Here is a 72,089-nt window from a genome sequence, read left to right on the forward strand (position 1 = left end):
ACTGCTTCTTTAGCCGGACCCTCGGTGTGTTGCAGAAGCACGGCTAACCTTTGCTGATAGCTGTAGTTTTTACCGTCTACGTTTTCAGTAAAGAACCTCACAAAGGCACAATATGATTCTGGGTCCCCGTGAAAGGTGGGACATTCCAGTTTGGGCATTACCATTAGTTCAGCAAATGTTGAGAGTAGATCGACGCTGTTCTGAGGGCGCAAATTTTGAGTTTGTGTCAACTGACCTGGCAAATTGTCTCCATTCCCATAGCTTGAATTGTCCACGTATGGTCGACGTCCCTCCGAGTACTCTTGCCGGTAATAGTTGTCGTGATCATCAACATTGACGGGGGGGGGGAGAATCTTTGTCCTTGGTTTGAAGAAGTCACAAATGTCTGAGCAACTTGAAAGGGTTCACCAGACATATGAAATGTATTAGACCTATTAGTGTAGTTTATAGACGGTGGATCCGTCTTTGAAAGCGACACTTTCGGCAAAGTTTCCCTTCGCGGGGCTTCGACAATGGCGCTTTGTTTCACATAACTTGACCCTTTCCTTGCAAGTTTACCTGAACTACCCGAGGGGTATGTCGGCGGAGCCAAAAACGTGTCGGAAACGCTAAGATCGCTGCCAGCTGAGGGCGCAGTGTTCATAGGGCTACTGAAAGGAACAGGCTCACCAGGCGACCGTGAAGACAAAGAAACAGGTGCAATGATTATAGGTGGGGATAGAAATTCTCCTCCCGATTTAATTTCAGGCTCGTGTTCATTTAACGAATCAGGCTGGAAAATGTCAGGACCGTTAATTACTCTGTCTGCTGCTTCTGCCTTGCGAAGAGCAGATAAAGCTTCCAACCTCTTCTGTTAACTATCTAAAAGCTGCATCTGGAAATGCTGCTTTTCTTCCAATGCGGCTTTCTCTTGTCGCAATTGGGCTTTCTTTTGGGACACTTCGAGTCAAATTTATTTTGACTATCTATCGACAATAGATTAGCCAGCGCAAGCTCTCTATCTAATTTAGCTTGATGACGTACCCTTTCGGAAGCTGTCGTTGACGCAACCGATCGAACAGAAGGAGTGTAGCTTTTCTGTTCTGAATACTCGTAATGAAAGTTCTTCAAAAAGTCATAGTCCTGCTCTGTGGACACTGGGACACTGACTTCGGGGTCTGTAGAGTTACTATTTCTTCGAGATGCATTCTCAGTCATGATGAAAAGAGCAACCTACGTTATTCGATCGAAATCACCAAAAATTTCGAAAGACTTTCTTCTATGTTGTGTTGAAAATGAATTCTTAGTTCCGCCCGTGAACTCACACCCATAGATGAGAAGTATAAAATAAATGATAACTTTAATGTACAAACGATACCACCCAGTATATCGTGGACGCGTGAAAATAGCAAGACAGTCCGACCCTCGTGTCGTTATCTTCTATCGTTGATCACGGTCTTTCTGTAACGAAAAGACCTTGGCTACTAACATGAAATAATTGCGCTTAAAATTACGTTATAAACACGTTCAAATCAAAGAATCTATAAAACGACAAACAAGTCTACAAATCGATGTTACTTCAGAGAACCGCATTATTAAACATTTCATCGAAATGTGCTCTGTTGATCAATAATTACTGTATAAAACAATAATGAAATAGCAAAACACACTCACCGAAATTTTGTCGGGCGATCCTTATAACTACTAACTTAAATCAATTCTCAACAGAACTGGTACGCTCATGTACTGTAGTTAACTAATGTAACATTAAAATTATAAATTTCGCTAAGAACAGACTTCATATATAGTACGAAAAGAGAAGAGAAATGATTCCAATGATAGCGTCATACTCAAAAAGGTACAAGCTGCCTTTGCCGGCGCAAACTTCTAACTACGTTGGTTCAAAGCTAAAACCTCAATTGCTAAGGTAACAGGGATCAGTTGTCAGTAGATGTTACAGAAAATATATTTCGCACTTATTCAGTGCATCGTCAGTTCTGATCTTCTTCTTCGTCGTATGAGCTGTTCTTCTGGACTATATGTTTGGGCATGATGTCATCAGCCACTCGACAGTCTCGTCATCCAGGGCCTTCAGTCCAAGCGCTCCGTGTGGTGGTTGATGGATTGGGCAGTCATGGACGACATGATCTACTGTCTGGTCTGTGGCGCCACACTCGCATCCCGGTGAGGGAGCCAGGCCCCATTTGCACATGTCTGAACGAAAGCGACCGACGCCGGTTCGTAGGCGGTTAAGCCGGACCCACGCAAGTCTTGCGAGGGACATTCCCGGAGGGTGGGGATCGACGTCGGGTAGGAAATCACGGAGTCGGGAGGTGTTGTTTTGCCACTCCATGTTCCATGTGTAGTTCGTCCAGTGTGCCGCACTTATTCCAAGATCTTCAACGTTGTTCAGAAGCTGTCGTGCGGCGGGCACAAATGGGCGTCTTGATTTCAGTCGCTGCTGTCCTCCAGGTAGGCGCTGGAATGTACTGTGGAGGAGGTGGTCGGGGTCCAGTGCGCGACGAGCAAGGGAAATCATGGCTCCTTTACGGCGAAGCTCAGCAGGTTGGATGCCTGCAAGGATGGGAAGGCAGTCCGTTGGAGTGGGACGCAGGCATCCAGTCACAGTGCGTAGTGCGTCACTGATGGCGGTGTCAATGTGGCGGGTGTGAGAGCTGCGGTAATGTTGTTTAAAACATTACTTGTAGGTTTTAACTGCCCTTTATCAGAACTGACGATGCACTGAATAAGTGCGAAATATATTTTCTGTAACATCTACTGACAACTGATCCCTGTTACCTTAGCAATTGAGGTTTTAGCTTTCTAGATATGGAACAGGGATCGTTTCAGAATAAGACTAGGTCAGAAAGCGAGGCAGACTCCGACGAAGCTCAGCATCAGCCAAGAGCAGTTAGCTACGTTGGTTCAACGTCAAGATACACAGAGTAGACAAAATGTAAGATTTTGCTGACGCTCAGATAAACCGCTAAACGAAGCAGCATTCACAATAACAACACATTGGGCATTACGTAGCGGGTTTAGCATCAAAACAAACCAGTCAGTTGAGGTCAGTCGCCTAAAAACTCTGTTTATGGCACAAATTATCAGCAGGGGTTATATCAATCAGTGGGGATATTCTCTTTAAATGCTTGAAACAAAGGAAATAATTTGTTTTTTTTCTTGTTATGACCCGAAGTGACTTAGACATCGACTTCCGATTTTGAAACTAAAAAACAATGATGTAATAAGGGTGCGAACAGTGAACGTAACAGCTCTTGATTTCTCGCATGACTATTATTAATAGCAAGCTGCTCTAGGCGTCTAGGGAGAAATGATTTGTTTGTGGTGAACGTGATATGTATTGTTGTCACAATCAATAAGGCCTATGCGTAGCTCTGGCGGTAGACTATATTTTTGTTTTAGAATGAGTGAACTATTTTATTGCGTGATTCTGTTGTGATGTTTCAACGATTACTGCCCAATAGTAGGCCTAACCTTTAGTTATGCAATCTGTTATTGCGAAATCTGCTTCTAGAAAGTTTCTGGAATCTGTTTCTAGAAAGCACAATTAACGTTCTGGAAAATTCTTTGACTTGTTGACCAGAAGAATGAATTCTTGTGATGAAATATTACCTTAGTCTCTGGAAGCTTCTGGTCTAAGCACACCTGTTATAAAAAGCCGCGTAATTTGATTTTTATTAGTAGGCTAGAATTGTGCTATGAGGATTAGAACTTGTAATGAATAGTAGCCTACTGTTAACGATTGTAGAGTTCCAGCCGATATTGAATAGATTGTAAAATTAGAATTTACTGCCAATTGTAAAGTAGCTGTTGCAACTTGCAAGTAATAGTAGGCTATATATTTATTTTGAAATCGACGAAGACTTTTGCTGTTCAGAATTTGATTTCTTTATGTGCTGGAGTGGTGAACCATTTGTCAATTTAAGAATTTTCATTTATCATCTCACAAATAGAAATATTCGACCATTTATTTGATTGTTTAAAGTTTGATATCACAATAAACTACGTCATCAACCTTTTCAAAGTCGCTTTACGGCTACGCGTAAGAACTAGAAAGAACTGTTACAGTTGTGGAGTTAGTTGTCTGCTTACTTGGTAGGGACTTTAACATAACAAATTTTGTAAGAGCCAGTGAAGCTTCAAAGCAATCAACCAACCAGACGACGTAGCCTAGCCTACAGGTGGAATAGCTTTTCAACCAATTGGAAGTTAGAGATGAAACAGAGAAAACTCGCAAAACTGTTCTGATAGAAAGTAAAGTAAGTTAACGCTCCACCGAAGCCAGCTTAGCTTAGAGCAGTGGTTCTTAACCAGGGTTCGATCGAACCCCTGGAGTTCGACAAAGCTGTTTCAGGGGTTCGGCGCGAACGTCGTCTGAAACATTAACACACGGTAGCCTATATCAGAAAATACTTTTGGAAAATATACTACAACAAAGATATAAACAGTCCATATTTGGATGACGTTATTGAGCTTCAAGAAAGCGAGGTAGTGAGGTAGATAACCCTGAAAATACTTCATTTGGTGACACAAGCATGAAAATTGGCACACATGTACTTTGGACCATGTAGATTTCAAAAGTTTAATTAACCAAACGAAAATTCAAAATGGTGGCCCGTGACGTCAAAATTCAACATGGCCGCGATGCAGGTCCTGGACTGACGTAGGAAAGTTGCTTTATGAAAGCAATGTAGATGTGTCTCATTTCTTACTACCTTTGAAATGTTACTTTTAAGACAGTATGAATGATTTAAGATGGTATTCAACAAAAACAAGTGTGTAACGTACTATGGACAGAGAAAGGGTTTCACAAATTTGACAGTCAGGTATGCAGACTAGTCTAAACTTTGATACTTCCACCCAAACAGACTTAAAATACTTTCTTAAAAAGACAATTCATGTACAGTTAACATTTCTGTTATCAGTTATTACTACTGAGTATGTAAATCATGTTCATGACAATGATTCACATGTAAATAATATCTATTCATGGTCACAAGCACAGGAACATAGTGAAGTGCATGGTAAATCTGCATTTTTACATTTACAGTTTTTGCATTCTTTTTTTATAATTGCATCGTCTTAGTTCTTTACATGCTTCGGCTACGGGGTCTTTTCTTGTCCACATAATGTCTCATGTTCCGCCATCTCCAGATTTCCACTCCCAGTTACTTGGAGATGGCAATTCTGGACTCCTTTCAAGAGCTCGTCCCCAAATGTGTCCGGCCTGATATGCTACCCGAAGTGCATGCAATTTCAGCGCATCTTCTGTTGGTGGAATATTATTATATTGTTTATTTTTAAGTGTGAACAAAGTCATTCTTGCAGTGTCTACCTTATCATCAGTGCTACTTTTACCATAAAGATATACCGTGAATTTTTGAAGGATCGCAAAATCTTCTGCATTTATTTCCTCCGGACACTGACTGAGCTTCTGAAATGTTGGCGTCACATCTGGATACACTGACCACGTTGCAAAGAACGACTTCTTCCCCTTTCCTTTCATGCCTAAACAAGAGTCACAGCCACTAAAGGCATGAAAGAACAACAGCCCTTTGCATTTCTGTGGACCCAGGACAGAAAATATCTGATGAATAGGAATCCATCTTCTTTTGTTTCCTCTCCCGAAAGATATCCAGAGTTTGTGAAGTCCATCCTTGCTCTTCTTTTGTTTCCTCTCCCGAAAGATATCCAGAGTTTGTGAAGTCCATCCTTGCTCAATTTTTCAAACAAGCCAATTCCAATAACGACCAGATCAATGTCATTAGCTAGGATGGCTGCTTTTTGTATAGTTTCATACTTGAGACCATGATGAAGATGAACAAACATTTTGGTATCGGCTTCTTCTTGGTTTGAGCTCAAATTGACTAAAGCGGGATTGTCTTTATTAGTAACAGCTTTTTCATTCTTGGAAGCGTAAACGATATCATCCGGTGGCATGAATTCTTGGATGGAATCAGCTAAGAATGGGTAAAGTTCTTTTTTATTGTCTGTATTTTGCAAAAAGTTTGGCCAGTTCTTTGGGACTCTCCCATCTCGAGTAACCAGCCGTGACCGAGTGGTTAGCGCGTTGGGCTCGCAGTCGAGAGCCTGCATGTTCGACTCCAGCCACCCGCACTTGCTGTTGTTTCTCTGGGCAAGAAACTTTACGATAATTGCCTCTACCCAGTGACCGATTTCGAGTAATGGGTAGTACCAAATTTAAGTCATAAGTAGAGTAGACAACCGGAAACAGACATTGCCGTCGGCTGCAGCGTGGGTCAGGTGTATGTCGGAAGGCGTACACCGATGCATAGCGTTCAAGTCCGCTTTCCCACAATGCAGGATAAAGATAAACAAACAAACAAACAAACTCTCCGCCTGCTACCATTACCCCTCTTTATACGAGCTGTAAGTGTCCAACACAACATCCGTTCGTTTGTGCTTTCCGGCATATGGCTTAATTTTCTCCACGAAGTCCTTCTGGGCATACTCACCAAACGTATGATGTTTTGGTGTAGTAGAGTGTACTAAACATGCTCCATCTATCACCATCATGTCTACATCGTCCAGTAAAGCAGGTTGTGCAGGTACTACATTCTCTAGGCAACCCATTAAATCTGCTTTCTGTGTTTGGTAAAGATCACCTTCTGAACTTAAAGCTGCTGGGAATCGTTGGTTTTCATGGCTAAAAAATTCAGGCAGATCAACTTGTCGGATCTGGCATGAAATAAAGAGCTTTGAAAAAAGGCTGCAGTCACCCTTCAATGTGCCCTGATTCCCTTTTCGTGTTGTCATTTTTGAGTTAAACAGTGTGAATTTGTTCCGAGCAATTGGTGAGTAGAATTTGTCTAATTCTGATGTGAAGTTTTCCAACTGATTTTTTCCTTTTGTATCATTGTTTTTTAGCATAACTTATCTGTTACCTTTTGCTCCATGACATTTTTCGTATTAAGAGTAAGCAAATCTAAAGTGGACTCTTCAAGGTAGGGATTGCCCATCTCTTCGATGGTTCGGGTGAGAGAAATGACGTCTTTGAGAAATGCTTTCTGTGCTGATGGTGTTGCTTCATGATGATTTAGGGGCCTACTTTCTCTCGACTTTTAGAAACACACTCATATTCCTGTATAATTCTACAGACTTCAGGGCCTGCTACCGTCCATCGTAGCAAAGCTGATTCGTGTTCTGTGATTCCAATTATCTCTTCATCTCCTTTTATAATAGCATTATTCTGTTCATGGGCTTGGTCAATAGCAATCGCAGAATATTCTCTGTTGGTCTTCTGAATCACAAACTTCCCTTTCATGAACTGCTCATAAACATCAGGAAATTTATCTTTCAATGACAACATGTCAAGTAGGTGTATGGTCAGCCACCTTGAGTAGTGAGTTCTGTCACCACTAAAGAATTTTGAAAGGAGTATTGCCAGAGCCTCCTTGTATCCTGGAAAATTTCTTTCCCGGAGAGTGCCCACAAAACCCAGCAATGAGAGTTCCAGATTGAATGCAGTGTACCAGTAGTTGAACATTGGAAAATCATCCGCTTTCCTGGCGCACTATTCTTTGAATTCTGGCTTGATTCGTGAAGCTCTTGTTCACGTTTCTCCATGTCTATTTTTTAGTTCAGCTGTGTTGTGAGGGTTGTAAAGAATTTAAGTGCTTAACTTATGTTTATGTTTAGCTATGTTTTATAAAGCCTTTGTTATGATAATCTTATTAAGTAAATAAAATATGTCAATATATATATACGTGATTGTGCGTTGCTATTGGTCAAGGTTAACATTGTCGTTTCGGCAGTGTCAAAAAGGAAATTTTGTGCGTTACTCTTGGCAGCTAACCAATAGTTACGCACAAAACTTCATTTCTGACGCCCGCGAAACATAATTATTTGTAATAATTGACAAACCAACAATCAGATTTTACTACAAATACCACCTTTGTCTGCTCGAAAAATTTACTCTGGTGACTTTCGAGTTGGACCCCTACTTCTGTCTCTTTTCATATACACTGAATTTGAGGGTGAACAGTAACGAGGGATTTTGCTGAGGCTATCATTTTTTAAGTAACATATGACCACCCTTTTTTCGCTAAAAGCACTAAAAAACGTTTTTTCCCCGTTTTTGTGAAGATTTTTAATGAGAGGTACAATCTGAAATCATAAATACTGGCTAAAAATGTCACAAAAAACATTTTCAAGAAAGTAAGAGATGAAAAACACCTAAATTGCTTTCATAAAACAACTTTCCTACGTCAGTCCAGGACCGGAATGGCGGACATTTTGAATTTTGACGTCACGGGCCGCCGCTTTGAATTTTCGTTTGGTTAATTAAACTTTTGAAATCTACATGTTCTAAGGTACATATGTGCCAATTTTCATGCTTGTGTCACCAAATGAAGTATTTTACGAGAAATCTAAAGTTATCTGCTTAACTAAGGTGCAAGATGGAAACTTCAACACAACAAATCTTCAAACGTTTTGGTGCAAACAAATGGAAAGTTATTCTCTTATTACAAAAGTTGCCTTTGAAGTTCTCATGTCATTTGTAACCACTTATTTATGCGAGCATGCGCTTTCTACAGTATTCTAGTCGATGTTAAAGCACAAAAACGAAACCGGCTTGCATGCGAAAATGACATGAGAATTGCTGTTTCCGAGACAAAGCCTCGAATCTTACTATTGGTCTCAGAAAAACAACAAAAGTCTCATTGATACAGTAAGGTATCCTGTTAGCCAACTATTAAATATGGAAAATTTTTGTGACTCAGCGAAAATTTGGGGTTCAACGAAAGCTTGCAGATTAACGTAAGGGTTCGGCAGGTTAGTAAAGGTTAAGAACCACTGGCTTAGAGGGTTAGGGAATACATTTTAATGACGTGGGTTCGATTCCCAACTCCTTTTTCTTCTGTAATTACAAAACAAAGTTCAAAGCAGGGATCCACTGTCTGCTAGAAGATCAACTCTCAAGCAATTGGACGGTAGCCACTTAAATATGTCCGATTGGTTAACGGTGTCATTGGGTCTTACTGAAAATTGGCGTGTTAAAGTGGCTAGGCATACCAGCCTATGGCCTTGAGTGAGACTAATATGTTCTGTTGAAGGTTTCAATGTTTTTTCGTTGATTTAAATTCGGGGCTTGGATTTAATTTATTTTTCAAATGTATAGCTTTCTTGTAAATATCATCATCATCATCAACAGTATCATAGCCGATGCGGCCTTTGATGAACTAGATGCTCAGTTCGTAAATTTTTCCAATGTTCCCTTTGTCGTGCAGTGTCCCAAAGTGTTCTTGGTTGGCTGATTGATGTATTTTGTTGAAAATTAGATACAAATGTTATTCGTTGCCTGCCACGAGCACGTCTCCCGAGAAAGCGACCGCTTAGACAAAGATTTTCGAATTTTTCTTTTCTGATGATGTGACCGAGAAATTTGAGTTGCCTTTGAGTTATGTTGTTCAATAGTTCCTTATTTTGATGTAGGCTACCTGGTTTAAAACTTTTGCATTTGTGATGTGATCAGTATATGAAATCCGGAGCATTCTTCTGTAAAACCACATTTCAGCTGCTTCGATGTTACGCCTAGTTTCTGTGTTGAAGGTCCATGTTTCACAACCATACTGGAGAACAGACCACACTAACTCTTTGAGAAGTCGCACCTTCAGAGAAATAGAGAGCTTGCGATCCAATAGAATAGGTCGTAGTCTATTAAAAGCCTCTTTAGCTAGGCCTATTCTTCTTCGTATCTCTTTCTTACATCGTGCATCCGCTGTCAAGAGAGAACCAAGATAGTTAAAAGAAGACACTTGTTCAATTGTGCTGCCTCCCTGGTGAAGTGCAAAGTGAGGTTCAGAACTTTGTTTGGAGATAGTCATGCATTTTGTTTTTTTGTCATTAATTTGAATTCTATATTTTGCGCTGATGTCTGAAGTTTTGTTAATTAGTGTTTGTAGACCGTCCGGGGATGTCGCTATGAGCCAGCATAGCGAATATTGTTTAATAAGATGCTGTTCACTAAAACTCCCTCATCAATGCTTTCTATTTCTCTGAAAATCATTTCACTATACAAGTTAAACAGATCTGGTGACATTACACAGCCTTGTCTAACCCCACGTTGAACTTCAAAATATCTAGACAGACCTTCCGGTAGGCGAACTAGTCCAGTCGTTGAAGGGTTTTACCTTGACTTAATTGGTGTAAAGCTGAAATTTAACACATTGGTTCTGTTCATTGTGTACAATGACCAAAAAAAAATCCCCGTGAAAAATTTTTGGTGAAAAAAAGTTATCCGCTATTTTCGAAATTCCGCCATTTTTTTCAAAATGGCGGATGTACAAATACGGAAATATTCAATTTTTATGAAATTATTGTTAGTGTTGTTGCTCATTTAAAAGTAAATTTCATACTGCAATTATTTCACATTGACAAAGTTTTGGTCCACCGTGATTGCCGGAGGAAGTTTACGGATACACGGAAAAGGGTTCAGGGAAAATGCCTGCAAAGAAATTATGATCTGTGACAAGGAAATTCAAGCTTCTGAAGCCTCCAGTATACTGCGTCAAAAGGGTGCTGATGGGATTAATGCTGCCAGTACTAATAGAGGAGACAACACTATTGCGACAGCTGGTCGATAAGTAGGCCTACACATATACTGTCGTAGGCCTAAACGTTACACCAACCCAATCGATATACAGCTTAAGAAGAACAGAGAGGAAACTGGATACTGCGTCACGAGGAAACGAAGTGTTCGAATTCTTGATGGCAATTTCGGCAGTAAGACTCATTGTTTGTTTTGTGGGACTCGAGTTCTCACGGACAGACCTGGCTTTAGTTTTGTTAAAACAGATGTTTTTGCAAGAACTATATTAGAGTGTTGTGAGAGACGTTCTGACGATTGGTCATTCGCCACGAAAGGTCGTATTGAATATTACGGTGGCGATTTGCATGCTGCACTGTTTACACCATCATTCTTGTAGTGTTAATTTTATATATGGATTTAACGTAACCTTGTAATGCGGCAGAGTATTGAGGCAAAACGTCGAAAATCTGGGCGACCGAAGGATGAGGAACAGGACCAGGCATCTCTAAAGATGTATTCACATCTTGAACAGAATGATGAAGAACAGTTAACGATATCAGACCTCAGATCTAAAATGAAGGAGTTTTTAGCAAATGATGATTGCCTTCCTTATGAATCAAAATATCTGAAGACCCAATCGATGAATCTATTTATATAACTGAAGGTCAGGGCCTTCATGACATTGTCACTATGAGAGAGAAGACATCCGAATTTCTCCGATCTCATTACCTAAAAACAAGGCATGAGGATCTTCTTCTTCTTGCTTATGAGGCAGCAATTCAGGCAACATATTCCAATTGTTGTAACCAGAGTAATGTCGTCATATCAGGGTCTATGAGATCCACATGTTCTGCAGATCGAAACACTGGACAGTGATTAATGATGTGCTGTGCTGTTTGACAGTCACCACAAACACAGGCTGGTGAGTCACACTATCCCCAGGTAAACATATTGTGCTTGAAGCGACCAACACCAGTACGGAGGCGATTCAGAGTCACCCATTCTTTTCTTGGCAGGTCTGAGCCAGGTGGTACCGTAGTGTCTGGTGTGACTTGGAACTGGTTTTGCCGTGAGATGGTTTCCTAGCGGTCTCTCCATGACTTCATCAGGTCAAAGTAACCTTCATGAAGCGCCACAATGTGCATGAGGATGATGAAGAGTCACAAAAGAGAGAAATAGTTATAACTGCGGCAAGGCTCATCAAAAATGATGTTTCATCTGTTAATGATCACTGTCCAAGCACAGACGCACTCAATAATAATAGTAGGCCTAATCGTGTTTTATGTGCGCCCATTGCGATACATAACATACAGTAACACTACGATCGCAGATGCGATACAACAGACGACAGGAAGCAGCGAAGCGTCGGAATCCATTGTTCTAGAGTCGGAATCATTGTTTAGCGTCGGAATCCATTGTTCCAGAGAACATAGACCTACTCGAAAGTACAATGTTATTTGCAGCTGACAATGTTGATCATAATATTATCACCCTGGATGGGAAGGGGACTTTTCACGAGATGGGAATGATTGCTGCCTTGACACCGGCTCAGAAAGCGAACCGTATGATTCTAAGGCACAACATATCACAACTCAACATCACAGAGAAGACTAGGATTGAAATCATGCAACTCCGCTTTGCCAATGAAGCGCAGAAGACATCACTGGCTGGTTATGTACCTTTTTCTCAAGATCAAACCCTGAAGAATATTGTGAATGGTGTTGTGGCCGAGGATAACGTTAATGTACATGAACATGAACAAAAAAAGTGATCGACCTATTCGATCAGTAAAACACTTCGGGGTAGCCTAAAGGCTGCGAAGTGATCAATGCCCGCAGGAAATGCTGATGTTCCGATTGTGAAGGCTACTGTTCTTAGTGCAGTGTCACACTCGACAACGTTGATTGGAGAAGACACAGATCTGTTGGTCCTGCTTCTTCATTATGCGCAACAAGTGAACAGAGATCTATATTTCCGTTCCGACAAGGAAAATGCTGACAAAGTGTATCATATAAACGAACTGAAAATGGTGATGGGTGAAGAATTATGTTCCCAGTTACTTTTTCTACATGCGTACTCCTACACTGGATGTGACACAACATCAAGAATTTTTGGTGTGGGTAAGAAAATCTGTCTTTCACAAGCTGGTAAAGGTGATGCTATTATGAAAGACTGTGCCAATTATCTCCTTCTTCCAAAGCAGACAGCAGCATCCATTGTGAACAAAGATTGTCAAGCGATGGCTGTGATTTTTGGGGGCACGCGGACGGATTCCCTCTCGTCATTGCACTACAGAGTAGGCCACTAAGAAAAAAAGTAGTCTCCTCCCAATCATTTGTGACACCAGAACGCCTACCACCTACTGAGTCATCAACAAAATTTCACTGTCTAAGGGTTTACTACCAAATAATGGTCTGGCTAGGACAGGAGAGTGACATGGAAACTTACGGGTGGGGTTGGAAACTGGAAGGCAGTCAGTTTGTGACAACAGAGTCGGACATGAATGCGGACCCAGATTCCCTCTTATAGATTATCCACTGCAACTGCACAACTGCCTATAGCACTGCCAGGTGTAGGCAGAACAACATACCCTGTACTTCAGCATGTGGACAGTGCAACTTGATGCCTGTGACAATACGTACAATCAGTCATTACTGGATGAAGATGATGACCAGGACTTATTAAACAACTGAATGTAAATAACTTAGTAAGCGGTCTGCGATTCTTGTACTGTCAGTCTTTCACTATTGGTTTTGTTTCATATAAGTCTTTCCATTAAACTAATCAGTTAATTTCATTTTGAATTGTTTTAATGAATTCCTTACCACCTTAAACCTAGGGATAGACGCCAGAATTAGAGCTCTAGCATGAATATTAAGTGAATTATTGTCATTATACTGTTTTGGCGGCCATATTGAAAATGACAACTTTCCGGTGCCCTGATTCTCCTAGATTTTTAATATATTATTCTTGATGATAAATACTAGAAAAAACCGTTGGAAAACCCTTTGTAGGAATTTTTTGGGGTCAAACCATATATTGACCTGATTATAAGTGAACAAATTTATCGTTTTTGAAACTTATACATTAGCGTAGGCTATTATATAATATTTTGTTACTATCACTTCGTTTAAAGTCAAATATAGTTGTTATTGCGTACCTACTTGCTAATTAATTGTGACAATGATAATATCATATTTTAAAGAAGCCGTAGTATGACGATACTTCGAAAAAATATTCAAATTTTGTTTATCCGCCAATTAAAAAAAAAAAAATGGCGGATTTTCAAAAAAGGCGGATAACTTTTTTTCACCAAAAGATTTTCACGGGGATTTTTTTTTGGTCAATGTGCATAATCAACAGAAACAATGTGCAAAGTTTCAGCTTTACACCAATTAAGTCAAGGTTAGGCCCTTTTTTTCGCTTCAACGACTGGACTAAACTGCAGCTTGTTGTTGGTAATATACATTTGCTTGTAAATATATGCTGCCTGCTTGTAAATATAAAACACAAAAAAAAGTCGTTCACTCAGTCCAATTTTACTTGTCAATTAAGTCATTTTTTAGTCAATTTTTCTAGATTTTTAGGTCAAAAAAACTTTCCCTACTCATTAGGCCTACCCTGCTCTTCAAGACAATGATGTTTGATTTTGCAATTATGACACAATAATGATTCTAACTTATCTCGCAAACCTTTTTAAGCTCTATATTTTAATAAATTGATTTTTCAGATTTGGTGTGATATTGTTTACTTTATTTCAAAGGTTTTGTCACACCGCGCATCCTATTGGATCATCAGCTGAATTATAAGAAAGTTTGATGAAAAGTTTAGGAACGAATTTTTGTTTTGAAACTATTTTTGTTTGCAAAAAAATGCTGTCTTAATTAAGTTTTGGAAAATGCAAGTTGAATTTTCCAAAACTTAAAAATGAGTATGATTCTCGTGCCTGCATGCCAAAAAACACTTCTTGCAACCAGGGCCGTTGAGATGATATTTTGGGCCCGGTACCAATGAGATCCTTGCCCCTAAATTTATACATTTGTACAGTGGCGAGGGAACTATTTTTCTTTAGGGGGGGCTGAAGCTGCCATTAGTGTTGTGAGCTTCTGGGGGGCGAAGCCCTCCAGACCCCCCTTATGTAGGAGAACGTTTAAAACTGGTAGCAACTTTTATAGGTTCCTCCTGTGTGTAAAACGACGCCAACACACACACACACATTGTAAGTTGTAAGAAACGAAGAACGGCAACAACAAAGCAGCTGTTCAGGAAATTAAAAAGAAAACGAACAAATTAGAAAGTGATGTGAAAACGACAGTTTGTGGAAATGAGTTCTCACACTTTTCCGAAGATTGCTTTCCGCTCAGGTTTTTCTCTATATGAACTGTGTCATGAGCTTTTTGACATCGACAGTGTTCAAAATGTTTTGGTGGACATACATCAACGCAAGATGAGTAAGTCTGTATTGTGTCATTGATCTTCTCAACCACGTTTTCAGGCGTCTTAGAGCAGAAAAAGAACTTTCTGATGATGCAGCTGAAACCGGGAGGCAAAAGCAGAGCTCCACGAATTTTCACGTTTCTTTGAAAAGATCTAGGGTTGAAGGGTTTAGTTGCGATAGTATCTCAGTGTCACAATCAAGGTGCAAATGCCTCGCGATGGCTTGCTTTGTATCTTCAACGAATGTGCTATTTTCATTATGGAATTCTGGTGCGTTGTGTTATTATCGGTTATGACCTGAAGTAACCTCTGATTGAGAAATTTGTATTATGTAACGTATTTCTAGAATCATCTGTAAGCATGCAAATCTAGAAGGTTCTGTTGTTTTTCATGATTTCTGAGCGTCGTTTGTCATGACGTCATAAGGTTGTTTATCAGTAAATGTCCGATTGCGAAATCGTTATTAGGTAAGAATCTTCTTGCGAACGTGACCTTCTAGAGACTTCTGTTGTTTACCTTTTAAATGCTACGTGACCGAACGATGGTTCTTTATGATGTAACCTTCTCGAAGTTACTGGACTGAACAGCCAACTATAAATAGTGGTGTAGTTTGTATTCTGATTATTCTGATGATGATTCTGAGATTATTATGATGTTTATTATAAGTTGATTATGAGAGTTGTGCTATGAGTTGTGGATGGGTAGTTGATGCAGAAATTAGAGTTATTTGAGAAGCCGTTCGTTAAAGTTCGTCAAGAAGTCAGATTATCATTTCACTAGTAGAATTATTCGACATTTAATTGACTTCTTTTCGGTTGACCCATTAAACTACGTCATTGAACCTTTCCAAGTCTTTTTCCTGGTAAGAGATAGAAAGAAATCGTGACATTCTGGGGGCTCGTCCGGAAAAAACCGAAAAAGAATATAACCGAAAAACCGAAGAATACCGAAGATTTATTGAAAGAATAATAAATTAATGTCAAGATGGCGGATACTGTCAAACATGAGATGATTGAAGACTTAGGGAGCATGGCTGAACGAATGGGGCTGACTGGTAATGAGAAGTCTCAGTTTGTGATGGAAGAGTATCACAAGATAATGGACCAAAAAGCTCAGCGAGAAGCTGACGAAAGAGAAGATAGAAGAGCTGCTCGTGAAATAAGGAAAGCAGAACTTGAAGCTGAAGAAAAACGAGCACAGCGTGAACTTGAAGCTGAAGAAAAGCGAGCACAACTTGAAGCTGAAGCAGAGGAGAAGCGGGCGCAGCGCGAAGCTGAAGAAAAACAAGCTCAACGAGAAGCTGAAGCTGAAGAAAAACAAGCTCAACGAGAAGCTGAAGAAAGAAGAGCGCAGCGCGAAGCAGAAGCTGAAGAAAGAAGAGCGCAATATGAATTGGAAAAGTTAAAACTTGAATTAGAAAGACAAAAGCTGGACATTGGTGAGCGATCTAATTCTACTAATGATAATGCTCGAGATGTTATTGTGGCGCAAGTTAGACGTCCAGATTTGCCATCATTTGTTGAAGAAAAAGATGAGTTGGATAGTTATTTGTTAAGATTTGAAAGATATGCTACAATAGCCAAATTGGAGAAGTCGACGTGGGCTACCCAGCTAAGCATGTTATTATCGGGACAAGCTCTTGATGTATATTCAAGACTTTCGCAAGAAGAAGCCATGAACTACGACAGATTGAAGTTAGCTCTGTTAAAGCGATACAATTTTACCGAGCATGGATACCGTCAAAGATTCCGTGAGGCAAAGCCTGAACGGCACGAAAGCCCAGGTCAATTTATTGAACGTTTGAGAAACCTTTTGTTAAAATGGTTTGAACTTTCGGGGGCCGAACAATCATTGGACGGATTGGCAAACCTTATAGTTAAGGAACAATTCACAGATTCATGTTCAAAAGATCTGTCTGTTTATCTAATGAAGAGAAGTCCAAAGAATCTAGAAGAAATAGCCAGTGTGGCAGAACAGTATTTAGTTGCTCATGATGAGAAGTTGTCGACTGATGAAACGTTGTCATGCGATAATGACGAGGAGCAAACAAATAATTTTAAAGGAGGTGCTGTTCCAAGAGAAGTACGTTGTTTTAATTGTAATGGCTTAGGTCATAAATCTGTTAACTGCCGGAGGAAGACTAACAGAAATCATCAGGAATCGAGGAAGTGGTGCAATCGTTGCAATAGGCAGGGACACGAAGCGAAGGAATGCAAGGACAAGTCGTTTTCCTTACCTAATCAGTCTGGAAAAGATAAAGACACGGACGTTTATCGATGCGGTTGTGCGTTAATGATTCCTGAACCCACGCTTGACGAGAAGAATCCGGATGAAGATGTTTGCGGAAAAATAATACCTGAAGATCACCTGCCAGTAGTGGATGGAAAAGTTGGAGACAAAAAGGTAAAAGTTTTACGTGATTCTGGTTCTACTGGTATAATAGTGAGGAGAGATTTGGTTAAAGACAGTCAATTAACGGGAAAAACTGGCCATGTGACAAAAATAGATACCACTTCAATCCAAGGACCTTTAGCGATGATATCTATCGAAACTCCGTATTGTAGTGGGACTGTGAAAGCGTTATGTTTACAAAACTCTTTAGTTGATCTTATAATCGGAAATGTTATTGAGAAAGATTCTGAAGTTACCTGTTATTCTTGTGGCAAGAATGGTCACTTTGCTCGAGATTGTTCTGCAGATAATCAGCAACGATCTCACGATGACGGATATTACGAGCGCGATGAACCGAGAAGAAGAGGCAGGCGACGACCATTTGGAGTTTGCTATAGATGCGGTAGACGCGGACACTTTGCCAGGGAGTGCGTTGCTGACGGCGGACATTCAGAAAACAGACGTTGCCGTGACAACCACTGCTACCGATGTGGAGAGATTGGACACATAGCCAGGAGCTGCCCTTTTGATGAAAAGGCTTGCTACAATTGTCATAAAGAAGGTCATCTCGCCAAGGACTGTCCGGAGAGGAGGTGTTTCCGATGTAGGAAGATGGGTCATCTCGCTCGCCGATGCACTGAAGATGTTGAGGACGTTGGAGACTTTCGCAGAAAACGTGACTATTGTTTTGAGAAAAGCTATCGTTGGTAGATCATGCAACGATAGACTTATGAGAACTGATTATTGAGTAATTAATTGTTTTATGGTATGTTTTGTATTGATTGTGTTGTTATATTGTTTGCAACAATATTCTAAGGGGGGGCGTATGTCACAATCAAGGTGCAAATGCCTCGCGATGGCTTGCTTTGTATCTTCAACGAATGTGCTATTTTCATTATGGAATTCTGGTGCGTTGTGTTATTATCGGTTATGACCTGAAGTAACCTCTGATTGAGAAATTTGTATTATGTAACGTATTTCTAGAATCATCTGTAAGCATGCAAATCTAGAAGGTTCTGTTGTTTTTCATGATTTCTGAGCGTCGTTTGTCATGACGTCATAAGGTTGTTTATCAGTAAATGTCCGATTGCGAAATCGTTATTATGTAAGAATCTTCTTGCGAACGTGACCTTCTAGAGACTTCTGTTGTTTACCTTTTAAATGCTACGTGACCGAACGATGGTTCTTTATGATGTAACCTTCTCGAAGTTACTGGACTGAACAGCCAACTATAAATAGTGGTGTAGTTTGTATTCTGATTATTCTGATGATGATTCTGAGATTATTATGGTGTTTATTATAAGTTGATTATGAGAGTTGTGCTATGAGTTGTGGATGGGTAGTTGATGCAGAAATTAGAGTTATTTGAGAAGCCGATCGTTAAAGTTCGTCAAGAAGTCAGATTATCATTTCACTAGTAGAATTATTCGACATTTAATTGACTTCTTTTCGGTTGACCCATTAAACTACGTCATTGAACCTTTCCAAGTCTTTTTCCTGGTAAGAGATAGAAAGAAATCGTGACACTCAGCAACCTTTTGAACGGAGTTTGCGGTTTTTCCACTTATAGCCTACAGCATCGCTGAGCAAGGTAAGTTCCGTTTTAGGCGATCTTTTCTGATGGCATCCGGTAAGCTGATCTCAGTATCAGATCCTTCCTCACCATTTGCACAGCTCAGAAGGGCCTTTTCTCTGTTGGCTGCTGTAAGCAGATCCACCTGGTCGAATCTTCGATCAACCTCAGCTTGAACAGATCAAGGGCTTTGATGTATTGCCGTTTCCACGCTCCTTCTACCGCAGACGACAAAGCATCCGATTCCTCTGTGTTTCAAAATTTTGCTGGAGTTTTGCTCACTCGGAGATCCTTTGGCGTCTTTAGGTTATTGGCAGACGCTGGGACGTTCGCTGCTTCCACAAGCTTGGAAACGGATTCATCTTTTCTGCGATTTTTGATCCGTTCGCGGGAAATGGTGATGGATCCACAGCTGAAGAAGCGGAGATCTTCTTGTTTTGGAGCTGTTTTGCGATGGCTTCTGCAGGCTGAAAAACTTCACCTCTGCAGGTAGTCGCAAAATAAAGCCGCAACGTGTGTGCTTATTTTACCAAACTGAATAGGCTATCTTTGCACGTGCGTCTCCTTTCATTGCACTATCTTCTGTCATGTCGGTCAGACATTGCAGCAGGATAGGGTAGCACTTAACAACACGAGCGAGGGCAGAAGCACGAACGCACCAACGAGTAGGACACAAACCCAGAAAATTGCAGGCAACTTCATCGGAACCAAAAAACGACATGAATAAAGATTTACGTTTAGACGATTTACGAATTACAACTGCAACACCTTGAACGAAGTTTAAGGCATCGGCAGTAAGCCTCAGTGCCTCACCTCCTTTACAACGTCTTGCAAAATCAAATCGAGAGCATGATTACTGCAGTGAATGTATAATGATCCAAGGCATAATGCTTTAAGTTTGGCCCGCCGTCCGTTATAACAACCTCTGTTATAACAAATCTTGCTGTTCTATGCTGTAAGTGTAAAGTAAATATTGCAGAATGATGTCCAATAAACGATGGAACGCCGTGTTAGTAGGGAGGGTGCTACTGCGATGTATAGTTCTCTGTGATTGACGACTCTTTATTTCGAATGATGAGCGCGATCACACGTAATAGGAACTCGATTCATCGTAACAATTATTGCTCGAATAATTTTCTGAAAATACGTTATGTACCTTAAATTATCAGAATTTTGTAGGGGGGCTGAAGCAATTATCTAAAATTCCAGAGGGGGGGGCGAAATTAGCTCTAGGGGGGGCTGAAGCCCCTTGAGCACCCCTACTTCCTGCGCCCTTGCATTTGTAAGAAAAAGGCACTATAAGCTATTCAAAAAATACGCTGTGGTTTCTTCATGTTTTCGGGCCCCTAAAATTATCCCAGACCCGGGTCAAAAAGTAGCCACTGTGATCGCAACCACCGACCATGAGGTACGAACTATGTCAAGCGGCAGTGGTCATGTCTCCAGATAGAGTAACATAAAGACTAATTCAGGATTTTATGACTTTTTTATTGGCCCAACGAGAAGACAGCATTAATATCATATTTCAAGCTAAGTTAGAATATCATTTCGAAGATCAGTGAAGTTTCACTGCATGTTAATCATGTCACAATGAAATAAGCATATTTTTTTTTGATGAAGATGAAAAGTATAACAACAGATCTTTACACAAAAAACGGTCAGCCCAGTGCTAGTAAGAAGTTTATTTTTGAAATCTACACAAAATTTTAGTTTAGAAACATTTGTCAAACCTTACTGACCCAGACAGTCAAATAAATCGACCTGGCTCCTGCTCTATTGTCTTTGTTAAGAGTCCGAGCGTGCAGCATGAGATAAACCTCGGGTCTCTTTCGTGAGCAACTGTTCCTGGGAGTATTTTTCTAAACTGACTTTTCGTAAATAGGCTGGTTGGACAGCTCAGGTCTCTAAAACGACATGTTTTCAAGTACGGTAGGCCCAATCCCTAAATACTGCAGGTAGTCGAGCCCTAAAGTCAGGAAAGCAATGGCAAGTTTAAAACGCTTGAAATTGATAAAAGATAACGATCAAAAATTTTGAAATGCGTAGCCATAAAGTAGAAAATTTTGCTTTGCACAACCCAATACGTGTAATTTAAGCTAAACGTTGTTGCCAGTTGAAAAAAAGATTGCATGTCATTTTTGCAATGCCGAAAGAACCAATTGTTTTAAGATGAACTGCCAATCACATCAGCAAAATTTCGCTTTATTCTTTGATCTATTACAAGCAAAAATCCACAGGCCAACAGCAATGTGCCGCCTCCAATCCAAAATGATGTTGAAACTGTTCCTGATAAGTCTATAGCGTGTCCTGCAACACAATGAAAAATTATTGGTCAGTTTCGATGAATAGCTCACCGGTGGTGGTAGGCTATCACTAATTATAGGTTGGTTACTTGCATCTTCGGACCGAAAAAACTTCTTAAAGATCATTCGTAGTAGTTCCCCATAGGCTAGGTGGAGAGGTTATGAACCAGTGACGCAGACTCAGTCACCACGATTGACAGAGTGAAGTTTTCTATTATTAAAGTGCTCGTTATTGGGAATAATTACGCTCACTTGGTATCGCTGAATGGGAAGCTGTACTTGGAATGCGTTGTTCAATCGCGTAGCCTAAGAGTTGAACCTGCGTTACTTGATCTTGGCGTTTCTTACATAAAATACATAAGCGTAACTACATAAAAATTGAAATTTGTTGCAGCCTGGGCCGGTGCATCAATTAGGTGAATTAGGCAGTCGGCTCAGGCGCAGCCTTCAAAGGGGCGCAGTACTTTCTTTTTCTTACAGTTATTTTGATTTAAACAAAGATGTCTTTGTGGTTCGAACATTGTTGTACGAACTGCAGACTTACTCTTTACAAGTTAATAAACGAGAAAGTTACCCTCATGCATTACAATCGCAATTTTGAGTCCCAAAATCTATGACATCTGAAGATGTGTTATTGTTGGTGATGCAATAAAAACTTTCAGACAATATCGTATACCAAATGCTTCATAAATTAGCATAATTATTCTTCTGACGCTTCCAATATCAATCAATTAATCATTTTATTTTTCGTCATTAACGCGTCCGGGACGCGAAATTTTTTTCCGCGAGATTTCTGTCTCATTTGCATATTTGGTCGTCGTCGTCGTCGTGTGAGCGTCTGGAGCCGAGGGTCTATCCTTTTACCACCCCAGATTCACGATCAGGGGCGTTGACAGGGGGGTCTAGGTGGTACTTTTGGACCCGGGCCCGGAATATTTAGGGGGCCCGGATTTAAAAGATTTCCCGCGACTTCAAACATTATCAAGATCTTAATATAATCAGATCTAAAGGAATTACCATCAGAGGTTAAAACAGCCACTTCAGCCGTCAGATGGTGAAGTACCGGGCCCCCTTCCCGGGTATAGTGATTTCCCTAACCAGGATTTTTTTTTCAAAAAGACGAAATATTTTTCTTCACCCACTCTTTAACTCTAAATATATATATATTTTGACGGTAGCCTAATCACTTCTAGCTACTTGCATCCACATCATAGCTGTAGGAGGTGGGGGGCGGTTGCTCCCCGCCGAAAAAAATGTTGCAAATTTGGGTAAGAATGTCCAGTTATTTGGCAAAATCAATCTTACCACAATGTTTCGATGCTTCACCAGTTTAGAAACTTTACATAATTGTTGTAATTTATGAGATACATTTAGCTAATATTTTCCAATGAATGTAAATGTATTATCCCCAACTTTGAAAACTGTTGCATGTGGTATTGCAATCTGGGCAGAATGATAAGTTTCGATTTGACAACTGCAAACTAGAACTGTAAAAAAGCACAGTTGGGAAACAGAGGTAGGCTAAGCTTATTACTGGTATTCACTAACATGTAGGCTGCATTTCTTCATGGGTAAGATTTAAAAGCCTACTGGGTACTGGTAACTTTATGAGTTTTTTTTTTTTCGATATCCACCTAATGTAGTTGATTATAAAAATCATTTGGGCAAAAATGTCTAGTTATTTGGACAAATCAATTTTTACCATAAGTCATGCTATGCTCGCAAAACTTGACTTAAATACTACAAAGATAGCTTATCATTTTTAGATATGGTCAAACAAAATAAGCATTTGTTATAAACTTTAATCAATAGTTGTGAGGCCACATATACACCACTTTTGTGAGCATTGATCCCGGCCACTAACTATAGTTATGTACAAAGTGAAAAAGTATATTAAATGAAAACAACTTGTAAATTTTCCTGGATTCAATTTCATGTTTTTGTGAGCTGTGGTTTAACTGGCTTCTATATTGAATTTTTTGTATAAACTTCTGTTTGTCTTTGCCAGTCCCAGGATTGATATGCTCAGCTATTTACTATCTATGACACAGTGTTAGAGCAACAACAATCAAATACAAAGACACATGTTATGTTGTTTTGTCATCCAATTCATGCAGTTACTATATCAGGCAATGTAAACAGTGCTATTTTTGTGTCATGTTTTGGTAATGTGGTCTTAATTTTGTGGCAACGATTGAGTTTGAAGTTATTATCTGGGAGTCATTTTTCTTCACTGCTTGTGATTTGAGTAGGTCTAGCTGCTTCATTGTGAAGTAAGATTATCTTTGTAATGATCTTCTGAAAAAACATTGACTATGATTTCATTGTAATATCAATATTTTTGGTATCAAAAGTAGTTTCGTTCAAAGGTGGAATTTTGATGCACATAGCATGGTAAACTGTCAAATTCTTTTCAGGCTATAGGATTTGAAGCAGCATGGATTAAGTAATGTTACTGGTTTGATAAGTAAACGTATTGTCATTTTAGTTTGTTTCAATGCAAATTTACAAATATCGAGTCTTCGGACTATCTTTGAATTGAAAAGATTGAGCTACTTTTGGTCAGGCCTTTTGTTGAAGTTGGGCTGGAGATTTTCATGTAATCTGGTGACATGAATATTCAGCAATTATTGTTATCCAGTTATTGGTGAAGTCTTAGTTCAAATTTTTTTGAATCCAGTTAGGCTTAATATACTGTATGTATATTTTTTTTGATACACAAGAATGTTTTAAGTTGTTGGTTTATTTATTTAATTGGGACACAGACACTCAGTAAGTTTAGCCTTGTTTTGTTGTTGTACGTGTTTTTTATGCTTGTTTTTTGTACACGGCCAAGTTGATGACTCTCAGAGATTGTGAGTAATTTTGTATTTTTCAACATATATACGCAAAGACAAAATTTGGGCAAATTATGTTCGCCCCCCCCCCCCCTCCCCAAAAAAATAACGTTTTACTCTCCTACCGCTACTTTACAAAGAATTAATTTCCGCCGAAAAACTCCAACAATTTTAAACATATTGACAAAGATCGTGATTGAGAGCAACGATTTTGCAGTTTACGGAGAAAATCCCCAATGCGTAATTGCACAGTTGGGGAAATTCGTGGATACAACATATCTTTGAGAATATATAAATGATATTCCTCTTAATTTTTTACTTTGAACGGCATGCGTCATCCTCATTTTAACAGCACATCAATAAAAGTTTGTACACAACCTTTATATTCATAACATTGTCGATGAAGGGGGCCAGAAAATAAATGGGTACCGGGCCCGAGAAATCCTGTCAACGGCCCTGTTCACGATGTTCCCGGACTACACTGGAAGGCTAGTAGAGAGCAGCCAGTCTTTGGTTTCATCATCCATGACACGCAGACCTTCCACTCCGTTAGGTGGCTTGAAGATGGAACAGTCATTGATGATGTGGTCTGCGGTCTGTTCTTCGGCACCACATTCACAGGAGGAGAAAGAGGCCATTCCCCATTGTGCATGGTTGAGCGTAAAAGCCCGACGCCCGTACGGAGACGGTTGAGGCGCACCCATGCCTGTCTTGGTAGTGTTAAACCGATGGGGCGTGTGTCAGCGTCGGGGATGAACGAATAGAGTCTGGTGGCGGTTGACTTCCATTCAGAACTCCATTTATGGTCCGCCCAAGCAGCCGCAGAGATGTCTTGTACATCAGCTTCGTTGATCAGAAGTTGAGCGGCTGGCACGAATGGGTGTCTTGATTTCAGTCGACGGGGGTGCCTGTTTGGGAGAGCAGAGATCCTGTGGTGGAGAAGGTAGTTAGGTTCCAATGCCTGTCGACCGAGGGACAGAGTGGCTTCTTCGCGACAAAGCTCAGCGGGTTGGATGCCAGCGAGAATGGGGAGATTGTCCAATGGTGTGGGACGCAGGCATCCGGTCACTGTGCGCAGGGCGCTGTTTATGGCAGTGAGCACTGCGGCACCAAACAGGTGCACAGTACTCTGCTGAAGAGTAGACAAGGGCTAAGGCTGCTATACGCAAAGTGTCAGCCCTCGCCCCCCAGCTAGAGCCTGCCAGGCGCTTGAGTAGCGCAGGATGTGAGTTTCTTGCGCAAAGACACCAAATGGTGGCGGTATGTAAACGATCTGTCCAGTGTCACCAGATATCTTGGTTCGGGGCAGAAGGACAGAGATTTTTCGTTGTTCTGGACGTGTAGCTCACGATCAGCTTCCCGATTATGGAGGTGGAAAGCTGCTGCCACAGTTTTGGTTTCGCTGAGTCTCAGTCGCCAGTTCTGGAGATAGGCTGAGAGAGTTTTCATGTCCTGGCTTAAGGTGTCTTCTAGATTTTCCCACGACGTTGTGGAGTGGAGAATTGCCAGGTCGTCCGCATAAGCGTATTTTGCGGAGACGGTAGTTGGTAGGTCGTGGGTGTAGATGTTGAAAAGAAGTGGAGCCAGGACCGATCCCTGTGGGACGCCATTTTTCAGATGTCTCAGTCTGCTTCGCCGTGAGCTACCAGTGGTGAGGGTAAAGCTTCGATTCCTGACAAGTTCCATAATTATATGAACCATATGTCGGTCAGAAAGCAGGCGAAGCAGCTTGCAAGTAAGGCCGCCATGCCATTCGGTGTCATAGGCAGCTGTAAGATCTAGAAAGACAGCGCCGGCCTTCTTTTTTGCCTTAAAGCAATCCTCGATGTCTTGGGTTAAGAGTGTGACCTGATCTACGGTGGATTTTCCGCACCGAAACCCAGCTTGCTCTTTTGGAAGGAGTGGGTCAATGATTGGGTTGACGAGTGCGTAGATCAGTCTTTCGAGAATCTTGAAAGGAACACAGAGGAGGGATATCGGACGATAACTCCTTAGGTCCTCTGGTGGCTTGTGAGGCTTAGGGATCGCAACTACTAAAGCTCTTCTCCAGATTTTTGGGATTGTGGAGTGGTGCAGGCAGGAAGAGTGGAATCTACGTAACCAGGACTTAAGGGCATGGCCAGCATGGAACACAAGCTCAGGGCAGATCTTATCCGGCCCTGGAGACTTGTGTGGTTTCACTAGGCGGAGGGCGGTGGCGAATTCCTCTGGGGTGAAGTCTCCAGAGATTGCTTCCTCTTGTGGTGTTTCCACTCGCCAAAGGGCAGATACTTCCTTGGCAACAAGACGGGATGCCTTGCGGTCCTTTGTCTTGTAGACCCCGTTCTGCACTAGCTGGGAAGCGATGACATTGGCAGAAACGGGGCACTGACGAGGGGAGTTTGCTGAGCGCCCAGTGAGGTTGTTTATGATGCTCAATGCTTTGCGGATTGAGTGTGAGAAGTCGATGGTTTGGACTGCTTCGTTCCATCGCTCAAGCTTCTTTGTGTCCAGCCGCTCAAGTAGTCTGGTGGCGGCGGTGTTAGAAGCCGCACCACTTGTGGCGCCTAGGTATGAGCAATAGATAGCTTCACACTCAGAGTCCCAGCATGGTGTATAGCTGGTTCGATGGCCACGTAGTATTGTGGCCTTTGCCGCAGTTATTATGGCATTGCAGAAGTCCTGGTATGCCTCGTCTGCCTTGCATGTTTCAGGTGATGGTAACTTTGCAGCAGACTCATTGGTCAGGAGGCTGTATTGATTCCAATCGGCTTTTTTGAAGTTCAATCGCTTCACCGGTGAACTCGGGACAGGAGCCACAAGTTTTGGGGCGATGATGAGGGACGGCCGGTGTTGGGACCGCGGGAACTTCTCAAGCGCACGTCTGTCTGGAAGAGAGCTGTCGACACTCGCGAAGGTCAAGTCAGGGTTTGTCCCTGTTCCCCAGCGGCCGGAGTGGAAATTGGCTGGTTCCTTTGGGTTGAATAGGAGGGAAAGATGGTTTGTAGAGGCCCAGTCAGCCAGCAATTCTCCGTCGCTGCTTGTGTTGTTGTAGCCCCAGTCGATGTGCTGGCAGTTGAAATCGCCAGCGTAGAGACTGGGGGAGGGGAACGTTGGAAGGGATGTTGGCAACATTCGCGAGGGTGGGGGCTTGTAGATGTTGACGATGTTGTAGTCTGAGATACAAACGCACACTCACTCAATCTCAGCATCAATTGGAGATTGGTCGACAAAGGTCCACTTCAGGCTCTCATGCACAAATGTGGCAATGCCGTGCTTCCTGCTTAAGGTAGACCCGGCTAGCGTGTAGTTGGGAATAGCTAGCCTATCTGCAGAGGTACAGTGGGTCTCTTGGAGGAGGATGACGAGTGCCCGGTTGGTATGGGCAAGCTGCTCCACAACTTTGATCTTGCTTGTTGTGTAGCTTTCTATGTTGAGCTGCTGAATGGTGGGCCGTCTGAACTTGTCCATTGCCCCTTGCAGCTGTGCCGTCCGGGTGGAGGCTCTTGGTTGACAAGTTTCGTTTGGCATCTGCTTGGGTGCAGATGTTACTCACAGGATGGGGCACGAGGAGCCACTTGTCGTCCATCCCAAATATAAGCATATTTTGGTAAAAGTTTGTAGTAAAACCGTGTGAATGCAACATTTTCTCGTTGGCACGGTTGGTACAGTGGTTTCATCCTCTGCTTAGTGTTCGTGAGAACGAGGGTTCGACGCCCGTCGAAGTCAACTTTTTTTTTCTTTAAATTAATTTTTGCGGTGCACAAGAGCTTTTCAAAAAAATGTAGGGTTAGGGAAAGCTTATATTTTATTCTCATTGCACAATTTCATTGGCAATAGTTATTTATTTATTCAATATTATATTCAGTTGAGCGAAGCTTTTCAAAGCTGGAAATCATCAAAACGATTGTACGTTTTACAATAGTTTTGGATAGACTTGCCTAGTAGCCTAAGCAAATCAGTTCTTTTTACGCTGATTCAACGTTTACATATGTGTGGTCACAGCGGTAAACCATAATCTCTTCGTGGGAAAATTGTAACATAAAGTTCCCGGATCCGTTCGTCTGTATGTAATGACCGAAAAATAAACACTCTTTTGAAACGTCTATTCAAAAGTGTATTCCTGTAAAATTAGCCCGCGGCTATCGAAAATGGAACGCAACACCGTACGCCTCTAAAACTTGTCACTACAGAACAGATTACTTAGATAAAAGACGGAAAATTTGTCCAGCTAGCAAGCACCAAGCAAACAGTTAAATATGCGACTGACTTCCAACAAACAATTTTACGAATGACTAGAATAATTTGCGATATCTCAAATGCACGTAGACAGTAACTGTGACGCAATAATGAAAGACATTGTCACGCAATTCAAACCGGTGTTCAAAGGTAGTGATGCAATATTTCATCAGGTCTTACGACCGATGGTGCAATATTTGGACATTTTCTAGCAATTTCCATGACGTAAGATGCCAGCTAGGTTAAGTAGACCATAACGGTTTTTATATGACGTTTGATTTGGTGAACAAAATTGTCGGGAACATAGCGGCCCCTAGTTATGACAGTCTAGCATGGCATAACTAAAAAAGAATTGACGACAATTGTGAGCCAATGAATAAAAATACACGATACACAAATTGTTTGAATCACTCACTTTTAAGTTAATACGTAAATACAAAGGGCATGCAAAGAATGAACAACAATACGGGATAATACACGACGATACATGAAATTGGTACCATAGGTACATGCTAAAATGACGCTATATACAATAGTTGCGATAATAACCGACTGTTCCGGGCTCAGACAAGGGTCGGCCACCGCAGACAAAACCAGGCTCAAACCCTAACACTTAGGTGTTCTTTACGGGGGCGAGGCACGAAATATCCCTCAACACGTAGTCTACTTTCACTTTCCCCGTACTCTCATCATAGTTGCAGACGGCAACTTTGGCTCTACGAACCACAGGCTTCCCTTTCCTAATTTGTGGGACCACCTCATGCACCCTCCTAAATTGATACTTCCCACGTTTACCAATGTCTTGGAGAGAACCCACCACTACAAGTTGACCAGGCTCCAAATTCTCAGCCATTTTTAACCATTTTTTCCAGCCCTGAAGCCCTGGCAAGTAAAAATCTATCCATTTGCTCCAAAACTGCTGAGAAAGTGACAAATTGAACCAATAATCCCTTCTTAGTTGGTCACGATGATGTGGTTGCCCAACAGCACAGCATGGGTCTAAGAATGAGGTCAAAAGTGAGGCAAGGGTGATGACAGTAAAATCCCTAGGGTCGTCACTCAAAGGTACCAAAGGGCGTTCGTTCACGATCCGAACGGCACTGCTGGTGTACGTAAGCAGTTCAATGAAATTGGGCTTGCGTATTGAAGAGTCCAAAATGTGAAAAAAGTACTTGGTCATATCGGACACGAAACCAAATCTACCAAGCCGAAATCTAGCCAAGAGATCTGCCAGAGGGTTTAACAAATCAGGACACGAAAACATTACATCATTAACACAAGTTCCTCGAAATTCAGACTTGCCATCGTAAACAATACGCTTTTTTAATTGTGACGTCACAAAGTATGGTAAATACCATTCAAATCCTTTTACATTTTCTGCTTCACCAGCACGCTCAATATAGCCATTAGATTTAAGATCTTTCATGGTGTCAGTAAGGAAATCACGAAGTTCAGGTCGTTTTAAAGCCTTCTTCCTTAAAGCAGCAGCTCTATCTGACGCCAGCACAAAATTGTTAGGTAAATCAATATCTTCCCTCAACGGAACAGGTATCTCAAATCGACCATTTTTCAACTCAATATTCGGTTCGACAAGTTCTCTAGCCAAAATATCATTGCGAGACAATTCACAGGTTTCATTTTGCAAGGTCAAATCCTGAATGACTTTATTCAGGTCTGCTATTTCCATATCACGAGATCAATTTTACGCTGAAAGCCAGAGATGACATCCGACTCTGAAGACGTCTGCACTCTGCACACGTTAGCAACGCTTTCATCTAAGGGTGACTTGCCACCACAAGCCAACCAACCGAGAGGAGTGAGTAAAGCATGTGGTTCACTACGATTTTCACTAACACGCTCCTCTTTGGCCCACATCAAATAAGCGTTGTCGTTGCCAATCAGTACATCTACAGTATTACAATCATTCAAATGAAACATATTTACGTCATGAAAATGACGGAAACCACTTAAATCCTGCTTGTGCGGTAAAGTTTTAACATCGTCAGTCCAAGCTGGGTTAACCACCGAAGTTATATCACAAAACAGTTCATCCGTCTCTAACGACTGGATGTTGAGTTTAACAAGGTTAGCACCGGCTAGGTTAAGTAGACCATAACGGTTTTTATATGACGTTTGATTTGGTGAACAAAATTGTCGGAAACAATGTGGAATCAATGTAAAAAGAACTGATTTGCTGTCTGGATGATGGATTGCATAGTTACGGCGAGGGCCGCTGAAAAAACAGGTTAGGCCCAGTAGGCCTACTAAGAGCAATTCCGCACACTCTTTGAAAAAACTAAGGCCTCTAAAAATATTCCAGGGAAAAGTTAGGTGTTTGTTTTATAACAAGAGTCTTGAACACGCAGCCCACGAGGACTTTTGGTGCGGCCCGCGATGCATTTTTGAACTTTGAAATGATTAACAATTACAGTATATATTTTTTCTATACATTTAGAAAGATAAATTTGAATCTAAAATTGCTCAAAAAATCTGAAAATGCACATCAAACTTCACACGACTTTTTAGCACTACCTACTGTCACGCCATTTTATTGCATGTGAGAAACTTGTATTGTTACATCACATTGCCTGATCACTTATTGTGTCATTATCGCAACAATAAAATTGCTATTTGCTAAAATCAGTTCTTCAATGTTTCTGCGCTTTTTAAAAGTTGACTGCAAGATTTTTACTCTCCAAGTCCGTCGTTTTGTTTGCGTTTGTTCAGTGTTTTTCCATCTCTTTGTTCTTATTACTGTTTTTATTGCGTTTTAGCCAACTGTGTTATTTTGTTTTCTGACTTATTGTGTATTGCGGCCCTCAAGTTAATTTACAAGTGTTCATTTGGCTCTCAGAGCAATTTGAGTTTGAGACCCTTGTTTTATAAGGAAGGACATCTCAACTATTATAATGCAAAAACGAGGACAATAAAAATATTCAGGGTTTTGTGGGTAGCCTACGTAGGACGTAGGTACCTAAAATGACCCCTAGCCTAGTCCAAAAGTACACACTGCGAACATTCATGTCAACGCTAGAGGCTACGATGTGCACCAAGCCTGGCTATGCTTTCGCGCTCAACATGGCTAAAGTGGTGACGAAACTTGCAAATAAAAACGTAAGCATGAAGAGTGATATTTTTAGGCGGCCTAGCCCTAAGCTGTATTAGTGTACCAGCATTGTGCAAATTTTGACTATTATTTAATTTAGAACTGCTATTTACTTCTATAAAGTAATTATTTTAACCAATAACAATTGGAGTTACAGAAACAGACAAAAATCTTATTGTTCACTTTTTACAGTGAACTGTTGCGCCAATGGGAGCACAGAAATTGAACCTTGCCTAGGATGCAAAGTAGCATTGCGTTGGCCCTGGTTGCAGCATATCTCTACTGGGTGATATTGTTGCAGAAAGCATCAATGACGACTTCACCGATAGTAATCGAAGAGAAAATACAGTAGCACATGAAGGTGATAGTGAACAACAATAGACGATTTTTATAGGCTATTAAGTGAACTTTGATACCGATTACGTAACCTAATCTGTTCCTCTTTAGCGAGCATGGTATTGCCATGTTTTGTTTCAATAAGTTAACATTCTTCTTTTCATCTACGCGGGGTGTCGGGTCGTCTGCATTTCAGTGAATTTCTTGTATCAGTTAAAAAAAAGATTGCATGTCATTTTTGCAATGCCGAAAGAACCAATTGTTTTAAGATGAACTCCCAAAGGAAACAGATCTTTCTTCTTTTCATCCACGCGGGGTGTCGGGTCGTTTTAGGAAACAGATCTTGCTGGGTGGATATAGACATCCATAACATTAGAGAAAAACAACATCTTTGAGAATAGCCGACCTTAGGGATTTCTGTTGCATTAATAAATCCTGATATTGCCGATGGAATACTTAGGTAAGAAATTTCAGTATAATTAGCAGCTATTTCTCTGGATTAAGTTGACAGGGATTGCGACGTGAACGCTTTTATCATGTTCTCTTTTACCTTTATTTCAATTAGTCCTACATTCAAGGGATGCACTTGGTCGGAAAAGGGTAAACAATATGGAATGAAAAATTTTGTATCGTAACGTATGGAATACAGATGATTTTCTTTTTGATATATTATATATAGCATTTGCTTGTTAGAAGTAAAACTGTAATTGCCATTCCCCATAACCTTCCTCAACCAACCGTTATCGCATACAATGTCTAGTCAAACGATGTAAGGTAAGCCTTGAATTGATTGTTAGGTTACCTCATATCAGAGAGCTATAAATATTTAAAAAATAAGTTAACTTATATATTACCTATCAAAACGGTTACAGCCATTCCTATCAGATGGGAAAATATATTGGAATATCCATAACTTGACGCATATTTCTCCAAACCAAACAATTCGACTAAAATGACACAGTAAAGTGCATCAACTCCACCAATGCAGAAACCAATCAGGCCACATAAAATCAATACTACCATGTAGGATACAGTGAATGGCAAAGCAAAACAGAAAAAAGATGAAATTGCAAGTGCCCCAGCCTGAAATGTAAATAATATTAGGCTTTAACACTTTGCCGTACTTTCTATTTTTCGTGTCATAAAAACATTTCAATTCTATAGTAAACTACGTCTTAGATTGCATGCGACGGTGCGGTTTATTGCTTAGTTTATTGGTTAGTTGGATAGGCCTACATAATACTACAGCATTATTTCTTCACCTGTATCACCTGCAAATTATAACACAAGATACTACAAACATGGTTGTCGCTTATGCTAAAGTATAACAAGCAGAAGATAAAAAGCTTCAAATTAAACTTAGGGTAAATTTCGCCAATTGAACTACATTTGCTTTAGCTCTAAACTATTGTAGCGATGGGAACACTTTTAAACGTCAATTCATTCAGCCAGCTCAAAAGTTTTCAACCGGGGTAAATTTTATCCATAAAAGGGCAAAATGTATTGAAAACAGTAAAACAGACTAGCCTACAAAGACCACTCAAAATGTGATGTGAAGCCATTGGGAATGAATATATCTTTAGACTAGTGTTTCTTAACCTTTTTGGATCACGAACCCCTACGGCCTAATGCATTCTTTGAAAAGATAAGGACCGCTTTGCAAGAAACACATGGCAAATGTCGAAACTAGGTTTTAATCAAACTAGTGGTGGTCGAAACACTAGCACACACGTAAAACAGTTGTGTTAATTGTTAAACCTAGACCGAAATTTTTTCAATAACAATTTTAGTATTTTTAGTCAAATTCAGAGACCCGGTTTCGCTGTCTGCTGGTCGGACGAGAAACAACATGAAGGTACGTAGGCGTTTACTCGTCTCCTCTGAAAAATTGTTCAATGAAAAGGTTGTTGTTGCTTGTCTTCAACAAAAACACGAAATTGTGGAGTGGTCTTTGACGAAGCAACAGGCATGTCATTCTAGGCCTCCAACCTATTTCGCTGTTTCGTTTTGATAGTAAGAAGAGCTAAAAATCCTGCCTCGAAGAGATAGGTTGTAGCAAGAGGCATAAAGGCAAAGAATCACTGAGTTAGCTAATGTTTACGTCAGCCTTCAAACCAGTGGTAGACCTACCTCAATGTGCAACATGTAGGCTGTGGTATTTACGTCTTGACAACGTCTGGAATTTGTGTTTGGTAGTTACATCATCTGCTGCTTAAGAAGCGCGATGCCCGTAAGTTCTGTGTGAGAGTGAGTTTGCTAGTAACCCCAGCTTGTCGATGTTCTCTAGATTTCCTTCGTTTATGTCAACCGCAGTCAGAAAATTTTCAAAAGTTTTTTTTTCCAGTAATTATATATTTTCTTTGCTTCGGGCTCCTCTGGAAGGATCTCCAGTCTGTTGGGTAGCAGGAACTTGTCCATTAATTCAAGTGAATAAAATTGTGATGAAACATTTAATAACCCAATTGAGGCTTTTATTTTTTTTTAATTTTTAAAGGCTTTTATTTGCTTTAAGTTTCGCCCATGTGCGATATCCCAATGGTCAAGAATCTTCCGTCTCAACCAACGATCTTGCCCGAACACCTAGAAATGGATCGAACAATGATAACATGGTTTCTACTCCTTCTAAATCTCCCTTTCAAACTTCACTCACACAACAAAATCTTACATCAGAACCTCCATGTACACAACGAAACCATTCACCAGAAACCGCAGATATACACAGCAAAATCTTACACCGGATATTGATGCAGATGCTCATACTTCTTCGAAAACTAATCATGAAATGATTGAATCTCCCTTAACCATTTCTACACACCCGAGACGTTTTTCTAGAGTAACTAGACCACCTGAAATATATGGCCACAATATATACGACGTTTGAGGTGCCTGTAGGTAATGCATATATTTGTAAAGTATGAAATGCATCTGTTCATTATTGTATCGTTTTGTCAATTTGTTATTGTTTTATTCGAAGGTGATGTTCCAAAGATGAAGAAAAATGTGGTATGTAGGCCTACGTCTTGACAACGTTTGGAATTTGTGTTTGGTATATTATGCAAGTGAAAAGTAACACGCTACCGATGCTCGGACCAAAAGCGGAGAACGCTACCGCTACTTTTACTCGCTAATTTTGTCTTAAACTTACACTGGAAATCTCTGTTCAAGTACCGGTAAAAGTCAATAGCTTCAAAATTAAAATTTTTGAATTATAACTAAACTTAATAAAAAATTACTTGTGCTCATTAATATAACTTCCATTAACATATATATAACCACCATTGCACGAAAATGTCTAGTCACCTGAGTCGAAATGCTTATTGTGAAGGGCAGGAAGGTAAAAAAATGACCACGTTAGGTGTAGAAAATTCGCTAATAACAAAAACTAAAAGTCAAGAAATTTCACATTTCTAGCATATTTCCTTCTGTGAAATATTTCACTAATAGAGTGGGGCGTCCTCATAAAGCCCCGTGTCGCTACAGATAAGGTTATGCTATTGATTGAATTAAAAACGAAATTTAAAACGATGTAAGCGGATTTTAGAAACATATAATCTAAGTTAAAACGATCTAAGCTTTTGGAAGTAATAGTACACCCTAAATTAAGTACTTACCACAACAGGGTAACGAAAGTTTTTCGGAACCTTTATAAACACACAGGCATGTAAAATTCTGGAACAAATTTCACCAACTGCAAATGATGACGGTAAGGTGGACGCTTCAATTCTGTCAAATCCAACACCTACAGTAAAACAGTATGATGTTATAAAATGAAATCAGACGCTGGAGCACTGGCGACATATTTTCTGTTAAAGCGTAGAGTAGCCTAAGCCCAATTAACTTTACTCAAAGGAAGGAGAAAACAATGGACTTTGCCGTTCTGTATATGTTTGCGCCAGCAGCAAAAAATAAAATTGAACTAACGATACTGATTGATTGATTGAATATTTATCCTCGGACTGGGAGAGCTTCTTGCAGAGCTTAATCCTGGCAGTTTCGCATACTTGTAGAGGCTTTGAATCACTGACGCAGGCCCGGTCACCGAGATTGACAGAGTGAAGTTTCCGATTGTTGAAGTCTTGTTGCCGGGGAACTATTCCATCCATTAGATGCCGCTGAATGGAGAGCAGTCCTTAACGTGCGTTGCTCAAGCGCACACCCCGAGAGTCGAACCAGCGCCGATGATGAATTCATAGCCGATGCCAATAAGGCGGATTCACACTGCCGTCGTTATTGTGTCGTAAGCTGCTTTTGGCGTAATCAAGACGCAGATGCTGACCAAGTTTGCACACTGCCGTCTTTCCTCAAACAACGCGATACTGACATGAAAGAAGGACGAGAGAACTGTTTCTTACGACGCTAACGACATAATAGAATCAATCCTATTTTGTCAGCGTCTTATCAGCGCGCATGAATCTGGCTTGGTTGAGAAAACTGTTTTCCTGGGTCTTGGCTGTGAGACTTGGTAGTTTAGTCCAGGATGGCAAGTACAATAGCTAGCTTGTTTGGTTGCATGAAAGGGTATTACTGGACAGTAAGGCATATTCATTGTATTGGTTAAGCTAATTAATATCATGGCAAAGACGTGGAAATGCTAAAGTAGACAAGTTTGATTTTTGTAGCCTTGCAGAATAATGTAAATGCCTTAGTTAAGGTAGGCCGACTAATTTTGTAGCACTGCTATTCATTTATTCATTTTATTTTTCGTCGCTGAGGCGTCCAGGACGAAAAATATGCTACTTACTACAACAGTCGATATAAACCTACCAGCACGTTAATGAACGGGAGAAGGTAGCAAAACCTTGAAAAGTTTAAAACGTGCCTGAATAGTAAATCACGTAGTATAGGCTATAAACATTTATAGGACAGCTACAGATTTCTTCCGGTCTACGTTGGAAACCATATCAAATTACTGTATTCAAAAATCGGACAAGCTAATACTTTAAAAAGAGTAACAAACCTTGCCTGCTTTGCAGATGAGTAGCCTACCCAGCCTTGAAAAATTATCTTTTCTACATAATTACTAATTATGACTACTTGTTGAGTAGGCTTACTCTTTTCTAGTTAGTCGTCGTCGTGTGAACCTCTGGGGCCGAGGGTCAATCCTTTTACCACCCCAGATTCACGATGTTCCCGGACTACACTGGAAGGATACTATAGAGAACCACAGTTTTGATTTCGCTGAGTTTCAGTCGCCACTTCTGACGATAAGTTGAGAGGGCTTTTATGTCCTCCCTCAAGGTGTCTTCTAGGTTTTCCCACGACTTTTTTGAGTGGAGAATCGCCAGGTCGTCCGCATAAGCGTATTTTGCGGAGACCGTGGTTGGCAGGTTGTGGGTGTGGATGTTGAAAAGAAGTGGAGCCAGGACCGATCTCTGTTGGACGCCATTTTTCAGGTGTCTTAGGCTGCTTCGCCGTGAGTTGCCGGTGGTGAAGGTGAAGCTTCGATTCCTGAAAAGTTCCATAATCATATGGACCATATGTCAGTCAGGAAGCAGGCGAAGCAGCTTGCAAGTAAGACCACGATGCCACACGGTGTCATAGGCAGCTGTGAGATTTAGAAAGACAACGCCGGCCTTCTTTTTTGCCTCAAAGCAGTTCTCGATGTCTTGGGTCAAGAGTGTGACCTGATCTACGGTGGAATGCCTGCGTCGAAACCCAGCTTGCTCTTTTGGAAGAAGCGGGTCGATGATTGGGTAGACGTGGGCATAGATCAGCCTTTCGAAAATTTTAAAAGGAACACAGAGGAGGGATATCGGACGATAACTCCTTTGGTCATCTGGTGGCTTGTGAGGCTTAGGGATCGCAACTAATAAAGCTCTCCATATTTTTGGATTGGTGAGGTGGTGCAAGCAGGAAGAAAGGAATCTAAAATTAGCGCCGGTGAGTTTGGTGCTTTTTTCAAACGACAAACTGCTTTTTTATAGCTGACAAACGTCATTCCTTGAAAAACATTTCCTTTAAATTATTAATCTCGAGCTTTCAACACTATTAAGTTTTTAAGTGATGTAAATTAAAATGGAAATTAATACTAGATTTGAGATTCGAACCCATGCGGACGTTAACCCATTGGTTCTGAAGATCAACTTTTTAAACCCTCGGTCAATCCACTCCTTCCAACGAAACTTGTTATTGCTTTTCAGATGATGCAAATTAAACGATTTATTCAGTCAAGTAGCCTACAAATGAGATTGAAAATTGGTCATTCCCTCGGGTAGGCCTATTATCAAAAATACATGGAAAGACCAGTAGCCTACTTGCAGAATCTTTGATTGATGCTGTTGTTGGTAAAAGGTTTACAAATAGAAAATTATGTTGAAATTGCTCTACCAAATTACAAATTAAAGTCATAAAGTAAAACTTTTGATCCACAAAGCTGCCAGTTAACTTATAATCTGTTCTTTTACAAAATTGCAAACTAATGTTTATAAAGTGAAATCGTTGCAAACTAAACTTGATAAAATAAAACTTTTCAAACTGAAACTCATGACGCATTTTTCTACAAAAAATACAAACTGGAATATACAAAGTTTCGTATTGCAAAATCAGAAACAAAAACTTATACTGTAAAGTTCTGTTCAACAAAACCACAAATTAAAGTAAAAAAATAAAGTTTTACAAACTGAAAATCATAAAATTAAAGTTTATTCTTGAAAGTTAAAACTCATAAAGTAAAACTTTTAATCTACAAAGTTACAAAATTGAAATTTAGAAACTTTTTATTTTACGAAATAGCAAACTAATAGGCCTATTTTAAATAAAAGTTTTACAAACAGAAACTCATCAAAAAAACTTGTGAACTAAAAACATCATTGTTACAAATATTGTGATTTTGTTTTATGATTTTACAAATTAAAAGTTGTTTCATAATTTTAAAACTAAAAAAATAATTTTCATAAATTACTGTCTATCACAGAGGGTCTTATCAAATTTTGTCACACATTCAAGTCCACTTACATAGCATAGCCTACACAAAATGAAATTGATAAACCTGATTGCAGAAATTTCCTTCCTTGACAGCGTGTAGGGAAAGTCCCTTTGTTTTCTTCATGCATTGCCTGTGACGTCATTGTTTACGAGCCCGTTGGTTTTTGCCTCTGTCAAACTGCCTAGTTATGGCCTCTACGGTTTTTGCCTCCTTGGTTGGAGGATTGGAAAGGGAATATTGCCTGTCTTACCCTTGAAAACCACATCGCCTACTACTCACACTTAGGCTAATTTGGTATTGCAAGTTGCATATTAACTTAAACAATTAATCAAAAAAAAAGTAGCCTAGCAAAGCAATAGTTTGTGAAAGTACACTTAACGTACTTCACCTTCCTTTGTCGTAATGAACATAGAGTTAGATTGACCAGCTAAAAGCGTATTAGTTCTGTTGACTTAAAACTTACTTTTTCCAAATGGAACTAAATAGCCCAGTGCATTGTGATATCCAGCTGCAATTGATACCCATCCCATTATGTAAATATAGAAGTCAAATGTTATGAATAAATTTAAGTCCCACTTCTTTGCGATAGCACCAAACCGATTTGGGCTTTTTTCCTTCTTTTTTAGAGCAGGAAGTACAAATTTTACAGATTCGTTTTCTTCAGTTCTGTTGACTACAAAAACTTCTATATTTGTTTCTTTTACTTCCACCCTGTAAAATATTATTATCAACTGGTCAATATGGAGCTTTCTCCCACAGAAGAGCGTGAACTCTGGAAATATTGGCGACGCCTCAACCGCTTAAGAACTGGTATTGGATGATGTAAGACGTTGATACGACACTGGGGGTATACCCTAGAAAGCACAAGTTGTAAATGTGGACAGGAGCAAACGATGCAACATCTCCTCGAATGTCCTGTCTTAAAAGCAAGAAACTCTGCACAGGATTTAGCCGAGTTGGTTGATTGGTTTTGAATCTTTCTGCTCGGACTGACAAAGCCTAGGTTATTCCTGATAGTTTCGCATGCTTGTAGAGGTTTTTGATGCAGGCTTGCAGGGCAACGATAGAGTAAGAGCTTGCGTGATGCTCTGGGCTACGGCCGTGTGACACACGATGAAGAAAACCAACCGGTCGTACAGTAGGTTATGAAATATTATCATCAGTCATTTACTTGACCTACAACAAGGATGCAACAGCACTTTTTAATGTGATCTCATTGACTTCCAAACACATTGTTTCCACACCTAATTCTACCATATCATGGCACCAAATACGGAAAAAAACAATCTACTGTAGCCTACTACTGCTGCAAAAATTTGAAAAAAAAGTAAAATGAGTTCCATGAAGTTAAAAAGTTTGATGCAGAATTGTCAACGAGCCTTATATCAAATATTATTCTAACTTCCAGTACTTAAAATTATTGCTAAAATAAGTTCAAAAAATTCACTCGTGCTCTCAGTTAGTTGCATCAACCGCAAAGATTGTTATGAATGTAAATATGGACAACTTGTTTACTTTAAGTTCTCTTCTTTGTCTTCTTCCGGTGTAATAATTGGTCTCATCAGAGCTCCAAAAACCACTACATTGAGAAAGACACCAGCGACAAGCTGAAAAAGGAAACAAAGGTTTTTCCAGTCACTGCGTTCGAAGTATTTTGTTCTGCCTCAATGAGAAAAAAACGAACTCCCTGTTTCATCTTCAAGGCTTCTTCAGCCAACAAGAATTAGCTTTGAAATTTAGAAGAGTTTATGTTGATTTAATTATTATCTGTGTTAGAAATGAGTTGCAAAAAACAATTCCCATTCTCGCCTTGTGCAACATGGAGTCAACAACCTCGCATTGAAGAGGTTGCATGAACCGCAAGTTTCACATACTCATGAAAAGGGAGTCATTAACAAATAATTCATGGTGATCGCAGTCAGTGGCGGCTGGTGGTGTTTTTGAGCACTGGGGCAGCAAACGATTTCGCGGGGGTCGGGGGGGGGTTTCTCCCGGAAAGATTTGAAAAATCGCATTAAATTTGGTGCGTTCTGAGCATGTTTTTATCTCAAATTTTAAAAAAATGCATTCAAACTTTGTTGAAAAGTTGATGTTTGTTTGTTTGTTTGTTTATCTTTATCCTGCATTGCGGGAAAGCGGACTTGAGCGCTATGCATCGGTGTACGCCTTCCGACATACACCTGACCCACGCTGCAGCCGACGGCAATGTCTGTTTCCGGTTGTCTACTCTACTTATGACTTAAATTTGGTACTACCCATTACTCGAAATCGATCACTAGGTAGAGGCAATTATCGTTAAGTTTCTTGCCCAGAGAAACAACAGCAAGTGCGGGTGGCTGGAGTCGAACATGCAGGCTCTCGACTGCGAGCCCAACGCGCTAAAAAAAAACTAACAAGTACCGCATTGCTTTGAAGACAAACTTTACTAGTATTGAGCTTAGTCTTGACTAGCCTAGCCGTTGCATACAAGGTTCAAGTGATTTTGAGATGCCTTAGCACTTCCTATAACCTGTTGAATACCCTAACTCTACAGCTAACACTTCTACATCCATGGCTCATCGCTACTCTGCGAAATAAAAACTAACTTTAAAAAGTTTGTAAAATTATTCGGTTAGGTGGGGTTGTTTTCCATGCAGCCCCAACAGATTCAAAAGTTGCTGTAAAATACCAAAAGAGGTGGAGCTTCAAGGATAATTTTTAGCCAATTACAGCGCTTGAAGTCCAGCATCTCGGGCTGTAAATAAGTTTGCACAAATCGGTGTTGCCAAAAGAAACTTTTAATTTTTTAATTTTCGATCCGCAATTCTTAAGCGAAAAAAGTAACCGGGTCTGACAAACACAGAGGAAATATATTTTCCCTCTTCTCTTTCTTTCAGATGGGGCTGCAGTCCTGCAGCCCCATGGCACGAGCCGCCACTGATCACAGTGCATTTAAAACACTCATCATACCGTATTTCTACAAACTGCATTGACAGAACAGAAACATTTCAGCTCAATCACTTTCCATTGTCACCCTACTCAGAAATGGCAAACTCATGATGGTCCAAATATCTTAAGGTACAGTGGGCCAAGTCAACAGTAACAACACTGACTACAAGTAGAAGATTATGTAAAGATACAGGTCAACGATTCCAAGCGTTCTATAAGTAGCCCCATGAAAATCTGCCCAAGTTTTAGTTTCGCAGATGTTTTACCAGTCAAAAATATAGGCCTACCCTACCTCAGTACCTCACCACTTAGCCTACAAAACGATCGACAAAAACGATCGAATAAAAAGCTCTTTGATACCAAATCTATCAGTTGTGATAATATTGCATTTCACCGTGCCTGCCATGCTCCTCTCCATGTGTAGATGTTGATGAAGAACTGATACAAAGGACAGAATGCTAAAGCGCCCAGTGAAGCACCAGCATTTCCAACTTGCATTGCTAGAACTCTATATTTGTTGAAGTACCGGGCAACAGAAGTATAAGCACCAACAACGATACCTCCCATGCAGAGTCCTAAAAGTGAGTACAGTACAGGCATTAGAGATGCCGCAACCTACTGCAGCTGAAGCCATAAAGCGTGTGATGGTATGGTTCAAGTTTAAAAACAATTAGCTGTATGGCGTTGTGGTAAACTTCTGTCTGACGCAAGGGACTGTCAGTTTCAAACTCAGTTAAAATCATGCAGATGTATCATACAAAAACAACACTTGAAGCTCAAACGGGATACGACAAAAATCACTTGTGTGGAGACACCAATTAATATTTCAGTCGTTTTACAACGTTCATACACACGATGCCTGTGAAAAAATTCTAAATTTCTACGTCTTCGGGACCACCAACTTTCGACTGCTGTCACCTTAGCACATTTCCTGAGTCGGATATGGAATGTTTGGTCTTTTCACAAAGTTCATAATATAATGCCTGTGAGAAAATTCTGAGTTTCTACGCCTTTGAAACCTAAACCAAACATTCTTCTTCTTCTTCGTTTGAACCTTCTTCGCCACTCCAGGGGTCGAGGGGCTCTACCTTTTACCACCCTTGGGCAGTGGTGGCGACGCGGTCTAGATGTTTGGGCAGATGTCGAACAGCCATTGAATTGATTCGTCATCCAGTTCACGCAGACCACGCACACCATTTGGCATATGGTAGCTGACGCATTAAGAGATGGTGTGGTTTGCGGTTTGTTCATTCTTGCCACACTTTCAGATTGCGGATGGAGCCATCCCCCATTTGTGAATGTTAGAGCGGAATAGTCCGACGCCAGTACGCAGGCGGTTGAGCAGCATCCAACCCATTCGGGTTGGGTGGGGACTGGACTGGTGTCGGAGATGAAACTTTGGAGTCTTGAGGACTTCTTCTTCCACTCCGAGCTCCATTAGTGGTCCGCCCAGGTAGCCGCACTGATGGATTGGTCTTCAGCGGTTTTCATCAGTTGTGCGGTACGTACAAATGGGTGTCTCGATTTCAGTCGCAGAGGTTGCTTGCTCGCTCGCCCAAACATTCTATAATTGACACAAGATTTGTGCTAAGGTGACTGCAGTCAAAATATTTGCATTTGCAGACAGTATATATTGGAGCGTTTCTTTGCCAGGCAAGAAGTTGTTGCAATGATTGTTGCTTCATAAAATCATTCGACTACTGCCAAACAAAACAACTGTGGTATGCAGGGCCGTGTGAGCACAATTTCGCCCCCCTCCCGAAATCCACTTGTAGGCCCCTATGTTTAGCGATAGCTCATAAAAATAGGGCAAGAAAGCGTTACGCCATGACCGCAAATTCTTTCAACTTCTCATTTTTAATTTCAGTAAACGGTAAACAATCTTAGTCTACTCCAATATCTTTTAGAAAAAAAGTAGCCTAAAATGCCGACAATGCAGGATCTGAAAAAAGTTGGAAAAAGACCAGAGTTTAGAAAAGCAAAATTTATAAGACATATGGACAATGCAAACCGTAATGTCCGAAAAAATGAAGCACTATAGGGGTGTGGGGGAATTGCCTCGCGAAAAATTTTCAAAATATAATTTTGTTTTAATCACTTTTAGGTAATTTTGGCGCAATAATATTTTTTATCAAAATGCAGACTTTGTGCGTAACTGGGCTATATAGCGTACCGGTAGGTCGCTTTGTGCTTAACCAAATTTATCAAATTAAAATTGAATTTGGGCAGAAGGTTTAGTTTAAATTTTAAGTTAGCCTACCATTTAAAAAAAATTCATTCATGACCAGAGAAGGAGTTCAACAATTTATTTTTTGAAAATTTTTACAGCTCAGTATAACGTAGCCTTTCAGTAGGCTAGCACTTCGAAAATCTATCTGAGGTGTCCTCACCTTGCTTCACCGAATGTATTTTCAAGATACATTTCACTTTCTAAGCCTATTTCCATTAACATCGAAATTTATCAATTTAATTGTTAATTAACTAAGCTACTTGAGAAGGGTTGCCAGATTGGCTTTTTTAGAGTCTGTTGGCCCTAGAAGTTATACATTTGGCCTTTTTCTAGATTTGGCCTTAAATTTGGCTTTTTTTTATTCTCTTCAAAATGCATAATAATCAATATTTCTCATATATCGTAGCCTTACCAGATAAAACCATATTCACCATTGTTCAATACATGTTCTATTCTATACTTGTTTAATACCGGTACTCCTAATGTGACGCCAGCGCCGAGTCAGACTGCGCTCACCCTGCAGCGGATTAAAACTCATCCGCTACAGTCCTTTTATACTTGCTATCTTTCGGGCTACTTTCAGAATTATTTTTGCTACAATTTATTAAAATCCGTTACAAGTCATAAAATATCGATAATATTAACACTATAAACATTATTTTTAAATTGTAATCAGGGGCGCCGGAACGGTTTTTGACTTGGGGGCAGGATTACGAAAAAAGGGCACTTTTGTTGCTGAAAGGCCAATTTTTTTTAAAGTTTTAAGATGAGATATAGCGACAATGCTCATTCATAATGATACAAGTGTCCGGTATACAAAGAACAATGGCACGGAAGGGCATCATGCTATAATGATGTAGGCTAACTTACTGTGATACAGAATTTTGTGTCGTGCATATTATTTTGAGGCAAAAATGAAAGATTATGATTAGGCTAAAAGCGAATAGCTGAAATTGTTATATCGTATTGCAAAATGTGCAGTAGCTTAGGCCAGGGGTGTGCAACCTTTATTACAGGAGGGCCAGATATAAATAACTGGGTGAAACCGCGGGCCGCATTTTTATTTAACCCCATGATTTAACATATGATCTCTAGTAGTTGCAAACACAAAAAAGTAGCTTTTGTTATTCTTATGGCATTATTAGGGATTATCTCCTTGCAAAAATTATAAGTTGAGACGCATAAATTTCTGAAGAAAACTACTACCGGTATTCAAATTTATTGTCACACCGTCTTTAAACGAGTTCAGTGAGAAGTTTGCAGCTGGCTTCTTTTCCCGACGGCTTTTTCCAAATTTACTTTAATGGAAGTGCTCGCAATTCAAGTCCATTTTCCGAGTGTTCGTTTGTCAGAACCGATCGATAGGGAGATTTCATGATGACCATTTTAGAAAAATATTATTCGCACACATAGGCTACGTTGAGCCTAAAAGAGCCATTTTTGAAGCCATGAATTTTTTCAAATGTGGAAAGTCATCTTAAGTTAGTTGAGATGTTTTCGGTAAAAATCGCCAAGATTCATTTCTACATACTTTGCTGTCAAATCCGTTTTCTCATGAAGATCTTGTCAATGTTTGTGTTGAATGGCGAACCAAACAAATGTTCATGAGATTTGAAGTCTTTGAAACGAGCCAAAAATTCATAGCCTACAACAAATTTTCAAGTTGGTCTGCAAATTCAGTTTTCTTCTCAGGATGCATTCCATAGTCTCTCAAAGTTGGAAAGTGGAAAGGATTTCCTGTCTGTACGTGAGCTATCCAAAATCGTAATTTGTTCATAATGCCTTTTATGTGACCATACATTTTTACATTCCAAATAATTAAATACAATGGATTAGGGGTGGCCGGTAGGAGATTTATAAAATGGTTAACAGAAGGTGCGAAATCTACAATAATCCACTCCACAATGAATTGTTCACACGTACTAGACTAAACTAAATTATAAACACGTTTTGCTGGCCGCACACAATTCAAAATTGGCACATTTTCGCGGCCGCACAATTTTTTTGCGGCCCCATTTGGCCCGCGGGCCGCACGTTGCACACCCCTGGCTTAGGCTACATGACCTTAAAAGAGCACCATTGCCCCCCTGCCGCTCAATCCACAAAAAAATTGAGTGCAGGGGGCATCCGCCTCCCATGCTTCCGGCGCCCCTGATTACAATGTCAACTTCAAAACTAGGTATGCAGAAACGTAACTTGTTCACTTTCGATCGATCGGTAGTCTAACACAACCACCGGCTTGCCAGCCGAGCATGCCTTCATAAATTCAGTTGTTGAGCAATAGAAGTGATTTGTGGTTGTGCAATTGAATGCTCTTCAAATTACCGTTATTGTGGTCCTTTGTGATGCTTAAGTTTGATAAAATTCCCGTCAAAAGAATTTTGTGCGGCCCGTAAAACAATTTGACAATCGCTCATGCATTAAAAACAAAAGACATCTCAAAGCTGTTTTATGCCTTTGCTGGTACACCTTTTCTTTGCTATTTCTTGCCCTAAACACTAACTTTTAGGGTTTAAAGTTAGAAAATAGGAAAGCTATAAGGTAAAGTTGTGAAAACACTATTCACCAACTTCACCTTGTATTTTTGGTCGATTCCAATCTATGACGTCATGTCACGTTCCTTCTCGGTATAAAATCTATGACGTCATGGAATAATAGGTTACGATTAAAAAGTTGTGTGGCCCGATAACTCATGTGTAATTGACAATGTGGCCCGCGACCACAAAAAGTTTCGTCACCCCTGACTAAACCCTTTAAAAAAGGGGTTTAAAAAAGGTTTTTAAAAGGGTTTAGATCAGTGGTTCTTAACCTTTTTTCTATCAAGCCCCCCTTTAATAATGGTCATGTGCCTCGCGCCCCCCTAGATTTTAAATAAGTATCATACCAAAAAAATTGCATTTTTGTCTGTTTATTTTACACATCAGTGAGATACTTGACACTGCTTCTTAGCGACTAGATTTTTAATGCGAGGTCTCCAGAGAGTGAACAACGTAGGCCCATGGCCACCTAAAGATACGGCCTGATTTGTCACATTTTGCATAAGTTTCCAGGTTTTTCTAACTTTGGGCAAACGTTTAAATAAATTTTTCTAAAAATTAGATTTTTACGCTTTCTTTATTCTTTTCCCCAGATGACACAATAGGTTTTAACATTCTCACATGTTGAAAAACAAAGAAATTTTGATTTTGTAAATTTTAGTCAGACTGTTAATTTTCAATAACAGTCTGATTTTGCGTTTTTCAACTTACTTTTTCTCATTTGCTACTGTTTCCCCAAGGCAACAAAAAAGTTTTTTGTCCTTAGGAAACCGCAAAAAGTAAAAACATCTCAAAAAATGTCAGTCAAGCACTAGCAGTAGCTGTAATCAAAATCTGCAAAATGTGACAAATCAGGCCGCATCTCCAGGTGGCCATGGTAGGCCTAAGTCTCCTTCAACTCTCAGCAGGTTTCTGTACTTGGTCTTGATAGCAACGAGAGCAGAAAATGCAGCTTCACAAATATACGTGGATCCAAACATTGTTAGAATTCGAAGAGCCCGAGTTGCGATAAGAGGGTAAACAGGAAGGTAATTGGCCCAGAACGTCTCAAGTTCCAGTTCTTTGGTGATCGAGCATTAAGTAAATAAAATTGTAAAAGAGCAATTTGAACAAAAAAGCAAAAATAAAGCAGCGTCGAGAAAATTTGATAAATCTGAAGGAGTTCAGCGCAAAATAGTTTGGTAAAGTTCTGGTCTAACTAATAAAGCAAGAATTACTGAATACAATATAAAATAAGGTAAAATACAAAATATGACGAACAGCATAGGTCCTAGGACTTAGGACATTAAAGTAATTAAAAAAAATTGAAATTGTTATAAAGCTCGCGCCCACCATGAGAGATGCTTCACGCCCCCCAGGGGGCGCCCCTCCTCGGTTAAGAACCACTGGTTTAGATAGTAATAACTATATTTGATTTAATTTGCTCTGCTTTGCTTTTTGCTTGGCATTGAGCACTTTTTGTAGTATTAATAGTTTTCATTGTTTACTACATAGCCTACATGAATTTAGCTTGATTCATTGACTGTATTTTAATATTGATAGTTTTCATATTTGGAGTTCTTATGAAAAGTAGCCTATTCAGCTCTGTTTGACACTAGAGCTCTTTCCTGTTGGAAAATTCCTTTCAGATCTTGCTAAGATATTGCCTCCTAAGATAATTTCCACAGGACTTTTTCCCGCGAAATCTATATTAAGTAATTTCGGTAAATTCCTAGTTCCTAGTGCAAGCTTACAGTCAACTAGATTAACGACCATAATGATAAATATAATTAGGTTAGGTTAATATTCACTTAAGTAAATAGCTGCAAAGATGAACAAAAGCAAAAAATAATGCAGGTCACAATAAGGTGTCAATCTATGCTTCAAGAAGCATTAATTCAGGCAGAGAGGAGGCTTTCAGATTCTGTCAACATATTCAAAGGTCTTTCATTGCTAAATCTTTGCACAATTCATAGGCAGACATTAAAAGGAAATTTTGAAGATTTATCATGGAAGATAATACTAGTTTATATTATCTCAGTAGGCTACAGAAAAGTCAGTCTTGTTGAATAGTGTGAAGAAAAATATTTTTCAGAAAGTGGCATTCCAGAAGACTCTCTTGCATTCTGGCAAGGTGTGTTTAAACACAACAACTTTAAAGAACTCTAAAAATATGCTCTAACATCTCTGATAACACCTGCAAGTAATGCAGTTGTTGAAAAAATATTTTCACTAGTTACTGCTGTAATAACAAAGCCTAGACACAGAACACAAATTCAACTATTGGAAGCTATCATAAGAATTCGTTCTCAACTAATTAGATCAAATAATGTGTTGCAAAGACTTCAAGTGTAGCCTATTTCAAATATGGTTTAATTGCACAACAGTGAGAATTTGTGTATTTCATCACAAAATGAAGAAACCTATAATGTAGAAGAAACTCTTCAATAATTCAATTATTATTATTATGATTATATATTTGCGTCAGACAAAGCTATCCAATCCATATCCAAAACAACGAAATAATACACAATGCAAATGTACAAAGGTCACAGAGAGCCACTTTGGATGTCGTCGGTTTAAGAGCTCACTAAATGTCTATTACAAATTTACATACAATGAGCGTTGGAAGAGTTAAAAGTACTCAGAACGATAAAAACAATCAGATGACATCAGGTCTGGTATAAAGCGATTTGAGGAGTGTATGCAATGGTTGACAAACGAAAACATGTTTTTCCTCAATAAAGTACCAAACGTTGTTATATTAATTATAAAATTTAATTTAATTGTAATAAAATGTAAGTAAATTTGTTAAATATATGTATATTTTATTATTTTTAATAGAAACAGGTAAATATCCATTTGGCCTTTTTTATCTACGGTACTATAAAATTGTCCTTGTTTTGGCTTTTTTGTATTATTTTGGCTTTAAGACCTTTTCATAGACTAGCAACCCTGCACTTAAGTGAGTAGTATTTACTGCGTAATACTAGGTCTACCACTATTTCGTTAGTTTTTGAGAGATACAAAAAACTTTTTCTCCTTTCAGAAAAAATTCACTTTCTGAAACTATAGTATACATGCCCAATATTTAGGTGAATAAAATGTGATCGAGCGAGCGAGGAAATTTTTGCAAAAATAGAAGTAAAGTTACATGTAACATACTATTCAGAAGTTCATGCTGACAAATGCTGCTCAAACGAAATATGTGTGGGCTCCTAGATGGAGGTGGGGCCCCAGCCGAGGGTTTGGGAAGCAGCAAATACGGCCTTGCATGATTTAAGCTATTGATTATCGGGCTTTTGCAGCAGCTTTTTTCTCGTTTAAACAGTCAAAAAAATTAAACAAATTAAAATTAGTGGGCCCCTCAACAGCCGTGCTCCCGCGGCCGAGGATACGGGTGCGGTTAACACGGCCTTAGTGGTATGCTACAATAAACTGAATGAGTATTAAGTACGGTAGACATACCAGTTAAGAATCCACAACAAACTTGAACTTGCCAAAGAGTGTTTGAAAAAGAGGCGATAAATATGAATAAAGATGAAAGACCACCAGCTCCCATCACTACAGGCCTATAATCTATATACTTGAACAGTACTGGAACTGAGAAGCCTAGAAAACAATGCATTTCATTTATTGAGTAGCCTACAGTGTTTTTAGCAGATATGGCGCTGTCCGATAATAAAGCGCACAAGAGTCATGGATCCGGTGGTATATCGAAATCTATTGCCGCTGATCTACCGACCTCATTTAAATGCGCATGCAAAGAAAAAGAAGAAAAAGTGCTGAAAATTATGTAGACTGCGCAATTACAAAAGACACAGTTGGGAAAAGAAAAAAAACATAAAATTAACATAATTTTTTGGCATTCAGTATTAAGGTTCGCGGATGAACAGTATTGGAACTGAGAAGCCTACAATTTCAATTACAATTTCTAATTACAGACCTTCTGATGATCCGTTAGGTGAAACAATTTGTAAAGGCTTCAGATAGTAATAACTATATTTGATTTAAAATTAACATAAATATAAGTATTTAAAATAAAGACCGAAGCTAACTAATATTTGCCTACTAGTTATTTTGAACTTCTGATAGCTGTTACAGTACAGTGTTCACAAACGCATGAGATATTTCTCCTACTTTAAAAGAAAAATTATGAACTAAAACTTTTTCTAAACAATTGTTTTGTGTTGTCACAAGACCTACTCAAAGTTTTAGTTAAAGTCATTCAAGCCCGTTTAGAACATTACCGATGGTGGTTAGTTAAATTTCATTTATGAACAATGCTTAAGTTTGATGTAACTTAACAAAAATAAATTTTAATTTTCTAATTTAAAAATATAAACAATAATATTTATGCAGTTGTATAACTTATTTAGTGCCTTCAGACATAAAGATAGCCTACGCCTTACACCATGAATACTTACACGAAATGCCATATCCAATTTCAAACAAACCCATCAAAAATGATACTGATCCGTATTGTAGACCGAACTCTACTATGAGAGACTGATAAAATGCAGGAAAACATCTCATTTCAGAAGTCCACAATGCAGAGGCAAATGCAGCAGTCGCCACAGCCCACCAACCCCATCTTCCGTCTTGTTTCATTACAGCAAATTGTCTAACTCTAGACTCTTTCTCCGGTAAATTTGACCACTACAACTAAGCCTATCGGTGAAAGCTAGTTCAGTTATTCTGAAAAGAAAAACAAGCAGTAATAAAAGGATAATGAGTAAGATCATCCACTGAGTCCTTTTTTAATGTCTAAATCATGATGAGTAAAAAAGTCAACGTGCTTGAGGCATCGCGCAAAAATGGCGACACGACAAATCCGAGCACGATAATTACACTGGGGAACAATTTTGAAAAAAAATTTTGTTGACTTTGATTTTTCACTTGATTTAGGCTAATTCCGGTGTGCTGATTTCAAAAATGCCGCCAGTTTTCTTCTATCACGTCAAGTTTTTGCTCTACAGCATACATCCAAAATATGCAACTTTTCACGACTTTAGCCGTATTGCTTTTCCATACGTAATAGGAAGGCACAAGCTAATCATAAAGTAAGTAATATACAAGAAGGGTCAACTGAATTATTAAGCAAAAAAGGCACAGGCATCGATTTAGGTCGATGCTTACGCTATTTCCCCCATTTTTGGTACCGGTAGGAAGATGTAATCATCCAACGAAACTAGATTAGGATGGTAAAATTGAAGTTAGTTGCTTTCCACTTTCAACCATATATGTTATATATATATATGTTTTGTTTGTTAGAATACTATCTTGTCTGCGTCTGCTGTGCTCGTCGTCAGTGTCTAAATAACCCGGATTCCTTTTACTATATTTGCGGCAATTTTACTATTGCTGGCCAAAGAAAGGACTTTAGTGCATTTGTCAAACAAGCCTACTTTGTACATTTTAAAATAAAACTTGGTGATCAAGATAAGTCTTGGGCACCCCACAAGGTATTGAAGTAGTGTATCGAGAGTTTGCGGATTTAGACCAAGGGAACACGTGACAAATTGGCATTCGGTATACCCATGGTTTGGCGAGAGCCTAAAGATCATTACACAAACCGTTACTTTTGCTTGGTGCAATCTTCAGGGTATAAAAAGAAAAACAAAGGTAAAGTTGAGTATCCAAGTCTTCCATCAGCTATATGTCCAGTGCCTCATTCAGCTGAAATCCCAGTTCCAGTTTTCGTTCAAACACCTACACTCGAAGATTTGGATCATGATAAATGTTTTAGTGATAGTAAGCCTAATGATGAAGATGTTGCAATTGAAGATGATTCAGAACATGGAGTAGTATTCCATCAACATGAGTTGAATGATTTGGCACGAGATATGGGACTAAGAAAAAAAGCTTCGAAACTCTTAGCATCCAGCCAAGATGAGAAAAATTTACTTGGAAAAGGAGCGAAGTTATTATACTTTCAATCGAAAGAAAGTGTGTTTTTACCGTACTTTCGAAGTGACAGTTAGCTTTGTGACCGAGATCTGACCTTAAACCTGGTGATCCCAATATTCTACATGAGCCACTTGTTGACAGAGAGAAAATTATTTTCCCACCTCTGCATATAAAGCTCGGCCTAATAAAGCAATTCGTTAAAGCATTGTCAACTAAAAGCACTGTTTCAATTACCGTACCTCGTTTTGGCTTTTCCTGGCCTGTCAATTCAAAAAATTAAGGCTGAAGTATTTGATTGTCCACAAATTCGGCAACTCATCAAAGATGAACGTTTCAGTGGTTCAATGTCAGAATTGGAAGAAAATGCGTGGTTATCATTTAAAAACTTTGTCAAAGGAATTTCTTGGGAATAGCCTACACGGGCAGAGAATTACATCGAAATTGTTCAGAAGCTATTGGAAAGCTACAAATAACTTGGCTGCAACATGAGCATCCAGATGCATTTTTTGCATAGCCATCTTGCTAATTTTCCGGAAAATCTTGGTGCGGTCAGCGATGAGCAAGGAGAAAGATTCCACCAAAATCTGAAGGTGAGGGAAGAAAGATATCAGGGACGATGGGACTTACATATGCTCGCTGACTATTGCTTGAGTATTAAGCAAGACTGCACGTAGCTTGAACATGTCAGGAAAAGCTACAAGCGTAAATTTTTGCCCTAAAACTCACACTTTATTTGTCCTGCAGAAGCAATATCCGTTTTAAGAAACAAAATATTGCTGTATAAATGTTTATTTGAAAACCATGGAGTTACTTTCGGTTGCTTGTAGTTCTTAAAACGTTTTATACAATAAACGCAGATGTCTTAAATGTTGTACTTTTGTGGGTTATGAGACAAAGTGGTTGGTGCCTAGCCCAAAAACTTGACGTGATAGAGAAAAACTGATGTCAGTTTTGGATTCAGCGCCCAAAAGTTAGTCAAAAACAATTGTTATCTCGAAGCCAACAAAAATTGTGTTCCCTTGTGTTATCTACCAAAGCAAACAGGTTTTCTTTTATACTAACCAACCACAAGTTAGCCTAAAGAGTTTGTCACGGTTCTCGCTATCTCTTACCAGGAAAGAAATTTGGGAAAAATTGATGACGTTGTTTATTGGGGTATCAAACGTAAAACAGTCAAAAGAATGGTCGAATAGTTCTACTTGTGAGATGATAGATGAAAATTCTTGAAAGACTTTTACGAATGGTTCGGCACTTCCAACAAACAATAAAAATAACTGAACAACACCATATTCCAACACCGGATAATTGACTTCAATGTACTTTTTCTCACGACTTCTCATGCAACTCTAATCTCGATCACAACTTCTAATAGCACCAACTCTCATCTACTCGTATTCAATAATTTCAACTTCAATTTTTATCAATTTCATAATCAATTACGCAAATTACACTACCTTTTATAGCCGGTTTGTTTTGACCAGTAACTTTCAGAAGGTGCAATATTGTTACGTCAAAAGAACCCATTGTTCTAGTCAAGTTTTACTAACCGTAAACATCTTTGTGACGTCATAACAACTTACTAACTGACAAATTGCTTCATCGAGTTGGAAAATGGAAAACCTTCTAATCTTGCACGTATGCAAATTCTTTAAGAAGTGCATCACATAAGGATTTCACAATCATAGGTCACTATAGGCAGGGCCGGCTTTCAGCTGGAACGGTCCGGAACGCCGCTCCGGAAGTTCAAATATTTCATGCTCTTATTATGCTTTGCCCTGTTCAGAGTAGCGTTAGGATGGACGGATGGTGTTTATAATTTGTATCATTCGTTTGATCCCTTTGTCTTCGTGTGAGCCTCTGGGGCCGAGTGTCAATCCTTTTACCATCCCAGATTCATGATGTTCCCGAACTACACTGGAAGGCTACTAGAGAGCAGCCAGTCTTTGGTTTCATTTTCATCATCCATGACGCGCTGACCTTACACTCCGTTAGGTGGCTTGAAGATGGTACAGTCATTAATGATGTGGTCTGCGGTCTGTTTTTCGGCACCACATTCACAGGAGGGGGAAGAGGCCATTTCCCATTGATGCATGGTTGAACAGAAAAGCCAGACGCCCGTACGAAGACGGTTGAGGTGCACCCATGCCTGTCTTTGTAGTTAATTTGATCCGTTATTGTGCAACCTTGAAGCAGCTTGACTGACCAGACTCCAACGCCACACCCTGACGTCACAGATATTTTAATGAGCCACCTTATTACGTCACAATTAGTTTTTCCTGTATTTTTCCACTTTTATTAGCCTACTGACTGTTTCCCGCTGCTTAGTACCACTCAACACTCAGTGTGCCTTCACTGCCTTGCCCTATTCAGAGTAGCCTTGTATGTCTGAGCAGTCGTGATACCGACTGGTAAGAGTAGCAATAAGAATAGTCTTATTCCGCCATCTATTGGTCAAGATGCCCACAGAAGTACACCGTGGAAGTTCAGTGCCGTCAAAGTCTTGAACCTTAGAGCAAAGTCTTTGAGCTATGTCCAGTGTCGAAAGTTTTACGACTTGGCTTCGGCTTCTTATAAAACTTTCAATGCTGGACAGCTAAGTGCTGTTAGCCGACGAGTTTTACTAGTAGGCTACGTCGACTAACTTCCTTGCAGTATTGAACGTGTCTTGCCATAAAGGGTCAACGTTACATCACTAATCCAAATTTATTTATTTACGTGTATAATCTTGAAGCAGAAATGACTGAAGCCATAAAGTTACTGAAAGCTGGGAAGGCTCCAGGAGACCAGGACCAGACCTGATTCACCTCGAATTCATACAAAACTTAGGAAAGGAAACAATTAATTGGCTACGAAATTTTTATTCTTATTGCATGCGAACCCTAAAGATCCCTAAACTATGGCGAAAAGCATTGATTGTTGTAGTCCCAAAACCAAACAAACCGGTAACTGACCCAAAGAGCTATCGCCCCATCTCCCTATTGTGCGTCCCATTCAAACTACTGGAGCGCGTCTTACACCGACGAATGGAACCCGTTATTGACCCCAAACTCCCACAAGAACAGGCGGGGTTTAGGAGAGGAAGATCAACAGTCGACCAAGTAACCTTGCTCACACAAAACATCGAAGATGGGTTTGAGGCCAACCTGAAGTCAGGAGCGGTCTTCCTCGACCTTACTGCGGCATATGATACGGTTTGGCTCAGGGGCCTCACTTACAAACTGCTGCAGATAATCCCAGATAGACACATGGCTCCAACCGCAGCTTCATCCTTAAAACCAGCGACGGAAAGAAAAGCCGACAGAGGCGCTTAAAAAATGGAGTTCCGCAGGGATCTGTTCTCTCCCCAATGTTGTTCAACATCTACACTTATGACCTTCCAAATACTTCCTCTAATAAATACGCATACGCAGATGACCTGGCTATTCTTTATTCTCACCGCAAATGGGAAACAGTGCAGAACACCTTGACTAAAGATATGGACATTCTATCTTCCTATCTGCACCAATGGCGCCTCAAGTTGAGTGAAGCGAAGATTAACATCCAAAATAACGGCATCCAAAATAACGGCCGGACACTTCCTTTTGAAGCCACACCCACATACCTTGAGGTTCGACTTGATCGGTCTCTTACATACCGCAAACATCTAGAACACTTATGCGGAAAAGTGACAGCTCGCTCTGCTCTCTGGAAACGTCTTGCTGGTACAAGGTGGGGTGCTAGCCCCTCAGTGCTGAGAACAGGTGGTTTAGCCTTAGTCTATGCCCCTGCTGAATACTGTGCTGCTACTTGGTGCAGAAGCGCCCATACTGACCTTGTCGATGTGCCAATCAACAACTGCCTGCGAACTGTCACAGGTTGCCTCCGCCCAACTCCAACTGACTGCTTGCCTGTCCTTGCAAACATTGAGCCAGCTGCACTACGGCGTCAACGTGCTGTTCTTTCCCTGAGCCGTAAAGCCCTAAACCCCAGCCATCTGCTACACACAACCACGCTGAGATATCCACCAAAGCAGCGGCTAAAATCAAGAAAGCCATTTGTACGCGCTGCACAAGACCTTCTGGCAGCCTCTGGTGGAAGCCCTAGCAAACAGTGGTGCCACGAGGCGTGGTGTGAACAATGGTCAAGCAGCACATCCCCACTTCGCCAAGTATTCAGATCCCCGCCCGAGAACCAGCTGGGCCATGGCCTCTCTAGACTTGCCTCATCAAGGCGTAACCGTTTGCTCACTGGTGTTGGACGCTACGGTGCAGACATGTTGCACTGGGGCTTGGCAGAGAGTGCTGCTTGTGAGTGTAGTGAAATGCAGACGGCAGCCCACATTATCAAGGATTGCCGGCTATACAGACCTCCTCATGGTATGGAAGGCCTAGTTTCCATCGATGACGACACCAGGCAGTGGTTAACCAACGAATGCCCTGACATATAGCGACAACACGAGAGAAGAAGAAGATCTTGTAGCACATTAAAAAATTCTTCTAAAAAACTTTGACACATCAAATATTTTCAATACATCACATAAAGTATTTTCCCGGTAAAAGTAGTGAGTTTAGGTTAGAAATGAACAAAATTACAAGTTTCGTTATCTCTGCCAGGAAGCGAAAACTAGTGGAAGACAGCCAATGAGCCATTTCCAATCCTGCAGATTCGACCCCTTTTGACTTACCATCTTCGTCCTCAACTTCTGTTGCACAAGTGTCTAACTCTGTAGATGCTTCAATTTCTCCTGATCTACCGGCTCTGTCCTCAAGTAATGAATGGCCTGATTGTTGGACTACATCCCAGAAAACAAATTATCAAAACCAATACGAATGGCTCATAGCCAAAGGCGGAAAACTTGGTTGTGTAAAATGTGGACAAGTTGGCAATTTAAAAGTAGAAAAAACAGCAGGGGCAAGAATTTCGCGAGAATGGAGCCAAATAAACATAAATTACAATGAAACTACCAGATCACAACAGTTAAGTTCCCTTCAGAAAAAACATACGAACATCGCGAAAGTGCTGGCCACAAATCAGAGTCGCTCATTTTATCACAGTCGAACGAAAACCGTACTTCAAGTACAGTTGAGGCACAATATTCCCGTGAAAAAGAGGTCACACAAAAAATATTTCGAACAGCGTACAAAGGAAAACCAATCATTTAACAACTTCGAGAGTGAAATAGATGTGCAGGAACTCAATGGACTTCAAATGGGATGTATTTTGCATTCATGTAAAGCCTGCAAGAGCATTGTGCAGCATGTAAGTACGGTACAGAAATGAGGACGAATCTATTTAAAAAAATTGTTGAGAATGGTAAAAGTATATTTATAATTCTTGATGAGTCGACCACGTTGATATTAAGCTTCGATTCATTGTCTGCAGAAATTAAACGTAAAAGAATGCAATTGGTAAACAGACATAACCGTATTTTAAATAATCATCAGGATGCAAGCCTACATTTCTTGATTGGTAGGCCTACAATTTTGAAAACCTGCTGGGTATTGGTAACCTAACCTTATGAGATTTCTGCTTTAACATCGGAAACTTCTTTAGGTGTTTTGAGTTGTTTTGTCCATATCCTACTGATGCGGTTATTTGCAAAATATTTGGGCAAAATGTCCAGCTATTAACGTAACAATGGTATTGAAAGAACATTGGCTATGATTTCATTGTAATATTAGGCTACATCAAATACTAAAAGTAGTTCTGTTCAAAGATGCAAGTTTGATGCAAAAAAGGTTCAATTTGATGGTTTATTTACGGTAATTGGGACACAGACATGTGTATGAATGTAAGTTAAAGTTAAGTCAGCCTTGTTTAATTAAATTGAACGTTTCGTTGCCTGTGTTTTCGTACACTGCCAAGTTGATGACTGTGAAGTTATTACACCAGGGGTCGTGAACCATTGCTCGCGAGCCATATGTGGCTTCTCCTGATGGCACTTAGCTCACAGAAAGTATTATCTTCAATTTTCATTACAATTTAGAGTTGAAAATACTCTCAGAATGCACCAAATTAAATGCATTTTTTTAAAATTGTCTGGGGGAGGTCTCCCAGACCCCCGCTCTTTTTCTCATCTTAAGTAAACACATAACTCCACTTTTGCAACTCATGACCTGATACTACATGTTAGTTGTATAAAGTGTTAAAGCAATATATGGTGTTTACAAAGTACATTTCCAAACATGCAGCTTTCGTGGCTCTCTTACTTAAAAAGGTTTCCGACCCCCTGTATTAGACTATACACCACCCCAGAGATTGTGAGTGATGTTGCGTTTTTAAATGTATATTTGCAAAGACAAAATTGGGGCAAATTTTGTTTGTTCCACCCCCCCAAAATGTTTTTCTCTCCTGCGGCTATGATCCCATACAAAGGTTATTCTTGATCAGTGCCGGTCTTAGGGTATTTCGGGCCCTCTGCGGAAAATGCTTTGAGTGCCCCAATGACAATGATCCAATTCAGTAGCGTAGCTAGGTATTTTGAAAGAGGAGGGGGTTTGACGCCGGAGCGCGAAGCCGTCCAGCGGCGAAGGGTCTCCCCCAAAAAATGTTGAAAAATGACTTTGAATTTGGTGCATTCTGAGAGCATGTTCATTATTAGAATTTAAAAATTACATGCATAGGACGCAATAATGATAGTTTAATACTGGAAGTAACATGCATTTAAATTTTCACAAGAGTGAAGTTTCCTGAATTCATAGAATATTAAGCAATTTGATACATGGCGTTTAAAAAATCCGGGCCCTTTAAATGTTCAGTTTTAAAACTACATGTAGCCTATATGGCATAATAGCGATGGTTTTGTATTGAAAGTAACAAGTATTCTATTTAAATGCAATTGCCACAAAACGAAATTCTGTTGTCACAATGCAATGTTAACTATTTGGCACATGGTGAAATGTCGTGGGTGGCCTAAAAGCATGTAAGTTTGTCAAGGTGGCTCGACGCGACAATCTCAGCACTTGCCTCACCCTACAGCCGCAACTGACTTCAAGGATACCGGTACTTGCTTGTGAATCGATTTTTTTCCATTGGAATTAACAAAAATTACTGCTTTTTTTGAGTAAATTGCGGGCCCCTAATTTGTGGGCCCTGTGCGATCGCACGGTTTGCACACCCCAAAGACCGGCACTGTTCTTGATTGAGTATTTTGGCATCCTTTAAAATTGTTATATTGTGTTATAGGCAGGGTATGAGATGGAATGGAAGATCTCACAAATTTCTTGCGTTTTTTGACTTCTTGATTGTGTGAACACAGATTGATTGATTTAAAACTTACGTTTTACCAATTGTACTCTACAGTATACTACAGTTTAGAATGCGTAAATTGGACTTCATCAACAATGCAAAACTCACTACTTTCCAAAATAACATCATGAGAAGCATGATCAACAAAAGGCTATTTGACCTAATAAAAATAGAAGATCTATTGACAATGACAATGCTGCATCCAATTACAGCAACAATAAAATCAAAAGTTCTGAAACTCTTCGGCCACACTAAAACATCAAAATTTTAAATCAGCAAAGTTTGCACAGAAGGTAAAGTCAAAGGAAAGAGAAAACGTGGCAGACAATTCAAAACGATGGCAAGACAACATTCAGGCAGGGACCGGACTCAATTTAGTGACACTGCGAGCAAGTTAGCTCAAAATCACCCTTTTGGAAACAAATAACCCATGTTGATGCGCAATCTGCTGCCAGCGGGGATCGCGATGGATGATAAATTCTGCGTTATTAGTCCAAATTTGTTAACATTTTGGCCTTTACTTTTTAAACCTCTTTTACCTGCACAAAACACTGATTGCTGATAGGTCTAAGCATAAAAAAATCAAAGTTTATTAGCCTACACCCAGGGGCGTAGTCGAGAGAAGGGAAATTCCTCATCTCGGACCCGGTTCCAAAAATACCCCCTGAACACCCATGTCAAGGCTACTGGTGCGCAATGCAACCAGAGAATTTTCATTTCCCTGAATGCGGCAACAGGCTCTGCTGCATAGTCATGAATGTGAAGTACAGAACATTAAACTTGCCAGTCGCCTATGTACGCCATATTTTTGCTTTGAATCATTGGCGAGAACAGAAAATTTTCATAGGATGGTTACTAAAAAAATTGAATGGAGCTAGGCTAACTAAGTTTTACTCTGCGACAGAAACAAAACTAGTCTTATAATAAGCGAATAAAATGTTACAAGATGTAGGTTTGGTATGCTCATGATCATAAGGACAAGCCTGGTGTCACGAATCTTTCTATCTCTTACCAGAAAAGAGACTTAGAAAGGATTAATGACGTTGTTTAATAGGATATTACCGAAAAGCAGTCAATTAAATGATCGGATGGTGCTACTAGTAAAATGATAAATGAAAATTCTTGAAGGACTTTAACGAATGGTTCAGCACTTCCAGCAAATAATCAAAGTAACAGTAGGCTAACAGTAAATAGCAATAGATTCTAACGCTTGCGAGTATTAATCGACTTTATCGTATTCCACTCACAGCTTCTCATACGATTCTAATTTCAATCACAAATTATAATAGTTGCCTACCAACTTTCATTTACTCGTATTCAATAACTTCAACTCTCGATCAACAATAAATAATAATCTTTGCATCTATTGCCAACTACTACTACAATAATATTAATTTGCAAATCACGCCACCACTGTATTTATAGCAGGTTTGATGGTCTAGTGCAGGGGTCACCAACCTTTTTTGCATGCGGGCCACTTTGGCACTAAGGAGAGCTGTGGCGGGCCGCACTAATAAAATTTTAGGTAGGTTGACTCTGATGCTAGAAATGAACGCATTTCGTAGGCTACCCAGTATTCAGCGTTACATGTTGTTGCTATTTATCTTAGAATACCGCAGCAACAAAATTAGTCGAACAACGCTACTGCCAGGCCAAGCTCCTCTAACAACACTTTTGACTTCTTTAAGAACGTCTAATAAACGAAGCCACTTGTTTTGCGCAATTGTAGCAGGCGAACGGTTTCATTAGAATATTCATCGCCAAGCAAGAGTGATGTTGTCACTTCGCTTCGCAAAAGATATCTTGCAATTAACAGTTTCAGTAACCAAAGAAATGTTTGACACATCGCAATACAGGCAACAACAGTGACCTGCTATGCTGCTAACATACCAGCGAAAAATAGGCTCCAATAACAGGGAGAAACAAACTAGGCACCATGAAACAAACGCTTGTAGAAATCACCGAAAAAAACGTTTCTATCGTAACTCATGAACGGTGTTCCCTCTAAAGAAGCAATGAGTTGGTTTTTCATCTTTTTGTGAGAGTCTATAAAACCGTATTTCTTGATTATTAGACAACTGTCACTTGCGGTGCTTATCAGCATAAGAATTGTTGATTAACAACATTTTGCAGTAATAAACTAAATATTTTCATAATACAACCAGAAGTTGTCTTATGAAAATACAACAATAATACAACCAGAAGTAATGCAACCAACACCTGTCAGAAGATATTTCATTTTCTTGATACAATCAGAAAATGTCTTTAAATTTAAAAAATATTTTGCCAATTTATTATAAATTGAGTTGGCACACCGGCCTATTTTGCTAACAAAAACTTGCTTAAAGGGAACACTGCTCGTGAAACACAATAACGGTGAAACGCACACTAGTGTTTACATGACACTTACAAACTTAAAATAAGCAACCCTATGCTCACAGACAATTTCGAAATTCGAAAACAGACGTTTTAATCAACCACTTGGACAGTGTGGCTGGACATCGCATTGGAATAACGTTAAGCGACCCCCACCCTAGAACTACAATCTGAATGGTCTGTCGGTGGAATCGTATGCAAAGCGAAAATATGCTCCCCGGAAAGTATTTTTTACCTTCATGCTCATTGACTCCTCAAGAAAAGTATTTTTGGTTAAACTTGCACGCTGATACCTTCCGCGGGCCGCAGCGATGCAGTGTGGCGGGCCGCCATTTGGTGACCCCTGGTCTAGTGTAACTTCGAGAAGGTATGTTAATGTTACATCATAACAAACAACACCTGGCAATTGTGATAAGCAAAAGAATATTCCAGGCTTCCACGTACACAGAATGTTCTGGAAATACGTTACATAATAAAGATTTCGCAATCAAAGGTCTACTGCTAAACATCCTTGTGACGTCATGACACAACATATCGTACAAGAACTTTACAACCAAAACAGCACGTTCGGTCAAAACACAAAGCTGCCCGTCGTGAGACCTTGCGTATTGATTGTGACACCTGGTATGATTAGGCCAATGGTTTTAAACTTTTTGGTGGAACGAAACCCAATGGAACCTTCCAAAGTTTGAGAAACCCCTGTTCATTAATTTAATTGCCTTATGCTAAAAAAACATCATTTGATTAATAAAATTAAATTAAAATACTCATGTTCAGATTTATTTATGTACAATAAAAATACAAACTGTGAAAAATTACATTTAAAAAATTACAAAATGATCTCTACCACGTTCATCGCGATTTGACCCACCGGTATAACTGTACAAACGATTAAACTGTCTGAAGCGAAGAAAACATGTCGACGGAATTTGGCAGAAAGCAGAAAGTTAAAGGTATAATCGCACCCCAAGAAAACAACGAAAATTCGGGATCGCAGCGAACATGTTAATGTGTAGAAAATTTATTAACAGTGGCAAACCTAATCAATATTTGATAGTATTTAAACATTATGCATATACTGTAATAATAAAATAGACTCTCGTATTTGAATGTAAACTTGCGGAACCCCTAGACTTACTGGCGGAACCTTAGGGTTCCGCGGAACCCTGGTTGCAAACCACTGGATTAGGCTATAGCCTATGCTCATGATCTGAGGGGCAAGATTGTTGAGTCAATTTAATCGACGTTTTGTTTTTCGGTTGAAAACTTTTTTGATTAAGTATGGATGTAAGTGGGGCTATGAATGTAACTCACTTCCTACAAATGATCTATCACACGCTAGGTTTCCCGCGGCTTACAATCACGATAATGACGTCATAATTATAACGTTTACAGTTTTTTTGGCGAAAAGCCTCACGCAAAAAATATATTATAGACGGTCATCTGTAGCTTCATAGTTCAAATAAACAGTCTTGGTACGGTATCATATTTTATTCGTAAGCAGGCACGGTGCACTGTTTGTGCCTGATGTACCCACTTTGATCGGAATAAATTGGAACAACAATAGGCTTAATAAATTAGACGCCGCATGCTTACAGATTAGATTCACTGACTTACCGACCACCGTGTAAATGTCATGAAACAATACGACATCACGAGCCGCTTGTTACGTAATTGACAAGTAGACAATAACGTTTTATGCTCGAACGCGTTGATAGTACGTGCATTGTACATGAATTGAATAGCATAACCAATTATGAAAAGCGATATAGGCATATAGCACAAAAAAAAAGGCCAGACGGCTGAATGCACAACAAGTTTGATTGGTTTTGCTGAAACGTGGTCAAGTCGCTATAAACGAGGTGTTTGAAGCGAACAGGACAAAGGGCATTTTTTGTTTGAGAAGTTTAACTCGAAATGAAAATCAAAGCAAAGGAACGATAAAACAACAGCAGAATTTTAAAGTACACCGCATTTTGCTTGAAACACTCCCACGCGAAACTATAGGCCTAAGCAAAAAACAAAAACTTGGTTTCTATTATTAGGAAATAATGTTCATGTCTTCCTTACCCTTGACTTAAACAAAAATTAATTAAAATTTGCGCTAATACAAAAAATAGATAATAATTCTGAATTTACATAATAATCACACCACCTATCTTACAAGACACGAGGGAGGATGTATAACACTTGTGTGCTAAGTATCATGCTCTACGAATCAGTGGTTTCCAACGCTTGGGTCGCGACCCAAGCGTTGGGTCGCCCCATTATTTTTTTGGGTCGCTTGTTTTTTAGGCATATTGTATCTTGGGCGAAAAATGACCATAAAATAAATTTAAAACGTGAAGCGATCGATCACAAAACTGTAAAATGTAGACACAAGTCATGAAGTGTTTCACGTCGAGACATCGGAAAGCTTTGTAGCATGTTCGTAGTGCAAGAACTTTTAACAGTTTTTTTTTATTATTGTTATTACTAAATGTAAACACAACAAAAATTTCAGTCTCAAACATAAATTAACTTGCCAAAATTACCGGATATACAGTACATTGCAACGTGCACTATATATCACGAACACTGTGTAGGGCAAACCGTGACAAAGTTTTCCATACGTTGGGCCACACATAGTCTGGTGTGGTAAAACGCATCAAAGACAAAGCCCCAAGTGCTGTATGGACTCATTGCGTTCTCCACAGAGAGGCTTTTTTTAAAAATTCCAACCTGCTAGATTTTGTTTTTAAAAGCCCAGGTATTTTTAGGCGGAATACTTTCAGAACAGGAGCGCAGCCGGAGTAAAAAAAAAGGGACTTCGTTCACCTCTGCTAGGCATGTGATCAATGCAAAAGTTAATGAAGAAAGGTTATTGATCTTTTATTAAATTCATGCGGCCTTTAGCCATGTAGGCCAAACACTTTCCCTGCTAACAGTAGTCAAAGGTAATGGGTAAGTCTATATGCAATTTTGTTGTTTTAAGAACATTTTGCTTATCGGTAGCCCACTGCAGGGGTGTATTCCTAGGATTTTATTTGGGGGGGGGGGCTCTATTAACACCTAGCTGTGTTGTTATAGACAAAGTTTGTATAAGAAAGTGGTGTAGGTTAGCCAACAATCTTTGCCTTTTTGAAATGAAACATTGTTCAGTTTGTTTTCATTTCTGAACATCATATCGAAAAACAACCGATGCTAAAACATAGCTTGAAGTACCGTAGCCTACAGAAAAAGGTAGAAGCAACAAAACGTGAAAACGTGGTTGAATCTGAAATAAATACATACTGTAAGTTTGAAATTTGGCTTGGTTGCTACACTGCAATCGCCTTTGACCATTTTCATATCTTCTTCACTACATTTTTCATCATTTATGATCATCACTTTAATAACATGTTCAAACAATAGGCTAATAATTAACTTAGTGTAGGCCTATATTCCTGAACACATCAGTTATCGATTTCTAAGTTACTTTAAAACTGCACCACTGTTGTTGCTGCAAACACTTCATTTTATTTAAAAACGAAGCACTGTACAGTGTACATAGTTTTTTTGTATAATAAGCTCACCGTACGTTTATTCTTAAATACTCGTGTTTTTAATTTTTCTTTTTTTGTATTGGTTGTAAGGTTCAGTTGTCCCCGCATGACTTTATCAACTGCCAGACCTATAGTTGCTTTAGGTATGTAGATGCAACTGATTCTTGCAACTAATTTATCTATTTTAAACTGTTAGGTTTGGTGGCCGTGCTTAAATTTACTTTCATCGACGTATCCTTTAAATTTACATCGCATACACGTTTTAAACTTCTTTGGCTTTGCCGCCGTTTCCTTTTGTTGGTTTTATTCCCGTAAACTGTTGGTAACTTTATCATTGCTGTTATTTTCCGACAAAGAAAAACAAATTGAATTGAATTGAATTTGCTTTTTCTTTACTGTGTATACTAGAAACTCGCTTTGCATGAGCTAATTCCGATCCCTTAATTCAATTGAAAACTTATTTGTATAAGCCAATTCTAAGCAAACTTGCAAAAAAATTGACTGTAGGAAAGTGAGGAAATGCATTTTTTGAAATGAGCGATTCTGTTTGCAGCTTTGCTAGTAAGAACCAATAAGCTGCCAATGTGACAGTTAGGCTTACACTAAAATCTTATTCAGTTATGAACAGTTTAAACAACTCCAAATACAGCACAAGCACATTACAAGTTGGTGCAAACGAGATTATTTTGGATTTGATTCCCGCGCTATTTGGATATCGGAAGCAAGATTTTTGCTCTCCAGGTCCAAGTTTAAAAACTGGATTTGTGCAAATTTAGGTCCTGAAGATAAGCTAAATTCAAGAAAATATAAAGGAAAAATTACAATTTCATCTTTGTCAAAAGTTTGCAAGGGAATTACGAAGTGGAATGTGAGAAAAATGTGAAAAAAAAGAGAAGACAAGAAGTAGGCTTTCCAATAGAAATTCGGTCATATCAAAAAAAGCTGCCCGTGTTGGACTAAGATGTGATTATTTATCCTTAAAATACAACTTTAAATTGTACAAATTAGTTATTTACTTATTTTTGTCATCAAATTGCTGATTAAATTATATGTTGAAGTTGAATGGTAGCCTAACTATATTTTTAGAAGTAGCCTACCGTAGTGCTGTCAGACCTTTTTTATTTTTTGTACTAAAATTCGTATCATCAAAACTACTTTACTTCTGTAGCTTTAATGTTTTATACAAATTGTTTCAACTATAATCTTTCTCCTTAATTTGTTTTTGACTACAATTTTTTGCATTTTTATCACTACCTTTTTCGTGAAAATACAGTATAATTTCATTTAAATCGCCATAAAATCATTTCACTTGTAACTTTTGTAAAACTTTTGGAAAGTGAAATTGATTGAACAAAGTTTATTTGAACAGAAGTAGTATGTCTGTATTTTAATATATATTTAATTAAATCTCTATTTTTATTTACTTTTTTTCTGAATCCGCATGGTCACACTGAACCGGCTTCCTGCAATTTTTATTTTTCTGAGTCTTTTATGATATCACAACCAAGTTTTGAATGCGAGACTCTCAAACAAAAACTTCGAGAAACTCAGTGGTGCCGAAGTTAGTTTAGGATTGGGGGGGATGAATCAAAATTTTATCAAATTTTAGACGATATTGAACATTGGGTGGGGGGGGGGGGGGGTGCATACGTTTATACACTATTTTAGTGGTTCTGGTACCGGGATTAAGTTTATTTAACAATCACCGGACCTCGGTAAATTAGCTGCTAACAGCATAATATACAGATAAGAAATTGTGGAGATAAAAGCGCTACCAGTGCTCTTGTGAATGATTGCTGCAAGATTAAGAAACAAGCAAAGAAAAATTGGTACCTCCAGCGGGATTCCAACCTATAACCTTCCAATGAATACTTACTTTTTCCAAAAAAAAAACACAAGTTATACCTTTCTTCTTGCCCTCTCCTTCACTAGAATTACTACACTTATTAGTGCACTCTAGGACAAAGTCACTAATCAGGAAACTGAAAACAATCGTAGCTACAGAAGAACATCTGCAAATTTACGACAAAAATGCTAAATTTCAAACACATCACAAGAACGTGTTACAACCGAATTGCGTCTTACGGTAGTGCGCATTGAAAATACATTAGCACTTTCATTTATGCTGATGTCTAGGGCAACCAAATTTTTGACCTAAAAACTTAAAATTTTGACTTTATAATTTACAAATTTTGACCTAATTTTGACCAATAACTTTCTGCGTTTGCAACCCAAATGCGAAATACAAAGCATGTTAGAAATCAAACCGTAAGGTAAGAATATCTTCTTTTTCTAATAAAATAAAAGAAAAATGTGGAAGACTCAATGACACCACAGCTAACGAACATGTAGGCCTAACGAAAATCACTTGAAAAACTGCAAAAAGTAAATATGGAGTGTCTTTAAATATCCCGAAATTACTGAGGGGATTCTGCAGTATTATACTTCAACATCAAGTAATGTTTCACATTATCGCCTTTGAAATTCCTGTCTCTCGTCAAATTTTTTTCTAAAATGGACAAACTTCTCACTACTGATACAGAAGTTGCTTGGGAGTTCCTCAGCAGGCTATATAAATGTGGTGAAATATCATCTCGTCCCATTTTCCAATTTGGCAAGGCGAAACAAGACTATTACCACAGAAATTGCAACAAATGGATTATTACGTCAGAATAGCAACATAAATTGCAACAAAAAATCAGTATCTGTGTAGCTTTAATAAAATATCAATAGAGAGAAGAAAAACTACGTTAAAAGAAAATTTTGACCTAACCAAAAAATTTGACTTTTTTTTGACTTAATAACTTTGAAACCTCTCTTCATGTCAGCCTGAAATTTAGTTTCTGGACGTTTTATAAACTTTGAACAAGGCAGAAAAATTTTGACTTTATTGACTTTTGGTTGCCCTACTGATGTCATTAAGAATATTTTGGTGAATGTTGCAAACAATGCTAGCACTTAACCTTTCCTATCCCAAAGTATTTCTCAGCCAAGTTTTCAATCTACGAAGATTGGAAAACGACCTCTCACAAGCAGCAGAGATTACCAGGCAAAAAGAGGATCTTAATTAATCAGCTGGAGCATTTGAGAATAGAGAGGTTTTTCCAACTTGGACAAGGCCTGGTAAGCTCTTTTGGCATTGTACAGAGATTTTGATCCTGTTGCCTTGCTGAATGAATCAATTTGATAACTCATCGATTGTCTCCACTCTGGATAATTTTTAACCATTTCAGGAACTAAGCCGGTCCTGACAATTCGTGCAAGTTCTTTATACTTTGCAGAATCGGAATTCAGGCTACTTTCAAACCGTTCGGTCAGTTCAGACATAACTCTGTCCATGAACTGATTGTAAAGTATTTTATAACTTAATGCAGTTGAGTGTCTGCAGTAGCTGCCATCGAGCCTCCAACCAATCTTTCAGGAACTCTTTTTTGCCGTGGTGCTTGCAAAGGCGTGATAAAATTGACAGCAAATTTTTCAGGAAGTGAAACTGCATTTTTGTAATTTTTCTCAAACTCCGAATCACGATATTTATCTCGAGTGATTTTCAGGGTCTGAAACAGCTCCTCACAAGAGTCAATGTCAAGCTTTTCTCCTTGCAACGTGATACTAAATTGCTGTATAGGCCTAAGTGCCAAAGGCTTCAAAATCAGCACAAGGCCCAAATACGTTTCTGCAGTTTCTTCATTACCGCAGTGCCGTGGCCAGTGGCCTGGTCCAACTCGTCCTTAATACCTTCAATGAAGGTCCTTCATTGTCTAGCCTCAAATCCAAGACATTTTAGAATTGTGATCAAACATCAATAAAAGAAAAACAACAGCAATTCGAGATGCTTGCAAACAACTAAATCGAAGTACAACTTCATAGCAACTATTTTTTTTCTTCTGAATTATTGGTGGGGATATATCCCCCCCATCCTCCCCTACTTCGGAACCATTGGGGAAACTTGTCACTTTTTGAATTTCTTTTGTGTTAAATCGCCCTACTTGCTCTTGCTAGTGTTAATTGTAGGTCTATTTTACAATCGACGAAATAAAAGTTTTCTTTTTTCGCTTTCTTTTCTAAGTTTGGTGGCTGTGTATTTTTAGCATTATGTTTTTCAAACATTGTTTTATTGATGCATATTTTAAACCTTTTTGGTTTTGTCATCTTTTCTTTTTGTTGGTGTGAAATTCGTGTGTTTACTTTATCGTTCTCTTCATGTTCACGCCAGCAATGAAAAATAAAATTGAATTGAATTATACAAAACAAATAGCATGTCTGCCAGGTCTTTGGTTTTATGGGCTAAGTTATAAGCACCACGATCGACAGTCCTTGATTTTAGCCAGCAAACAGTTGTTGCACAGACCTGAGTTTATTCAATTCAGCTTAGAATGCTTAGCCTGAGTATCCACAGCCGATCGATGAGTCCGCAACCACTTTGCCGCAGTGCCATTCCATAAATGAGGATGTGGTCCAATGATGCTGATGAACAACAATGCTCAAACAAGCGATATGGTCAGCCGTGATCGTAGCGGTGTGATGACCAAGGTCACTTGCAAAAATCCACGTACGGTTTCAGCAGAACTTATAGCAATCATGTATAGTACAGAAAGTTAATCGTATCTGGTATATGACAAGGATTGTCTACGTACAATCCAAAATCGGAAGTAGGAGTGATGACATGAAATATCTCTTTTATTTCTCGTAATCTCTGCTCCCCTTCTTGCCATGGAACTTCGATTGCTGCAAACCATAACTCTAGTACAGTGTTTCTCAACCTTTTTTGGCCCAACGCCCCCTTCATGAACTGGAAAAATGTTACCGCACCCCGACAAAAACGATTAATTACGAAAAGCGAATATAAAAGAATAAATAGTATTAATACTACAAAAGTGCTCAATACCATGCAAAAAGCCAAGCAGAGCGAATTACATCAAACATAGGCTAGTTACCAGTCTCTAAAACCCTTACAGCCTATTTTACCCTAAAAAGGGGATCATCAGAAGGTCCTTATTCGAATAGAATTCTATTTCAATTAGAATAAGGACCTTTTGATGATCCCCCTTTTAGGGTGAAACAGGCTGTAAGGATTAAGGGTTTTAGAAACTAGTAACTATATTTGATGAAAAGCAAATATACATTTGTGAGCATGAAAACAGTATAGGCCTACTGGTAGTCAGTGTGAACCTTGGACTTTGTGAGAAAGTGCCAGTTTCTTCACATCCGGTGTAAAGTCAGTGAGAAACATTCGAAGATCACCTCTTATGGATATGTCAAGTGGGTTTCGCAGTTTGGTATGTAGCATTGTAGCAGAACAACACAGCTGAATCCCTTTTCCACCAGGTATGAGGTAGAAAATGCATGCTACCAGTACACCTAAGAACAGGATAACGCTTTTCAGCGGTGTGTGGAATTATCTGTCAGAGAAAAATGTTGGCATTGATGATGCTAAACTGTTCGATCTATATCAAAGCTAGTGCAAAGGCGTCTTAAACCTAATAGCTAGCTTGCATTAGCTTTGTTTAAAATTTTAAAACAGGGGTGACGAACCTTTTTGCGGTCGCGGGCCACTTTGTCAATTACACATGAGTTATCGGGCCATACAACTTATTAATCGTAACCTAGCTACTATGAAATCTTTTAGAAGCGACTGAAATCTTTTAGAAGTATTGTTCATGAAAAGTAACAAACGGCAGATGAAAGTAATAAAACCCAAACAGTTGAAGTTATCTTACGCAGAATCGAAACATACAACAGTAAAAAATAAATAAAAATAAGTAAAAAATAAAAACAAATCAACTTGAGCAAAAAAGATCGGGCAACAGTACTTGCACTGATAATGAAGACAGTTTAATTTTCGAAGCGTTTGCTTTCATATGAGTATGATTTCTTCTTTTTTGGCTCTATCCTTTTTGCTCAAGTTGACTAAATGTTTCGACCATTATGCTCCGAAACAACACATCAGTTAATGAAATTTCTTTTTCAAACAACAAACAAAAGCCCATGCAAATCATACAGCTGAAGCTATCTAATGCACCATTGAAGCATAAAATATTAAAAAATAGCATTGAAGCATTGAATTTTTTTGCTTAGTGGGATTTTTGGAAAGTTTTTTGGTTGACTAAGCGTTCAATATTAGGTCGAACAGACGATGTGGCAATTCTCAACTACATAGGCTACTAAGATTTTCATCTGTCAGCCTCGACATGTAACGACTTTTTGTAAAGTGCATTATAGAAAAGAACTGTTCGCGCAGGTACGTGCTGCCTTTGAGCTTTGAGATGTCTTTTGGCTTTAATGCATGAGCGATTGTCAAATTGTTTTGCGGACGCACAAAATTCTTTCACGGGCCGCAGGTTCGTCACCTCTGGTTTAAATGATGGCACATTAGAAAATGGACAGAATAGTTCAAATATTGAAAAACTATAGATTTTTTTTAATGAATTGTTAAAAATCGAGCAATTCTTCCAGGGATATCTAAAGAAGGAGATGCGAAGGCTCACAGCGATTGCCTTATTCTTAGGACACTACCAGGGCGGTAGTTTTTAGCGCGGGAAACATGAGGTTCTTTTCAAAATTTCAGAAAGTTTTGTAGTGCAGCTGGTACAGTCAGCTACAGAAGACAGTTAGTAAAAGTTGCATAGAGCATATTTAAAGACTACTTGTTTGGAAAGACAGTTGAAAAGTTACCAGTAAGCTGTTTTTCTTAACAATGCCT

At 39.3% G+C, this 72,089-nt stretch overlaps 1 protein-coding gene across 2 annotated transcripts; it reads right to left on the reverse strand.

Annotated features, from left to right (window-relative positions):
* Positions 1–20,426: 20,426 nt before the first annotated feature.
* Positions 20,427–51,039, reverse strand: LOC145770723 (monocarboxylate transporter 1-like). 2 transcript variants are annotated; one of them, XM_082582421.1, is made up of 8 exons: positions 50,780–51,039; positions 49,821–49,964; positions 42,006–42,181; positions 40,194–40,285; positions 39,142–39,389; positions 35,365–35,492; positions 32,608–32,836; positions 20,427–21,260 (listed from the first exon to the last, which is right to left on the reverse strand). In XM_082582421.1, the coding sequence occupies exons 1-8, from the start codon at positions 50,961–50,963 to the stop codon at positions 21,118–21,120; spliced, it is 1,344 nt and encodes a 447-aa protein (XP_082438547.1). In that variant the 5' UTR covers positions 50,964–51,039; the 3' UTR covers positions 20,427–21,117. The 2 variants fall into 2 exon arrangements, with proteins under 2 accessions (XP_082438547.1, XP_082438548.1); XM_082582422.1 differs by lacking the exons at positions 20,427–21,260; positions 32,608–32,836 and adding an exon at positions 33,897–34,333.
* Positions 51,040–72,089: the final 21,050 nt, after the last annotated feature.

Source organism: Aplidium turbinatum, chromosome 5 (genome assembly GCF_918807975.1).
Source record: "Aplidium turbinatum chromosome 5, kaAplTurb1.1, whole genome shotgun sequence".
Lineage (NCBI taxonomy): Eukaryota > Metazoa > Chordata > Ascidiacea > Aplousobranchia > Polyclinidae > Aplidium > Aplidium turbinatum.

Bases quoted from the DNA above. Each gene is read 5' to 3' on its own strand.
- LOC145770723 (XM_082582421.1), bottom strand. From the start codon at position 50,963: ATGAAACAAGACGGAAGATGGGGTTGGTGGGCTGTGGCGACTGCTGCA. The intron at 42,182-49,820 runs GTATGTCTACCG...ACTCACTTTTAG, and splicing joins TTGTTGTGGATTCTTAACTG to GACTCTGCATGGGAGGTATC. The intron at 39,390-40,193 runs GTAAACAAGTTG...AATATTTTACAG, and splicing joins GACAAAGAAGAGAACTTAAA to GGTGGAAGTAAAAGAAACAA.